This window comes from Oreochromis niloticus, linkage group LG11 (assembly GCF_001858045.2).
Source record: "Oreochromis niloticus isolate F11D_XX linkage group LG11, O_niloticus_UMD_NMBU, whole genome shotgun sequence".
Taxonomy (NCBI): Eukaryota; Metazoa; Chordata; class Actinopteri; order Cichliformes; family Cichlidae; genus Oreochromis; species Oreochromis niloticus.
In genome coordinates this window covers 23136010-23191891 of record NC_031976.2, presented here as the reverse complement: position 1 = coordinate 23191891, position 55882 = coordinate 23136010, and the positions used below count along the sequence as shown (strand labels likewise).

The 55882-nt window shown below is 40.0% G+C and overlaps 5 protein-coding genes across 9 annotated transcripts; 2 read left to right on the top strand and 3 right to left on the bottom strand.

Annotated features, from left to right (window-relative positions):
- Nucleotides 1–3066: 3066 nt before the first annotated feature.
- On the top strand, nt 3067–6192 carry lag3 (lymphocyte activating 3). The gene is made up of 8 exons (XM_003450639.5): nt 3067–3259; nt 3351–3480; nt 3655–3863; nt 4066–4320; nt 4408–4716; nt 4803–5051; nt 5158–5279; nt 5400–6192. Exons 1-8 carry the CDS (start codon nt 3199–3201, stop codon nt 5493–5495), a joined length of 1431 nt encoding a protein of 476 aa, XP_003450687.2. The 5' UTR covers nt 3067–3198; the 3' UTR covers nt 5496–6192.
- plekhg6 (pleckstrin homology domain containing, family G (with RhoGef domain) member 6) lies at nt 5787–20940 on the bottom strand. The gene is made up of 15 exons (XM_005455442.4): nt 20803–20940; nt 19009–19213; nt 18389–18517; nt 17965–18102; nt 17468–17563; nt 17310–17360; nt 16883–17032; nt 14722–14832; nt 12610–12759; nt 12352–12486; nt 11703–11822; nt 11458–11590; nt 11246–11361; nt 8388–9850; nt 5787–6404 (listed from the first exon to the last, which is right to left on the bottom strand). The coding sequence occupies exons 1-15, from the start codon at nt 20820–20822 to the stop codon at nt 6227–6229; spliced, it is 3195 nt and encodes a 1064-aa protein (XP_005455499.1). The 5' UTR covers nt 20823–20940; the 3' UTR covers nt 5787–6226.
- Nucleotides 20941–22747: 1807 nt separating this feature from the next.
- Nucleotides 22748–28691, bottom strand: tnfrsf1a (tumor necrosis factor receptor superfamily, member 1a; the record flags this gene model as incomplete). Its single annotated transcript, NM_001311331.1, is given in 10 exon segments — nt 22748–23646; nt 23753–23870; nt 23958–24145; nt 24355–24398; nt 25124–25202; nt 25296–25451; nt 25562–25687; nt 25796–25910; nt 26005–26206; nt 28541–28691. Coding segments are annotated over 9 exon segments (1182 nt in total). The 3' UTR covers nt 22748–23359.
- Nucleotides 26847–39443, top strand: LOC102078657 (tumor necrosis factor receptor superfamily member 23). Of its 3 annotated transcripts, none has more exons than XM_005455440.4 (8): nt 26847–27915; nt 33346–33397; nt 33835–33967; nt 34059–34184; nt 36239–36385; nt 38521–38571; nt 38654–38758; nt 38884–39443. In XM_005455440.4, exons 3-8 carry the CDS (start codon nt 33835–33837, stop codon nt 38985–38987), a joined length of 666 nt encoding a protein of 221 aa, XP_005455497.1. In that variant the 5' UTR covers nt 26847–27915; nt 33346–33397; the 3' UTR covers nt 38988–39443. The 3 variants fall into 3 exon arrangements, with proteins under 3 accessions (XP_005455497.1, XP_025767539.1, XP_025767538.1); XM_025911754.1 differs by having other exon boundaries at nt 26848–27297; nt 38884–39173; XM_025911753.1 differs by lacking the exon at nt 26847–27915 and having other exon boundaries at nt 32972–33397; nt 38884–39173.
- On the bottom strand, nt 39078–49493 carry si:dkey-260g12.1 (uncharacterized). 3 transcript variants are annotated; one of them, XM_013274605.3, is made up of 11 exons: nt 48560–49493; nt 48312–48447; nt 48128–48179; nt 47714–47824; nt 47407–47550; nt 44919–45018; nt 44732–44766; nt 40686–40802; nt 40415–40437; nt 40220–40325; nt 39078–40009 (listed from the first exon to the last, which is right to left on the bottom strand). In XM_013274605.3, exons 2-11 carry the CDS (start codon nt 48378–48380, stop codon nt 39738–39740), a joined length of 1029 nt encoding a protein of 342 aa, XP_013130059.1. In that variant the 5' UTR covers nt 48381–48447; nt 48560–49493; the 3' UTR covers nt 39078–39737. The 3 variants fall into 3 exon arrangements, with proteins under 3 accessions (XP_013130059.1, XP_019219976.1, XP_003450685.1); XM_019364431.2 differs by having other exon boundaries at nt 48312–48422; XM_003450637.5 differs by having other exon boundaries at nt 48312–48456; nt 48560–49491.
- Nucleotides 49494–55882: the final 6389 nt, after the last annotated feature.

Genomic DNA, 55882 nt, shown 5'->3' with positions numbered 1-55882 from the left:
TAAGTGCTATTGCAAATCAGAGAATCCATGCAGGCTAAGCAGCCTATTGCAAATTTCAATATCATTTAGTTTTTCTCATTTGTGTAAATGAAAACAAAAAAAAAAACCCCCAATATAACACAACAAATGTCATCAGCAACACAATCTACAGTCTGATTAAAAACTAACAAACATACTGCAGGAATTCTGCGTTTGTGGTATTTGGTTGGTGTGCCTAAAAAACTGGCAAAAACCACAAATTGATTGATGAGATTTGGTGCTGAGCCTGCAGCTGCAAACATTCAGACTGTTTTGGGCTATTTTGCCTTTTTCTTTCTCTCATTCACACACGCATACGCACTCAGATGACATCAGTGACAGATGCTGATACTTTCAGTCTTACTGTTGCAAAGAGCTGAATGGAATAATTTGTCTTTTTCAAAGAAATAAGACCAACAGAGTTGATCTTTGTCTGTATTTCATTATTGGTAATGCGGCAGACACTATGTGGAAATTTAGCCCAAACAAAACATCATCAAACATTAGATTCCATTCACATTTAGCATAACCACAGAGCAATACTGTGTACAGAGAAGGCTTACTGCTTTACTGTAAACATGCAACATTAATTTAACTTTGACTTCAGTTTAGATTAAATGTGCAAAAAAAACCAAACCCAAAACAATAAAAAAGTGTTAAAAAGTGCAGCTTTGGTTGTGTATATATGTTGAGGTAATGCTTAAAAAACACGAATCAGATATTTTTCAGAAGCCCAAAGTTTAATTTTGGAAAAATATTTTGCCACGCACTCAGTTTTTGCATCGCAGTACAGCGTTAAGTTCCCTTACACTGTTGCTCTGAATGTCGGCGCAAATAAAATGCTGACATAAGAAAATGTAAAGAATTTCTCAGCAGAGCCGCATGTTTTATCTGCACTCTGCTTCCTGCCAGTAAAACCCAGTGCAAAGATATTTCAGCATAAGCAAATACAGAATATGTGACCCTGCTGTAATTCAGTCAGTTACTGAAATTAAACCGCAGAACTATCGAAAATAACAGAAAGCCTTCATTCTCTACTAAAGGTTGTGAAATGCTGCTGTGAGTTTAGAAAATGGACAACGAGGAGAGATAAGGCAGTAAGCTCTTGACACGGGAACAAACTACTCATCTGCTGTACTCGTACAGCAGTACAGAAGAAGTCTGATTTGACTATTTTCCAAATTCATCTCTTTTAGCATATTCATCTGCATCCCTTCAAGCTCAAAGAGCAGTAGTTTCCATGTGAGGGGTGTTTTCCTTCAGAGTAACTTCATCACATATTCAGATACAGTGGAGATGAATAAACAGCAGCTGAGGGAAAGACCACCTCACAGCAATGAGTAACATGCTGAGAGGTGCCCCCCGCCCCCCTGAGAAAACTGTCTCAGTTTTCTCAGGGTGTTTTTCAAACCAAAGCCTCAAGATCAAATAAACAAAACAGTGATTTCAATTTGAAGGCCGACAAAGGAAGTTCAGTGTGGATGAGATGAAAGGATTACAATATCAGTCACACAAAAGTCACATGGCTCTCACCAAGGAAAATGTCTTACCAAGATGAAGAAAAACAGCCCTGAGGTTTCACCCACATGTTCTCAGGTATATCTGGGTAACTGTCTTAGTTTCTCTTTCTTTCTATGCATGCATGCATCTATCTATCTATCTATCTATCTATCTATCTATCTATCTATCTATCTATCTATCTATCTATCTATCTATCTATCTATCTATCTATCTATCTATCTATCTATCTATCTATCTATCTATCTATCATTGCTGTATTTTAATACAGTGTATTTGATGTTAATAAAAGAAGATTCAGGTAGATTCACACACAGGTGGATTGATGCCTGGTGATATTTTCTTTGTTTAATGTGAGCCTAGCCTGTATTGTCTGTTGTCTTCTACTGACGTGGTGAATAATGAATAAAGGGTTGGAAATAACCAACAGAGATTAAACAGAAATGTAACTATACAGAAATGTAACTATACAGAAATGTAACTATACAGCACTGTGAAAAACAACACATAGAAATAGCTCTAAAGGTAAAACAAACAGACAGTATGTATTTATTGACACCACTGACACCACACCCGCAGCAGCAATTCTTTGTGTGGTACAGCTAAATGTATTTACACACAATATCAGCCACAACAAAAATAAAACAACACTTTGTCAAAGCAAGCCCTGTTTAACAGCATCACTTCTCAGGTGGCTGAAGTATTCAGTGAAGCAGGCAGACATTCCCTTTACTGGCTCACCTCTATGTTATCTTAATGATCTCCTACAAGTGTCTAACTCCTCTGACGAGATTCAGAGAAAGAGGTCTAATCGGTGTATTTCCTCTAACCTGACAGCATTCACTGTGAGCATTTCATCTTGATATTGAATGGAATATGCTAAAACATTACGTGTTTGTCTGGCAGTGTAGGCCCGTTTCTACTGAGCTGAGAGCGACTAAAAAATGAGAATGGAGGGAATGATTCACTTTCGTGAATATCCTTCACAAGAAGATACCATAAATGTCCTCATTCTCAAACTGGAGATGATGATGATGATGATGATCATGAGTAGTGGAGTTAACTAGTGGTTGTAAACACAACTAACTGGCAGTGACGAGATGATGACAAGGTAGTTTGGTGTTGCAGTTTTGCCATCTCGGTTTCAAAACAGCAACTCGTGCTTCCGTGAATGATGCTGAAGATATTCTAAACACTTGGAGTTGAGTGAATGTTTTATGTATAGATTATTGTTTATTTGGCCCCAAAGTTTGTGTAACTTAAGTGACTTTTAGAGGTATAAATACAGAATATCTTACTGTCCGTGGTTCCATACTGTATGTTTCTTGCGTATTTGTTGGTTTAGAAATTCAAAAATCTAACATACTTTTACAGAGTGATTGACGCAAAAGAAACAGGAAATACATTAGAGAGAATCCGTGGGAGGAAGTGGGGCTCCCTGTTTACATCTCTGTCTTACAGTTTCCAGGCTGACAAAGAAAGACCGCAACAACGCTTGGCGTGTAGCTGAAGTCACATGATCAGCAGAGGAACTACCAGACACCCTGCCTTCGGTACCTACCCACGGGCTGATATATAAACCTCTTCAACCCACATCGCAAAAACATACCAGAAAAGGCAGCGCTTGAAGAGAAAGGCAGAGTTTGTGGATACAAAACCAAAATGAACAAAACAAACTTGTTGGATTTTTTTATCTTTGGGATGGTTTCCATTCTTATAGCAGGTAACCGTGTGATCAACTCAAAAGCAAATCTGCGCTAAAATGTAAGTTTTTTAAAAAATTTGAAGTTAATTTCATGTTTTTCTTCACACAGGAGCCAGATGTGAGGCGATACACAGTGAAGTATTTGCTGCAGAAGGCTCGGATGTTGTACTACCCTGTAAATACCCTGCAATCCTGATCAACAATCCACCTGCGATTGTCTGGAGTCATAAGGAGAAAGGGTAAGATGAAACTTCGTCTTTTTTTTTTTTACATTTGTGCTATTCTCTTTCACTTTTCATATGCAGATTAACCAGCTTTAACCCCTTAAACACCAACAAACTTCCTCCTCAAATAAAAGACTTGTATCTATATGCTGATGACTCTGGATTGTTGTGATTCCCCTTCATCTACAGAACTATTTGGAGGAAGGAACGGAACGGCCTGGAATACCGCGGCTCTCGATGGTCCCAGCGTGTGCAGTGCCCCCACTCCCAGCTTGATAGTGGCACATTCAGCATTCAGATAAACAGCGTGACAGAGGACGATGTTGGACTTTATACCTGTAAAGTGGACCTTAGAAGCCAAGTGATTGAAAAGCAAGTCATGCTCAGACTTATTAAAGGTAAGAAGCACTAATTGAGCACGCCTACACTCACTAATTACAAAAGACCACAGAGCTTTTTACCATAAAAGAAAGAAAGAAAGAATATAAAGAAATATTTATTTGTGATATAAAAGTTTGACCAATAAAATAAATATTATAACATCTGTAGTATGTAGTATTTACTGTAAATTGACAGAAATCTCACGTTCTTCATTTACAGTGTCCTTTTCTCCACCGGCTCCCCTCTCTGGGAGCAACACTGAGCTCTCTTGTGCTTTGAAACCCTGGCGTCATGGAGTCTCTGTGGAGTGGATGTTAAACAACAATCCATATTTGCCTCAGCCTAAAACCGGCTTGCACAGTGACAAAGTTTCAAGGGTTTTAAAAGTCACCGAGAAAGAGAGAGGAACCTGGACCTGCGTCGTGACGTACAAAGGAGAAAGGGGCCAAGCTTCAGCAGCTCTGGATGTGAAAGGTGAAATATTAAGCTGGACAACAGATTTATGAAGCTGTTGGATAAAGTATTTTGTGCTCTTAACAATTTTCTTTCTTTCTTTCACAGGAATCATCCAACCACCCAAAGATAACGCCAAGGTTTACGCTACTGTGGGGTCTCCGGTCACTCTCCCCTGTGTGTTCTCCTCTGGTTTAAGAACTTTAAGCGCAGGCTGGGAGAAAATCAGTCCTGTGTCTCCATCCACCCGCGATCTCCAACTGCTTTCTTTGGCTTCGTCCTCACCTGATCAGCTTTCCCGGGATAAGTCTATCCGTATTAGTGAGGTCACATATGAGGACGAAGGAACGTACAGATGTGGTGGGAACGTAGCACAGCAAAGGCTGACTCGGACTATGCAGCTCGTTGTTGCTAAAAGTAAGTTTCTGCTCTTTCAGTTTGAGGGAAAATCCAATGCACTTGTATTTTTGATATAAAATCATTTCTCTTGTTTCTTTTCTCAGTCGTCCGCTTAAAGCAAAAATACTCCACGACGCTGACCTGCCAGCTGAGCGATGCAAGCGAGGTCATCGAATACGTGTGGGCTCATGTGACTTACGATGAAAATGCCACCGCGATTCTTGGGTCCATCCAGAAGGGGAAGGATATAACGATTACCGACGGGTCAGAGGAGAGCTGGGGCGAATGGACATGTAGTTTCTATGGGGAAGAAGGCCTTTTGGGGAATGTGACATACAATACTCATGTGATGAGTAAGTTCTCATTTTTGTTGTTTTTCTACTTCTGTTGTGCTGAAAAACAAATATTAACTATAAAGAATATTAAAACCTTTTTTAAATGTTTTTTTTTTTTTTGCAGGTGGTCTGAGCGGACAGAAATCCTCAAGTGCGTCAAATAACACCGCCACAGTGGTCGGCCTCAGCTTTCTCCTCATTGTTCTGCTCCTCATTGTGGCTCAGATGTACAAGAACCACCAAAGGGTAAAAATAACAAAATTTGTCATTTTGAAAAAAGCGCATAGAATAAATATCAAAGCGTGCATTCACAGATTATATCTGTAGGGATTACCTCAAATAACGCTGTACATCTCTTCCCCACAGAGGAAAAGGATCTTTCAGTATCCCGCCCTGGAGACCATTGTTCATACCATCTCCAACGAGCGGGAGGAGAGACAAAGGAACCGGGAGAAAATCTAAGGACACGTAAAATTCGAGGCTTCGCTGGAAGAATTTCAGAGCACTAAATTGAAGCAAAATCTCTTGCCGCCTGCAATATGTTGAGAGACTCTTGTTTACACAGATTTTGTAAATATTTTCAGAGCAGATACTGTAGCAATGCTGTTTCATTCAAACAAAAAATGAAATGCACTATATCCTGTGTTTCAGCTGTGCATGTTTTAAACTGTTATATGTGTGACGATTTATATTTGCTTTTAAATGACAAACTGAGAACAAACTGCTTGACAAATAAAGAGCATTTAACAGAAATAAATCTACTTTTTTATTACACATATGCACAGTCGAATTCCTGTTGGTCAGTGGCAGAGAACTATTGGTGCTCATATAAATAAAATACACAGCAACTTAGAAAACAAGTTTCAGTATATTTACATCAAACACAAGCTCTATAAACCAAACGCTGACTACATTTATCACTATTTTACATTCACTTCAGAATGGTCCAAAATTCAGACAGTAAGGACCAATGTGCTACAAATAAAATATTTGTGCAAAGAAGTGTCTTTTTTAAATCTCCTTTCCCTCTTTAGGTTGCTTCAACTTTTTATAAAAAGTCTACTATCCTTGTCAATTCATCGCTCTGAAATTAAGATTCACAGACTAAAATTTTAGCCAACCCACTGCGACTGACCTCAGCTAGCTGGCTGGCAGTTTAGTGCTGAAACTACAGCTGCAATGCCGCTTCCGCGCTACACCTGGCTGCACTCGCCATCTTCTTGCTCCGACAGTTCGCCGATACCATACAAGGCCAAAGATCGGTTGAATTCCTCCAGAAAGCCATTTGTGGAAGGACGTAAACGATCATTAACTTCTTCGTCATCAAAGCACCAGCCCGGCCAATCCACATTTACACCGTCTAGAAACACGCTGAAAGGGGGAAACAGAAGGTCAAAGGTCATCATTCTTTCAACATTTACTGGGTCACAATCAGGTGACCTCTTAAAGAGGTTTTAGTCTACCTCAAGTTGGATGATGCATTTTTAATAAGCACATATATATAAAGCAATGTGCTTTCAGTGACAACATTAAAGATAAACATGCAGAATGTCCAGGTTTACCATTATGTTGCTTTTAGTACAGCATATTTATTGATGCATTAAGGTGCACATCACTCCGAGTGTAAACCTGTGTAAACACAGGCTTGAGGTGTTAACTGAGTCTATAAAAAGATTAAAATGACATTTTATATTACTAATTTGACACTGAAGAGTTGCAGCTAATGTTATTAAACTGATGTAGAGGAGGCTATTTTAATTAACGGCGTAGTGAAGAAGAAGTTCAAAATAGTAAAAACACAGTAAAAGTAACACTATACTTCAGTACTTATATCTATGTTTTCTATAGAATGTAGAATGATATATTAATACATATTATATAGATATTATATGTTACATAGTACCTGTTATAATGTATAATGTACAAGCATTATGTATAATATTATGTATAACGATCCACAGTTTTCAATATTGTAAGAACACTTAATTAGAATAAATGTTCCAACAATAATTGAGGAATTATACATATTTTTTACTGACCAAAAGAACAATATTTAAATATAGAAAAAAGTAAATAAAAAATATTTTAGGAGTGCTGCTGACTCCGGCATAAAAAACTAACTTTAAAACAAGAAAAATGTGTTTTTCTCAGTATTTTGTGAGAAAAAATTGCTTCATTATTATTCATTATGTTAATCAAAACCTAAGCGTGCTTATAGCGCATTGAGGTTAGAGACAGTAATTTAAAGTTTCCACTGTAACAGAACGGTCTATTCATTACCAGCCTACACCTCACTGAAAACTCATTTAAAGATTAGAAGCTTGACGGGCTTTAAGATATATTTTCCGATTAAAAGAAGTGATGCGTGCTAACTCTGTCCACTATTTTAAGTCAGTGAGTTTTTTTTAGTTAAATGTCTGATCTGCACTACAGCGTAAACTATTTGCTTCAACTCAAGTCTTTCAGTATGTGGGGCACATGAGAGAAAGCACCCCACCCGACCCCACTGTGGTCTTTACTGTGGTAAGTGCAGTATGCAGCAGAAATCAGCAGCAATGCAAGGCATTATGAAGGTACAAATACTGTAATACCACAAGTGACTTCAAATGTCACTGGAAATTTAAATGTAACAAATCTTCTTTGAACGTTATGGAAAACTGTGGCTTTTAAGGCTCAACTTGCTCTCTTTCATCTTGATAACCCAGCTATTCTGAGGAAAGCTTTTATACACATAACGATCTAAAGACAAAATATGTAATATGTAAATCTTTTGAGTTGATATGATAGGTGCATGTTTTCTCTGATGGTTGTCTGACGTGAGTAAATGTTCAGGGCTGTTGTTTTACATGTATTCCTTATGTCTTTATTCTTAGGGGATAAGGATCACTTGCCTGGCAGTAATCACTTGTTTTTAAATGTTAAGTAGTCCTGGTAGTGCTCATTTACAGCTCTGTGTTTATTCTCGGACTTTACTAGAGTAGCTTTGCATGATTCACAGTTCAAAATAGGCCTTATTTATCTTCTACTGGGCCTTGTTGCAGCTTCAGTCTGAAATAAGCCAGCTTTTTTCTCATTAGCGCCTCTAAAAAATAAAAGTTTTCTAAACAGCAGGTGGGTGGTGTGCATGCTCTTACAGTCAGTGCAGTGTGCCTAAGAAGACCATATTAGGGATATGGCCCCTCTTTGACGTCATTCGTAGGTTGAAACGAACATTTAGAGCGAAACAAAAGCCTGAGCTTTTGTTTCGCGGGGATTACATAAACAACCGAAAATAAGGAGAAGGATAAAAGGTCCCTTTTAAATAAAGTGTGAATAAGAATGAAAACAAAGGGGACATCACTGCCATATACTGACCTGTTCCCCTGCTCATCTTCATCTCCATCTACCAGCTGCTCCTTCCACCCTTGACTCACGCTGAGGGCCTTGGGCCTCGCTACTTCCACTTCCTCCAAGTCTGTGTCTCTGTCTCCATCACTGCGTGGCGGCGAAGATGTGGCAGAAAATGAGGGAGAAGGAGAAGGGTATCTTGACCTCAGATTTGTTGTTTTTAAATTTCTGTCTTTTTTAAATCCTCCTCTCCCCCTCTCTCGGTCTTTTGCTCTTTCTAAAAGGCCCTCCAGTCGTGAGGAATGTTCATCGTCTGCTTGGGGTGGCGTGTATAAGCTACTGGGGCGAAGTCTGGCTTTTCCTTTTGGTTTCATGCTGGAAACGGAGGAACTTCTGTGGGTTTTTATTTTGGGCTTTTTGTTTTCAAACTTCGTGTCAGGCAGCTCAGATTCAGAGAAGGCTTGGGGATCAGAAAAGACTTGATCATTCCAAAACGTGTCTGGGTTTGACTTTAGGGAGCCCAGTTTGAGTGTCCGCTGTGGATTAGATTGGTCGGGCACGTAGGTAGGAAGAGAGTTTCTTTTCAGCTTTGGGTTGTAGTCTGAGCCTAAATTAGAGGGAGAGTAGTTATTTGAAGCAGCCCCAGTTTGTTCCAAACTCTGAAAAAACTCCTTAGATGTGCGAAAAGTGGCTGGATTTGTGCTGACTGGTCTCCTCCGTTGTATCCCAGGTGACTTTAAATTTCTGGAGGCCCACGCCTGTTGAGGTGTCTTCGTGTCTTCAAACAGACTGCCACTGGAATTTCTCCCTGTGTCCTGGTTCACGGAGAGGAAATCTGAGTCTTTTCTTGTTAATATTTCTTGTTGACTCTGCTGTCTTAAAAACTCAGGTCCCTTCATTATTATCGGTTGATAATTAGATTGTAAAGTGTCATCTTCATTTGTTGGGTAGTCAACATCTGGGAGTTCACCTGGTAAAAAACTGTATGTTCTTACTGTGTTGTGTTTAAATGGCGGTGCAGCACTTGTGAAAGAATCCAGAGGAGGGAAAGACTGTCTCAAAGTCATGCTCTGCTCCTCTGTCATCTGAGATTCAACAGTTCTGTCTTCATCCTCCCCCTGGGTTTCACCTTGATCTTGTCTCACTCCCAATTCTATCCATTCATGTCCCCTGAAAGCTGGTGGACGCCTCTTGCTCCCGATTTTGTCCTCCGTGTTATTGGGCTCAGTGCACGAAAAGGGTAACTCAGTTTTATTAGTGGTCATCTCATCTGGAGATTGATACGGTTCTGGCTCTGCCAACCCATTTATCGAGTTAGAGATATCATCAGTAGAGTCGTCCATCGAGGTCTCCATTCCTGGCTGTGCAACAGGTTGTTCTTCTGTCTCCACATCATCTGTCATTGCTTCTTTGTCAGGGTTTTCATTTTGCCGGTTTGTCTCTGTCTCCTGTCTGTTGTGCTCTGCCTCTCTCAACTGCCTCAGTGTTTCCTAACAAACCATCCAAAGAAAAAAAAGTTACTCAACTGGGTCACACATAAAAACACCCATTTACCACCTACTGCTGTCACTCTCTAACGAATGAGCTACGACATGAAATTCATAAATGGCTTGCAAATGCAGGGCACAGATTCTATCTGCCATTCATTTTTCCATGAAGCACCCCAAGTTCTACTAGCAATACTGTGTCAATACTTTGTTTTAGATGTTTTATGAAACTGGATTGATTTGTGGGCGGGAACTGAAAAGGCACCTTTGAAGATAAAAGCCTATTTTAAATTTTACTGGACTTTCTCAAGATAAAACTTAACCAGGATCTGCAGTTTGGGACAAATACGCCAGAAAAATCTCCCCGTTTGGGGCAGTACAAAAAAATCATGCAGTCTCGTAAAGTCTTTTGCAGGACTTAAAATGAAATTCTTTATCAAAAAACAAAGGCTAGATTGAGCAAATATGACAAGTTGTCCAACAAAAATGAAAATATCCGTGGATATATCAGTGAAAATATCACACCAATACAAAATCCAGCCAGAGCCAAATTCAGGAGGTTCAGGATCGGACTCTATAACTGAAAAATAATTTTATTAAATATATGCATATTTTTAATTTTTGGAGCCAACTTTGCAGATAGTCTGATAACTCAGATTAAGACCAAAATATATTAGAAGGCACTAAAAACACAACATGCTGCACAGTCACTTCACATACTGGCCTTTTTCCACTGCTCTACATACCACTGACATAGACTGGCTAACAACAAGAACATCCGCTTAAGCTGAGACAAAACATAACTCAAGTGCACAATGATACATTTCCACTGAGAAGATGGAAAATTATGCAAAGCAGGACAGTAAAAAGTAGGCATGCATTCTTGCAGCTTTCTGTTCTAACAGGTGACCACAAAGTAACTTTTATCCAACCTTCCATTTATCCTCAGTGCACAGCAGCTGAGCTGTTCTGCTCCCCTCCCCAGTAGTACATGTTTAGTTGCATGTTTTCCTTAAACAGCTGGCTGCCTGAGTAGTGTCCAAAAATGATACGGGCTTCTCTGCTAACAAGGTCAGGGATGGAGTTGCTCTCACTTCTAGAAATCTGACACAATTAAATATTTTTTTGGAGGAAGTTAAAAAAAGATTCCAAAACATGACTATCCAGAGTCATGACTGAAAATAGGTCACTGAGCTTGTGTCTTATTTATAGCAACACTGTAACACTGAATGGCTGCAATAAGAAGATACTTTTAATGTTCTGTCAACTATTTGGGGTCTAAACCAAAACCTGACACTGTCATTCTCATAGCAAAGGGTATGGTGCTCTTACAGATAAAGTTTAAGCCAGACTACAAAGATTCCAAAATTTCTAATATTTTATTTTATTTTTTGTTACCTTCGCTTGGTGGATGGTGGACACCCATATGGAGCAAATCTCTGAGGTGCTGGCGATAAGTATGACGGCATTCATAGCGCTCTGAAGCTCACCTACCTCCACAAGGAGAAATGAACCTGAGAGAGGCAGACAGACAGTTAGATTATCCTTTTTCAAATAATTAAGCTACATCCAAGCGTCTCGACTCCAGTTTAAAAGAAAGTGCTACACACATCCATCTTTCAGTGGTATGCAGTACATCCTGTCGAGGGCCAGAGGAGGTCGAACCACCTTCAGCCGCTCTGTTTTCTTCTGGACTTTGGTGAGTAGAAGCACATCTGAGAAAAGCAGAGCCACCAACTCCAGCTACATCATACCAAGAAAAAGGAAAAAAAATTAATAAATACAAAGTAATTTGTAGTAGTTTTGAGGAACGCAAATTAAAATCATAACAATTAAGTGCACAGTTTTTGCTCACTTTACTGTCTTTCCTGCCTCGAACCTTCAAGTTCTCCTCCAGCAGCAGCTTGCGTACAACTCGACGACTTACACCTTTGATGGGGCACGTTAGGTCAAACTTGCAGATTTCTCGGACATGCTGTCAATGAAATCAACCTCATGTAAATATCAGTAGCATTTCAAAAGAATAGAGGTAATATCTTTTTGAGTTTCCTGTTCACTACATTACACGCTCTAGTGATTATAAACTCAACACTGACCCGCTGCATCTCACCAATGTGTAACCCACTATTGTGTGAATCCCACCATTTAGAAAACCACAACAGTAAACTCAGTGCCCACAGAACTTAGTCATTACAGCACTTCGTGCTTTACATCCACAAAACAAAGTAAACACAGATGTGACATCTAAGCTCTCACATCTTTGAATGAAACTTTTTCTCTTCCACAGATTTCAAGGCACACAACACATCAATGCACTTTTTATGTATAATGCACTGTGTAGACTTACAAAAAATGTATTGCAGTAAAAAAAAAGTATACTTTCAACACAGAATGTCCTCTGGGCTTAAGAAGGAAGTAAGCCTGTTTATTTTTTGTTGAAAGGCTACAAAATAACTCCAAAGAATAGAAAAAAGTGACAAAATGATGACAAAGATGAGTTTTACCCTGTCGATTTCCTCATTTAGTCCATCCACCTCATACCCATCCAACCTCTGAGCAGAGATGTTGAGTGCGAGCTGCTCATCTTTTAGTCGCAGGTAGTCATTGATACGTTCCAAAAACTTATTTACACTGAACAACTGTACAGGGAAACAGACAAAGAAGGCCAGTGTGATGCAATGAGTCACATATTGCATCTATAAAGGGAAAAACATTCTGTGGTGAATTTAAAAGGATTTTATTTAAAGGTATCTGATCCTCACCATGCATCTGAGTGTGTGCTCCACATGAGTGTCCTGAGTGTGTTTGAGCACAGCTTTGAGCAGCAGGGGATACTTTGTGATCCTCTGATGGGGTTTGGCCTGCATGTCTCCAAGACGCATCCGATCGCCCTGAGGATGATTCTCTACCCACTGGAGAGGACAAACAAACACAAGAATATAAACTTAACTTGATGCTTTCAAAATAAAACCGATAGCCTGACAACCAAGTCTCTTAAAACTATCCAGTTAAGTCCAAGACTCATTGGAATAATACACAATTTTTGTAGTTTTGCCTCTGTACACCACCACAGTGGATGTTACGTGACTAAACAGCAGGCATTCAACTTTAATTCAATGGGTTCAAGAAAAAAATTTAATTATTCAGCAATTTAGAAAGTTTTCTTTACACATCTAGATAAAGTGACAAACAGTTTCATGGTCTGTTGTTATTTCTTGACAATGAAGCAGTCATAATATCTGCAAGTGATTCAAAGTTCCCAGTAATTTTAAATACGAGGCCCGAAGAGATGTCAGGGAAAGTGAAACAGATGTCACACAAGACAATTAAAGTGCATGATGACAGAATTATTTCCACGTTTAAGACATAGAAGACCAACAACAACACAGCAAATAATCAGGTCATAAACATTGTCATGGAGGTGGGTGCATCATTATCAGCATCTACAATCAACAGACGCCTCCATGAGTGCAAATATAGCGGCTTTACAACAATGCGCAAACCACTGGGTACGCTCAAGAACAGGAAGGACAGATTAGATTTTTCCAGAAAACTACATATACTCTCATCAGACTTATCCGAATGTTACAAAACCGATCGGGCAGGGCTTCACAGTGCAAATGGGTAGTGACCCAAAGCAAACTGCAAAAGCAGCTCACGAGTTTCTCAAGGCAAAGACACGACACGTTCTGCAATGGTCAAGTCAGTCACATCCAACAGAGCAGCTTTTCAGTTACTGAAGATAAAACGGAAGGCGGAAAAAAGAAAACCACAAACAGCAGCAAGTGAATTTTGCTTCACTGAAGGCCTGGCAGAGCATCTCAGGGTGGAAACAGCATTTAATGATGCCCATGACTTCTACACTTTTCTTTTGTGAAACCGTTTGAATTACAGCAAGTCCTGCTGTACCACCACGAGTAACCGATGGAAGGAGCAGATTCAAAGAAAGTCACTTCAATCACATATTGATTGTTTGATTAAAAAACCCACTGTGGTGGTGTGCAGAGACAGAACTGAAAAAAAAACTGTCTTTATCTAACAAATGCACTAATTATATATTTGAACGCAGCTAAAATCATCAACAACTGTGACTTCACAGTGATTAAACAAGAAGGTGAAGACAAGTCACAGAAGTCTCTGATTTCTCTATAATTTTATCAATGAACTGCCAGAAGACTCGGTGACTGATATCAGAAACGCCTCTAAAACCTTCTGAATGAAACTATAACTGGAAAAAGAAAAAAACCTTAAATGAGTTATTTTTGCTTTAACAGCCACACCCTCATCGCCCAGTAAGCGCCAGTTCTTGGTAAAGGAAGGTTTTAACTGTTAAACACAAGGTAGCGTTAGCTGACTCTGCTGGAAATATGTACAAATATGATTATGTTCATCTAAAGGTACTTTCTGACTCGTCACAGCAATGTTTTTGATGACTTTGATTTTTTTGACACCAGACGTGACCATCGCCACAAGGATTTTGCTTCTTCTCTCAGGGTCAAAGTGAGGATCTTTTGCCTGTTAGCCAAATATGTAAGACGTGTTGTAGGTCACGCTCTTCTTGTAGCCACTTTTCCCATAAATCGTCTGCGCAAATCTTTGTGAACTAGATATCTTTCACACCGCTGTTAAGGCTGAATCATTTGGAGAAGACGTTGGTGCCCGTCAGGAAGCAGCTCTAAGAAGTCGCCCACAAGATTATGAAAACATTACAAACCACAAAACACAACCAATAGCAACTGAACTTTTAGTCAGTCATTAAAATGAATTACATTTAAATAATAACTGGGTTAGTGTGGGAGAGCAACTCTTTGATCTTCAGATGTATAGAATTCATGCACAGGCTGTACATGGATGTTACTGCTGCTTCACTGTACCTGGACGTAAGTGGAGAAATGTGGGTTGTTCTCCATCTGCCTGCGTGAGAATTCAAGATTGTCTTCCTCCTCCAAGCAGTATTCATGATAGGAAGAGAAGCGTTTATGAAACTGGGAACAAAAAGGAAAGGATAAGTCCCCATAAAGTCACATCAGTATGTTTATCATTATTATTAACGATGCAGAGGTTAGCGCTAACTTTAACGCCACCATCTAGTTAAATATGCCTTTTTAACCCTTCGCTCCATTATGACGCACATGAAGAGCTTCAAATTTCCCTGTTGCAGGAACAGTTAGGCCCATAGTTTGTTGGACAAAGACACAATTTCTTTGCAGTTTTGCCTCTGTGCACCACCGCAGTGAATTATTAATCAAATAATAAACATGTGATTGAAGTGCAGACTTGGATACTTGGTTGAAAATCCTTTAGCGCAGCCATGCTCACTTTTATCTACAGTAACTGTAAAAGCTGCTGTTTCGGGTTGAGAACTGGTGACTGACTTGACCATTTCAGAATATCCCATTTCTTTGCTTTGAGAAAACCTTGGGTTGCTTTTTTTAGTCCTCATCCTTTTGCAGTCTGATCAGTTTTGCAACATATGGATGAATGCTCAGTACTGTTTAATCTGACCATCTTGTTTTTGAGTATACCCAGCGGTTTGCACCTTGCTGTAACCCTCTGAAATTCATCAAGGCGTCATTAATTGTAGATCGTGAAAATAGTAAACCTACCTCCTCACAAGTGTTATTGACTCGGTTAGATGTTGTGAAGTTGTTTTTTCTTAACCATGGAAGTAATTCACTAATAATAATATACAGTAATATTATAAAAATGAGCATTATAAGATAATAATCTTGTCATCATGCACTTTAGTTCCATCTTCCTTGGTCTTTCTTGTGGTTGAGCTGAGCTGGTTCACACAGTCTTTATTTTTAAGACTGTACCAGGTTATTGAGTTGGCCACGCTTAAAAAACTTTGCATCGTCTCTGATATTTTTATGTATTTATTAAATTATTAAATTGTATTTTTATTTATTTCTTTACTTATTGGTTTATTTATTTATTGTCTTGGGTTTTTTTTCTTTTCTTTTTCAGGCCAGTGATGACCTCCCTCACTTGCATCGACACCTCTTTGACTTTCGATGCTTTGTGGAGCAGTCTAATTTGTCCTTCCTGTTCTTGAGCGTAACCAGCGTTTTGCATCTGGTTATAAACTTTCTATATTTACATTCAAGAAGGCGTAGATCTTTATAATGATATCCCCCCTCACCCACTGCACTAACCCCCCCACCCACTCCACAAACTCCCCACCCTCATACTATGTTCTTGACCCGGTTAGTTGTTGTCTTAACTGTGGAAATAATTCTGTCATCATGCACTTTGCCATTTTCTTCTGTGGTCTTTCCGGTCTACTGTTTGTGCCGTCTCTCTGATAAGTTTGTTTGGGGTTTTCAGCCGAATGACAGCCTCCCTCACTTGCACTGATACCTTTGGGGCTTATATTTAAAAATTACTTTGAAAAGCTTTAAAGTAAAAATCCAACACTTCAAAAATTGTGTCTGGTTCATTTGCCATGAAAGAACAAGCCAACAGATATCAGCTGGCCATAAAACTGTCCATCAGTCAGGTGTGCATTTTTACAACTTTGTAAAAATGGAGGACTTTGTATACAAATGTCTGTAATGCCCCAAAGAGTTTATGCAAAGTTTTTGCAAAACCCATAAATTAAAGCTCAGAGTCTGCTCTTCAATTGCAACTTAACTGCTTCATTTAAAATCCACTGTGATGGTGTACAGAGGGAAAACCACAAAAATCGTGTCTTTGTCCTAAAAAAAAATATGCACATAAATTTATATAAGTAGGCCTAAAACATGGCAGAATATATAAACATATCCCAAGTGTTTCCACATGCAGTACTACTTTTTTGTATTACTTCATTGTACGTGAGTAAATGTACTCATATGTCATACATCTGGTGGATGTTTTGTTCCAAAACAACGTGCAGAAAAGCAAACTCATATGGAAACAAAACCTGTACCCACATAGAAGTAAAGCATGATGTAAGAGGTGCAAATGAAGGGGGGAGACTCTATAACTGACCGATAATATAAACTCTCTGCACATAGAGTATCATTCAGACAGTGGGGGGGGGGAACTTACCTGGAGGCATCCAGGCTCTAACCTCATGGGGTCAAAGGGCTTGCCTGTCTTTCGCGCTTCCTGTAACATCGGATAAAGCACCTCCTGCCAGAACTGCTGATGTGCTTTGACGATATAGGGGAGGTTGGAGAAAAGCTGCTCGGGGGTCACCTTTTAAAACAGGAAGTGCGACAAAAATAAAAACATGTGTTTAACTCCCCTGCTTTGCGATATTTTCCGACTTCTCAGTGGAAATGTGTTGTTGTGCTACATGTTCCACTTGCACTCGAGTTGTATTTTGCCTCATCTTAAGCGGATGTTCTCGTTGTTAATCAATCTATGTCAGTGGTAAGCAGAACAGCGGAAAAAAAGTCCTGCAGGTGAAGTGACTGTGCAGCAAACTTGTGTTTTTAGTGTTTAAATGAGGATGCATGCTTTGCACACTGACCTCCTGGAGAAATCCTTTTTGGTGCAATTGGACAAGAGCCGCAATAACCAACTGTGGGAGGCAGACACAGCTTTGTTATACATCCTGTTGAAACTCCCTTTCTCCGCTCTGAAACTGTAATGTAACTGACTGTAAGCAGCTAGAGAGTGACATCTTACGTCTTTTATAATAAGCAGCTTGTTGATGAAGGTGAGTTCAGTATAGACAAACTCCCACAGCGCCTCCTGCTGGTGTCTCTGCATTTTAGACATTGTCTGAAAAGAGGAAGCAGAAGAAATGTCAGGGTCATTAGAAAGAATGTCAAATGTGCATATTGTGTAATGATTATTGTGAGAATAAGACCAACAAAGTGTCAGTTCCTCTTTTACTGTCTGCCACCCCCACAGCTTACAATTCACACAGGACACAAGCCCAATTGTTCCTGCCAGAAAAATGTCCTTTTATTTCCCAGAAGGGCAGTGCATAAAACAGAGGCATGTACAACGGCATGGTTTATTGAAATAAACAATTTGTGGACTTCACCGCATTTAGACCACATGAGAATAAACTACAGGATGTCAGGCCTTGGCCAGTGAATTGATCTGTTTTGTTCTTTTAATTTGATTTGTTGGCGGTAAGAAAAAAAAATAATGATAGATAACGATAGGGCCCGTACTGAATGAGACTGCACTATATCTGTCCAGCTCGTCTCCAGCGTGGTTCCCTGGCTTTCCTCGTTCCATCTCCACCTGAGATCCGCTGACAGAGAGAAGGCCTCCAGGGCTTGCTTCAACCCATCCAGTTGACTCCGCTCCTGGGAAGTTGTTATAAACCATAAGAATAAATGAATAACAAAGAAGAAGAAAATAATCAGGCAGGGAAATGAGGGGAAAATATGACACTCTACTGAATCAGTCCTTCCTTAATAGAAATAGATGTTAGTTTTGGCCACAGGTTACATCTAAAAGTATGACAGTGGAACAGAATGAACTGCACTGCTGCTGTAAATTTGGGCGTTTGTGTGGGCGGTTGCCTTTACAGCAAGTCTGTATCTGTTCCTTAGAAAACCAGCATGTAGTTTGATGAGCACAGCACAATACCTCAGACGCTTTGTCAGACACTCCCTGGCTGAACAGGACTTGTTTGAGTGCAGTTCTGGGTTTGGCTCCTGCAGAAGTTCCTTTACTCAGAGTTGCAAAGTCAGTCACGACCTTTTGCTTGGTTCGCCTCTGGAAACACAGAAATGCAGAAATACAGAAATACAGTGTAACACACCCAGAACTGAATCTACACTTAATGCACGGTACTTCGGTACAGAAGAAGTATTTTACAAGTCAAGGTTTTTGACATCTTAGTGAAAGTACAGGGATTTTTATCAATAAAATATTAAAATAGTCAAAGTAAGAGTACTTCACAAAGAGCCAATTTATCATTTTCATAATGTCATATAAGGATTTTTAATATTTCAGTTGCATAAAGTGTTGATCTGTATAAAAATCAGTATAATGCATAAAAAATACTTCAACTAGTTTTAAATACTAAGTTGTCCAGAATAAGTCAATAAGCTGCAAAACAGAACAGAATAATAGTTTTCAGCCTATAAACATATAAAAGAAAATTACCTTAATTAAAGTACTCAAGTAAATCTACTTAATTTCCCCCACTGGTGCCAGAACAGTAGGCTTCCCCTATCCTTACAATTCTGTCCCACTCCACTTGCCTGATAGCCGATTGTGCTGTACTTGTATTTGTCTGCTGCCCTCTTGTGGTGGATGTTTAGGTCTGCAGCTTTCCCGTCAACGACATCAGGCTCTCTGGTTTCCGTCTCCCTCTGTCTCTCTCCATCCACAGTCTGCGGCACCGTTTCTTCCATTGGTGAGTCACTCCCCCCTCCGTTGTTTACATGCTGCGCGTTTGGGGTAAAGCTAAAGAGGAGCACACAGAGTTACTCAGTGCCATTATAAAGTGTGCGATGACTTCTTCAAAAAGAAAACAAAGCACACAGTGTCCCTCCATTTTTGCCTCAATTCTTTCTGCTTTAGTGTAAAAAAATCTTTACAGACTTTCTGAACGACTTAAAAATGCAAGGAAAACAAAAAAAGATGACTCTTTGATTGTGCATGTATTGATCTGCTTATTTCAATTTAAGTTCACTGAGTTTATAGAGACAAACGTGAAGCATAAAGCAGTGGCACAAACTGCAGTATTTCTAGTCAAAGTTTCCACTTCCTTTCACAGGACTTGCTTTTTTTTTTAATCCAATGAATAAATGCACATCAGACTGCACAAACTATGTATAATGATAAACTGAATTATCATTAAACTCAGTGACAAGCCCCAGATCATTCATGGCAAATCCCACTTTAAAAATGCTTTTCAGGATTCCCACCAGTGACACAGTTTGAGTGTAAGCAATCAGTCCAAACGAACGCCTAACAGTCCAACATATAAATGCACAGCAAAGGGTACAACATTTAGAGCCTTGTTTCATTTTAAATAGTCTTAAAAAATACGTAAAATGAAGGAAACTCAATACATGTCATAACTTACACTTGTGGTCATTTATTTAAAGATTTGATTTAACTTAAATAATTTAAGTTTAAGTGTTTTAAGATACATGGCAGATTTAATAACAAAGGTATTCACTTCCAATAAAAAAGATTAATTGAGCAGGACAGTCACAAAAAGACTGGATGACAAAACCAGTCAAATACACGTGAGCTCCTATTTGAAGTGAGTGATGCTCTAATGCTGACCCACATTCTGACTTTTAAGTATCAGAGTGACACGGTGAATACCAGCAGTCAACCGGCTGAACAGACTGTTGATCGCACTGATAAAAACAGGACACCAGCAGTTTTTAATGACTTCAGGTCTAGTTACACAGCTGTGCGGGTCAGGGTGTCACACCTGGACTTATCTGTCATTATTTCTACCTTGTAACATTTCCTGCAGTAGCTTAAGCCCCCCCACCCCACTGCACCATTTACAGCTGTAGCCTGCAGTGTCATTGTTACACTGGCAGGATTAAAGCTTTAGGTGTGTTTCACATTAACACTTTTACCAGGATTCATACTCTCATTTGGACAGTCTTAGAAAGTATCGTAAAAGCAAAGATTCTCACATGAGCAAACAGATACAGTACACCGCACTAATCTGCTGTCACGCTCCTGTCAAACATCAGAGCACTGACGCAGGTGCTTTCATCACCATGTCATACTTGTTTACAATCACTGCCTATATCCTACGGTAACTCAGTAATTAGTGAATTATATCAGAATTACAGCACCGGGGCTTCTTTAAAACATAATGATTAGTCAATAAAAACAAGCCTGCTGGTAACTTTGTAACTTCAGCAAGCCAGCTAATCAAATCAGAGTCCGTGAATCTACTCATGAGCTCTGACGTGTGGGGGACCTGCTGTGGTCAGCACATAAAACAAACTGGTTCTTTAAAGCAGTGTCTACCCTTTAACCAACAGCTGTGTTTTAATAGATAAAATCGTAAGGTTTACCTGGACTTGGCTGAATCCATTTTGTTTCACAGAGTCATCTTTGGTTTCTGTTAGCTTTCTCCACCTCCTTTCTTTCTACCTTGCTTGTCCCTCCCTCCCTACTCTTTTCATCTGCACCCTTTCCTTCTGCAACTGGCCTGACGGGAACGACTGGATTCTGCAGTCAACAAATCAGCGCTGAGCGCTGGTTAATATGTCGCAGTTAAGGTGCTTAGTGAAGCAGAGGTGGTGCCTCCCTTGCTTCTTTGAAGGTGATCTGTTTGTTGTTTCTTGTCAATCAGGATTATTGATCACCCCGAACAACCAGGAAGGTTTGAAAACAGCAGTAGGGTGTGTGTGTGTTCATTCATCTATTTATTTTATGAGAAACCAATAAGGGATACAGAGATGAAATTCAGTGTTGTGGGTACTTTGTGTTTTATATTGCATGCACAGGGAGTTATGGGGAAGAGGTCTAGGCAAAGGAATGTAGCTAAGGAAATACAATATTTATAAAATTATCAGGTTAAGTTAAAAGCAAAAATTCCTTCCATTTAAAGCCACAGAAAGAAAGATATCATTTCGTGTTAATGCTTAAAGCCTCACGTTGGAATGCAGACTGGCAGCGTGCCTGCAGTGAAATATCCACAATCAAATTTTTCACACACGTAACTCAGACACACACAGAAAGAGACATGACACATTTATTAAAACTTGAGTTTTACATTTGATTGATGCGCAACATTGATTGACAATCATCATCCAGTCGGTAAATATCTTTGTTTTAAGTATAAAACCATTTGAAACCATTTGAAACTACACTTTTTCAATTCAAGTGTTACTGATTGCTATGTGAATCTGCACAGTGAAACAACTGGTATTATAAAAGTCACTCAGCTGAGAGACACTGGGAACAGGTGTGTCCTCTTTTCTATAGCAGTATGAATAATGCTTGCATGATAGGGTTTCAATGAAAGCTTATGGGGCTGTGAAAAGTCATTGAATGTGGCAGCGGTCAGCCCTACTATAAGTAGGAACCACAAAATTTCCAATACAATTTCAGTGGTTCTGCCTGTGTGGGTACGGCACCATTTCAAGGGAAGTGTGAATGAGAGGACAAAAATGCACAATGAAGGGGTAAAAAGCTTGTCAGTATTACTGTGCTGACCTTTATATGACTGAAATTCAACTAGGATCTGTCTCTCTCTTTTTTTTTAAGTTCCTTCCTCATCGATGTTAATGACTGATAGAAACCGTGCACTCTTGCAAGGGAAAGGAGGTGGGGGTGGGGGGTGGATGAATTGATTTTTAAGTTGAAGCATGCCACAAAATGTTTGTGAACCACTGTCCCATTAAAACATTACTTGTTAACTCAACGGTACCGGGACTAAAAACACCACTTCCCTCTAGAAAGATATACATGTTTTGCAATAATAAGTTTAACTTGTAACTATTTTTGTAATTGCAACTATTCACAATTTTTAAAAAAAATTAGGTAGCTTAAGTTATACGCTCTGGTAAAGTAGATACATTTGACTCCCCTAAAAGTGAATAAAACTACACAGAAATGCATACGGTACAAAATGCATCAACCATTTTAAGAGACTTGTCATAGTGATAATAAAGAAATAACACATTGGTTAAGGTGCATTCAGACTGCAAGATTTCAGCAGGAAAAAACTTTAGCAGGATATTAAGTTTGAGGTATGCCGATCGCACAGTGATAACACCTGAATCCTACGCTACAGCGAATGAGTAGCTCTTCCACGCTTCTCGGAGGACCTATCGAACATGCCAGCATTTACCTGGCATGACTCAACTAGACCTTCTTCTTTTGGAATCTCAAACATTTCTTTTTGCGTGTTTTACCTCAAAATCTATTCGTCTGTTTTGGCGTTTCAACAACTGCACCACCACATTGTTTTATGCTACACTTACATTGGTCATTTTTGGGTTTTTTTTTTTTGGGGGGGGTTTTTTAAGTTGATCCTAAATTTCTGAAAAATACTGTCAGCTTTGTGTCTGAGGCTACTTTTGGTCACAAAACTGTCTCAACGCCCAACTTGGGACTTCTCTAACGGTGCGACCGTCATTCTAGAGCCAGAGGAACTACTATCCTTTAACACTGGTCATGTTACGTCTTTGGGAAATATAGTTTGCTTTGGGGAGTATAGCTTGGCTTGGTTTAAAGGTACAAAATAGTTGTAGGATTATATATAATGTGAAGAAAGTAGCATTAGTCTTCTCAGATATTGCTCAGCAATAAAGAAATAATCCTGGTTTTCAAAATATAAAAAATACTCATTGTAAAAAAGCTCTTTGAAAATGATCTGAATGCAAACGTTTTCTGTGACTCTTTGAGCCGTTTGTCCATTTGCTGTTAGTTGTTTCTTCCCGTCATCTCGCTGTGTGATTGTCAAAGAAGGACACAAAGTCTTCAGTCTCATATGTGTGCTGTGAAATAAAGCTGCTGCTTCTCTTGTAGCACCGCGCCAGTTTGGCATCCACGATTGAGTCCTTAAAGCCAGCAATACTTGGGCTCATAAGCATTTTGTTCCTCTTGGCACGTTTTACAGAGTTACTGAATGCCATATTTTGTCTCCAGTTCCTCGGCTGCTTTCCCCAGGTGCATGTTTCTTAGCTTTTCTAATAATTCATTGAACAGTGGCCTGTGCAGCATTCCTCGTCCTCCTCCACCTGAATGTAAGGCCCACACCCGCAGCATCTGGTAGTGAGCCTCCCGGCAGGATCGGTGATCCATCTCCGCTTGTTCAATCTCTGTATCAGTCACACCAAGACAACGCACCAGCTGCTTCACCTGCACCACAGGTACCAGATCCAGGACGGCATAGATCAGCTCAGAGACTGTCGGGGGGAGACATGAATATGGGTATTGAGCAAAAGTGATACAACTGAGTACTTTTTATTAAAGCTTGCACACTGGACCTCTGAAGAGGAGCTAAACACTCACGCTTGATTTCCAGCGGGACACAGTCAGGCAGTTTGGACGTCTCCACTTGGGCCACAGAAGTCTGAGGAACCTCCGTCACAGTGGTCTCCAAACGTTCCTCACTGTTCACCAAGACCTGCTATAAAACAAGAGCAGATTCTATTAATTGTCTGCAGAGTGTAGACCGAGCTGAGAAAAGTAACCACAGGCACTTAAATCAAGGTACCTCACAAGATTCCTGGGAAGCATCAGATCGCTGGGAGGACCGTAGTAGCCTCCTTTTGGTTTGTCGTTTCGTGATCATGTACGTCATGAAAACCATCAACACCATCAACGCTAATATTCCAGCTCCAGCTCCAGCAATTATATTGTCAAAAGAGTCCGGTCGATTAGACGCATTTTCTTTTGAAGGAGCTAGAAAGTTATAGAAAAAAATCGATCAATATTAAAGCATAAGAAAAGAAAATGTAAAGTTTTACTGGAGTTGAGAATAGAAAAAAAACATACATTATGTCTTAGTCAACAACATTATTTATAACATTTTAATATGCTTAAGTACATCTGTGACTATTCTGACTATTAGCTCACTCTTTTTTGTGAAAGACGGCCTGGTTGGCGCTCACCTGTTGTGGTTGTTAGACACAAGTGTTGACACTGAGCAGAGCAACTGTGGAGAAGAGAGAACACATTTCATAACACGGAGGAGGAAGTAGCACATCTTAAAGAGGAAACAATTCACATGACAGCCAAGATGCCTTTTTTATATAATCATATGAATTCAAGAAATTTCATTTTCACACTTTCAGTACTGTTACAAAGTTACCACTAAGCAACTAATTAGTGTTGAATTAACACTTATTCAGCCGTCACAATCACTACTAATTGCTACATTTATTAGTTAAAAAGGATGTAGCTCGGGATTGTTGAATGTACGGGCAGTAAGTTCCCCTGGGCTCTCAGGTTTTTTCCCATGATAAATACCACTGTACTTATCCACATGCTAAATTATTAACTAACACAAAATGTAGGTTGCCATGATTTTTACATTCATAATTCTCTTTGTTTTTTAAAGTATTAGACATCCACATAAGACATCTGTCTACATCGGCGTGACTCGAGTGTTTCTAAGACTTAAAAACATTTACTTCCTCCCTGAGGGGGACAGACAGACCGTGAGTTTAACTTGTTTAGCAACTGTTCACATCTCAGGTTTTCATGTGTCATAACTTCTCTGTTGCCAACAAATGGAAAGACTGAACACGCTGAGAAATGTGCTGAGAGTTTCAATTCTTCAAACACACTTCCCCGTTAACATTTAAACAAACAATCCCAAACAGTGAAATAGGAACAATGCACACACTCAAAGCTCACATACAACAGTCGTATGCTCACCTCTCGCACAGTTTGCACTTCTTGTTGTCTTTGTAGTAATTGTCCTTACATCCGCACACAGTGTTATTTTCTGGTGTACCTGTGAACAGCAAGATTGTTTCTATTTAGACTCACATGAAGAAAAGCATTATGGGCCATGGCTGGGTGGGTACTGGAATAAGTTAAGGCTTACATATCTGCAATTCCACTTCATCGTCTTTGCAGTTTTTACACTTGAGACACACAGAGGTTTCGCTGTCGACTGTATACTTGTAATATCCATCTTTACATCGACACTTAGTGTTCTGGTTTCTTGAACATGGCGATACCTCGATTTCATTATTTCGTGCTGCAGAAAGGAACACACACACACACACAAAAGAAAATGGAGTAAGGCTGATGATATACTTGTAAATCTAACATGTTAAACTGAGTCAGGAAAGGATAAAGCTGCTCTACCTTTGCAGGGTATGCACCTTCGGCAGTTGGGGTAGTAGTTCATAAATTCTAAGTACTCTCCTTCCGGACACGGTGTGCAGGTTGATCTCTCTTTGGGACCATGACATTTTTCTTGAAGCTTAAAACCTGAAAACAGGAAGATCACACGTAAAAACAAAAAGTTAGCTTGATGATGTCTCAGATGATCTGCTTGTCACTCTGGATATGTACGACATGCAGTGGCTCATACAGTACCTGGACTGCATTTGTTGCAACATATTCCTTCCGTAGTGAGAAACTCGTCAAGTTTACAGGTCTTATTAACTTTCTGTGACTCTGGTAACGATGCCAAAGTGGTGATGGACATGCACTAAAACAAAGAATTTACAATGAATATCCAAAGAGAAGTTCCCAACAAGGGAATTTCTCATTTCTTCATGCAGTGACCTTTAAGGTGTTCTCACCATCAGGCAAAGTAAGGTGCCAAAAGAGGCCTTTTTATTCCTCTGTCCTCTGTGCCGAAGGGCCTCCATAATCAAAATGAGCCAAAGTCCACTAATTTGAGGAAGTGTAGTTGCATAGGATAGCTGCTGCACTCCATCAGCCCCCAATCCTCACACTGGCCCCTCTGCTGCTGTGTAGGATTGCGGTCTGTTCTCTGGTCAACTGAATGGTAATTAACAAAAAGGATTTTAGGAATAGGCACAGTACAAAAATCATAAAGCAGGATTTTGGCAGAGAGCAGAATGCATTTTAAGGCTCTAATCAAGTCAACTGCTACCATGTTTGCTCATGCACATTAGAACCACTCATATGCTACAGTATTGTGTGGCCAGTGATTGGTGGTTGGCAGGCAATGAAGTGGAGTTCCTGTCATGATATTAAGACATACTGTGCTTTTATCAGGTGTTATGGATGCATAAATGCTAAAAATGTGCTATTTAATCCAGTTGGTAGGTGAATGCTAGGCAACAAAATGACATCATAACGTCTGATGATAGATAAGAACCCCCCAGACCTGCCAAGTTTGGTTGCTCAACTCCTGATTGCATAGAAGGAGTTTGCATAGAGTTGTAGAGCATTATTAAATACTATTTTTTACATTTAAATTACCACATAGACTTGTATTGGACAGATTTTAAACAGAATAGATGAAAGCAGATGATATATTATGGAATTACAATGAAAAACAAATGTGTGGTAGAGGCTGAATTGTCAGAAGTGGTTTTCCCAGCATGGTGAGGAGATGAAACGAAACTCTCTGCAAACCACTGCACAGGTAATAGTTTACCTTATTTATTTATCTCCCAAATGTAACGCCACAGGTATACGGTTATGTAACACGTACAGGGGATGATGCTGATGCAAATGTTTTCGCCTGGATTTTTTATTAAAGCTGACTATTAGCAGAGTGGTGCTGAAATACAATCCTACACATAATACTGCACATTATGCATCTTCTCCCGTTAACAAGCCCTTAATTCAATGAATTTAAACACCTTAAAGAGGAAAAGTTTAGGATGTGACTACTTTGAAGACAATGTGATCCCTAAAGAAATAATTCACAGAGAGATTGATTTTGTGCTCAGTAAACAAATTCGCATATTGGCGCCAATTGTTTGGGCAGCTTCCCTCTCTGCTTCCCTGTCCACTAATTTGAGGAAGTGTAGTTGCATAGGATAGGTGCTGCACTCCATCAGCCCCCAGTCCTCGCACTGGCCCCTCTAGTGCTGTGTAGGATTGCTGTCTGTACTCAGGTAAGCTGAGTGGTAATTAACAAAAAGGATTTTAGGAATAGGCACAATACAAAAATCATAAAGCAGGATTTTGGCAAAGAGCAGAATGCATTTTAAGGCTCTAATCACATCAACTGCTACCATGTTTGCTCATGCACATTAGAACTACTCATATGCTACAGTATTGTATGGCCAGTGATTGGTGGTTGGCAGGCAATGAAATGGAGTTCCTGTCATGATATTAAGACATACTGTGCTTTTATCAGGTGTTATGGATGCATAAATGCTAAAAATGTGCTATTTAATCCAGTTGGTAGGTGAATGCTAGGCAACAAAATGACATCATAACGTCTGATGATAGATAAGAACCCCCCAGACCTGCCAAGTTTGGTTGCTCAACTCCTGATAGCATAGAAGGAGTTTGCATAGAGTTGTAGAGCATTATTAAATACTATTTTTTGCATTTAAATTACCACATAGACTTGTATTGGACAGATTTTAAACAGATTAGATGAAAGCAGATGATATATTATGGAATTACGATGAGAGACAAATGTGTGGTAGAGGCTGAATTATCAGAAGTGGTTTTCCCAGCATGGTGAGGAGATGAAACGAAACTCTCTGCAAACCGCTGCACAGGTAATAGTTTACCTTATTAATTTATCTCATAAATGTAACGCCACAGGTATACGGTTATGCAACACGTACAGGGGCTGAGGCTGGTGCAAATGTTTTCGCCTGGATTTTTTATTAAAGCTGACTATTAGCAGAGAGGTGCTGAAATACAATCCTACACATAATACTGCACATTATGCATCTTCTCCCGTTAACAAGCCCTTAATTCAATGAATTTAAACACCTTAAAGAGGAAAAGTTTAGGGTGTGACTACTTTGAAGACAATGTGATCCCTAAAGAAATAATTCACAGAGAGATTGATTTTGTGCTCCGTAAACGAAGGTTGCATATCTGCGCCACTTGTTTGGGCAGCTTCCCTCTTCGCTTCCCTGTCGCGGTCAAAGGCTGAGATTACAGCAAACTTTGCCTTTTCGAGTGATTTTAAGCGCACAAAAACTCGACGTGTCTTATTTTTACGTATTTACAGATAACACTGACGTGTTAGAGAACTTAATCTGCACTTGTCATTTAACTTTTTTCTTGTCACTGGTTTCGATTTAACTACACACCACACAAACGCCCACCACAGTCTGATATGAATCGCTCCTTCCCACAGACATACTGCTTAGATATTTAACCGTCACTTACCTGGACAACCACCGTCACTCGGAGGAATATTTCTTAACTTCAGCTCCTTACGTGGAAATCGGCATTTAAGTTACTAAAGTACAGATATATCTTTTAGCGAAAGCAGCGCGACAGAACTGCCGCTGCCCAGTATCTGAAGAGGAGAGGCGGTCTCAAACGGGAAATGCTGTGACGCGCACGTTTCACAGGAATTAGTTTCACAGGCAAACTGGCAAAACGGCACCTGAGGTTCAAAAATAGAACAAAACTATGGAAAAGCCGTTAAACCAGCAGACGAGTCAACTTCAGTTCAATAAGGACAATAACAAGAATCATAAAACACTTGGGGTGTGGAGCTATCTGTAAATAAAAGCAGACTACGATCATTTGCAACTTTTTTTAAAAAATTAATTGGAAATTTCTACATTTTTTAAAAATAATATTGAATTATATTTTAGACTATATATACACAGATATCTAAGGGAACAATCCACAACCTAAAACATAGAGTTAAACGGCGGTAGGCCAGTAGCTTGACTGGATAAAAAGAGTATCTCACAGAGAGGGTGAGTTAGTCTTTCCCAAATACAGGGAGGGGTTCACCTCGGTGCGAAAGACTGCGTGGGCTAGTAGTTCATACTAGCATTGCATTGTGAGTTTTCATATTCAGAAAACCTCTGTACACAAGGGGCAAGGACTACAAGCCGCTGGACGTCCACGCACCAGTGTGAGTGCTGGCATCTATCCATCAGTCCTCCATCGTAGTGGCAGCAGGCCAAACAGGATAATCCAGACAGTCTTCTCTCCAGCAACGATTTCCACTTCGTCATTGGGGGGGGAGGGTAAAGTATATGAACCAAAATATTGAGCAACACCCTTAATCTTTTAATTCCAGCGCCATTAAGGAATCACAGAAAATCAACCATGAAGTCGAGACCAAGTGACGTTACAGAGTGCTGAGCCACATTGTGCGTAAAAGTTGCCAACGCTCCGCTGACTCAATAACTGCAGAGTTAATGGTGTGGCCAAACAGCTGTAATAATAACGTGTAGGTGTAGGTGGCTCCGTATTTTTGTATGTCTCAAACGGGTTCTGGGTCTTTCGGTGCGTCTGCTCCCAGCTGGGCAAGCCCGTAAACCTCCCAAAGGACGGACCCAGATAAAAAACATAACCAAACAAGATCCAGAAGCGTTTCAGCTTTTTTGGGGCCTGAGCTCACTTTAGATGAGGCTAAGTGGACAGCTGTGATCTAATGAATGAAAAGGTAAAAGACTGCCTCCCAGGGGCTAAAGAGAAATTTAAAAGCCAGCACAGTGATGAAAGCTACACACATATCATGTGTGTAGCTTTCACATTTGTGTCACAAGTACCATCTTTGCAGCACGTGCTGTCATCTGCTATGGATGCTTCACTGACCTCTCTGCAGGCCATGCTGTTTACATTATACAAGGTGTGCCAACTGCGTTTTGCTTATTAACGACTCTTTAATTAAAGACAACGTTAAAAGTAGTCGTGCCGAAAAAGAGAGACAAAAAACACAAGGACTAGGTTACTGGATTAGATAAGCATTTACTATTAAATACTTTTAGCAGTCAAACTGGGACATTCTTACATTGACAATAAAACATTTTTAAGATGTAAAGAATTATGCCAACCATTAGCTTTTGTATAACATTTGTAACATTAAAAAATATGCAGTTAAGATCATTTTAACCCTTAACATGCAGCAGCTTGCTGGAAAACCACGCTGAGGTAGACTTAGGGCATGTCTTCCACTTTCTAAACAAACACACTTGGAGTCTGTGACATTCGTCTTGCTCTCTTCTGCTTGAATGTGCCAAAGATGTGAAAATGTCATTCAAAGGGATGAACCTTTAATACCTTTGTATAATTTTACTCCTAAACGATTCACCAAATGAGTGGACGCTGAGTGGTTAAGCCATTACTTTTAAATTATAAGTTATTCTGGGAAGGACCTGATAAAAACTTCTTTGCATACTGTGAAATTGACTACAGAGAGTAAGTAAGGCAGGTATCACTTAACTATATTTATAGGCACCATAATTTTTAAAAGAGCATCCTGAATTAGACCAGTCCTTTATTAAGGAGGCCAGCAGAGCGTTACCTCACGCGACTTTGCTATTACAGTATACTAAAGAGCTCATTCAGCAGAGCAAGACAAGTGCTTCCTCAGAAAAACCACATCCTTCCTTTATAGTTAGCAAAAAAAAAGGCATCTTCATCTCTCCGCTCTTCCTCCTCCCTCTCACCCGGTCTTCCTCTGTGTCACACATAAAGTGTCACTTACACTAACCCGTTCGGCATACATTGGTCTTTGCAGAAATGCACTTGCAAATAGACTGCTGATTTCCCCACACAGTCTTTTAGTCCAGCTGTGAGGACTGACTGGCCCATCTCTGACTCAGCATGCAGATTTTGTCAACTAAAAAGTGGCGTTGTTTATCTGTTTACTTCAAAACAAAAGAGTCAACATGTTCCTGGCAAAAGAACTTTTGAAGTTCTGTTCAGACGTACCAACTCTTACGGTCAAGCATCAATACTGATACTGAAACCTCAAGATAAGCATGACCAGTTTTGCTGTAACCAGCTCATGATCAGCCATGGTCTTGTTGCACAGTCATCTCTCATCCAGTCATCTCTGTATTCTGTTTGAGTGTTGCTACTCAGCTATAGTCACACTTGTCACTTGAGGCTGCCCCTATTTCCTTAAACCTAGTCCCCGTTTCGCTGTTGAAAGGAGGTCACGTGCTGTGGCTTGGTTTCTGTGAAAACTGAGGTCAAGTATAGTAACTATCGCTGGCTGGCAGCTAACTAAAACCAAACCATTGTATCTTCACACTAATTACATTTTGTCGGTTTTTGCTGATTAATGTTCTCACGCCTACACTACCAGTTACACCCATAATAAAGAAATTAACTAGAAGCATATCATTCTTATGATTTACAGCAAGATTTTACCCCCGTCTGGAAATATACCTTTTGTTTTAATTCAGAAAAAAAATACACTCAACCTTCAGAAACAAACTGAAGTGTGCATGAAACTAACAAAAAACAGTCTAAGACTTCATACAAGGATAACAATGAGGTCCACACCATGAACAAATGAGCTGGTGGATCCAGATGGATGTCTGGATCTGGATCGGCTTTTAATATTGTGATTATATTGTGAGTGTATCTTAAATATGATGCCTCACTCTCTTTTTTCTTATCCCACTTTAGAAGTGTGTGTGAAGCTGTGATGTGAAATGCCCAGTTTTGTTCTATCTCAAAATGGTAATGAGTCTTTAAATAAAACTCAGCCAGTTTGCCCAGTGTCTATTTTTTTTTGGACTTACTATTATAGGTTTGTTTCATGTTTTATATCATTTCTTGTTTTTTTCCTCATCCTAATTTTAGCCCCATTCTTGGTTCCTAGTTGCCTTAGTTTTAATCCCTCCTGTGTTCCCTTTCTACTATGTCAAGTCCCGTGCATTAAATTCATTCACGAGTATGTGTCTTCCCCATTTAGTTATCACATTTCCCATTTTACTTTGAGAGTTAGAATTGCTTGTGCGTTGCCTTTATTTTTGCTTCTTGTAACTTTTTTTCTGTCTGATTTAGTTCACCTGTGTCTCATCTTCACTTTCCCTATTTACCCTTCTGTGTATGTTGTCTGTGTATGTTTCTGTTCTCCTTCCCAGTGGTCCGACCTCTGGTGTTTCTGATGTTTGAAGGCTTTAGTGTGCTTTCAAGTTTAAGGTTTCAGTAGTTATCGTTTTCAGTTTCCTTTGTCCCTCATGATTCACATTTGTACAATGTTGACATCAGTCTGCAATAAACAGCTCGCTTTTTGTTCACCTCAGTCTGCCTGTCATTTGGGTCCTCACACTCAAGCCCCTGTGACAGTCCTGCCTCTAAATCTGACTCCAAAACTTAAACAATTGTAAGTTCACCCATGCCCCACTTTTGGTAACATTCTTTTATTAATCAGTCCTTACCTTCTGAGTAATCCAACTGACAACACACACAAACACTCACACACACACACACACACACACACACACACACACACACACACACACACAGCCAATAATCCCCTTGGTAGAGGTAATTATGCCAGTAGATATAAAATATAAAACAATAAATTTGTGCCTTAGCATGTTACACGTCACACATTTTAAAGAAACGTGCATATTATCCTTTAAGTGCTCCAATGTATAGTATGAATTGATAAAGAATAACATAACTGTTTCTTAACTTGCACGTTATTCTGCAGAAACATTTTGGTTTTTTTGTCAGCCAAATGTTTATATTTGGAATGACAAATTTTTTTTGTAATGAGCGATTTGGGACCTATGCATGCAATTGGCATTGCAATGTTTTCGATCCTCATAACATTACACGCCTTCTCATTATCATAAAGTAATTTCTTGGAAGGCATTTCTCTCATTAACACCTTTCTGTAAGAGTAAAAAGATACCTATGAGGTAAATGATGCCTTACACTAAACAACTTCATCATCCTGTGCTAAGAAGAGGCGAGAGAGAGCGAGAGTGGCAGAGGTGAGAGAGAAAACGAGAGAATAAAAAGCATCAGAGTGCTTGCAGCAAAAACTGATTTTGGAGGAAACGAGAGAGAGAGGATGATGGAAAAATGTGGAGGCTGAAGGGGGGCATGTTGATCTGCACAGCCAAGGTGGTCTCCAAAAAGACAGGAGAGAGAGAGTGGGAAAAGGATGTTGACTGTTAATATGTAAGGTTTTCAGGATGAGTCATCTCTGACATTTTATGAATAGTCCCTTGACACACTTCTCGTCCCCTGCTCAGTCTCAGGCTCAGAGGGTCCCAAGTGACATCTTGCTAAAACCTCTCCTCCACAGTAAGTAAAGACTTTCACAGCATGTATTTTCAGCTGTAACTTTATCATGTTGAATGTTTTAGTAGATCCTTGTAACCTGTTTGCAGTAGGATGTAAAGCTGGTCTCTCTTAGTTTTGTATTTTGTGTGTGTTTTATCAGCAGTGTGTTTTATCAGCAGTGTGTTTTATCAGCAGCGTGTTACATGCTTTTTTCAAGTTTAAAATGTGTGTCCTGACATATTTAGGCAGCGTGACTACCGAATTCTTTTTCTCAGGATGGAAAATGTTATCATGTTTATCATCTTTAACCTTTATCGTGTTTCACTGAGTGTCTGCTGGCATCGTTATGTGACTACATCTGACAGGATCATAATAGTAATACTTTTCCTCCTGTCTCTGCTTACTCCCCTCCTTTTCCTCCTCCTCCTCCTCTTCTTTTCTTGCGTATTTCTTCCCAGATGCGGCTACCCTTTTTTATTTTACTGTGCCTCCCACCTATGCTCTCTTCTGCAAATCCAACGGATTGCAAGAAAACACAGTACAAGTGGCCACATCATTCACCCGAGCTTTGTTGTGAAAAGTGCCCGGCAGGTACAGTAACTTCCTCACATCTCAATAGAGCTCATGGCTTTGATGTCAACAGCAGTGCTTTAACTGCAAACTGATGTTTCATATATTCCAGGTGAGTTTGTGGCCAAACGCTCACCGACCACCTGTTATCGTACATGTGAACCCTGTGGACCTGGGAAATACACAACCAGCTACAACGCGGCGATGACCTGTGATTTTTGTGACAGCTGCAACAAACGTGAGTAACTTCCCATCTTTAACTTTGGGCGTGGAGGTGCTACAGTACATGTGAGGATTTGAAATGTGTGAAAACTTTTAGGCAATTTTTAGACTGCCAGCACGAAGAGCTTTAGTGGCAGGAAGGATGACATAGTGGGTTTTACGACTTACACGTTTTTCTACAGACACATTGATTCGAGCTCTTGTACACAAATATTCCCCCTAGAGCGTACCTGTTATCTTTTAAACAGATAGAAGAATGACAAAGCATTACAGTAAAAATACTACTCAGGACCCCCCCCTCCCCTTGTTATAGTGAAACATGTGGTTGCTTATACATTTTGTGTTAGTGTGTGAGCTCTATCATGCTCTCTCTTGATGTGAGATGTGTGCGTGAGTCATTAACTCTCTGTCGACCTGACCACTGCATTTGACCAATGACTCCACAGAATCTTGTCAGAGTCAGACTGCTAGCTGTTTCTCAACTCATGATTTCAGAGAAGTTTGCATATACAAAACTTTAGCAAGGGGATTTCCCATTTCATGTATCAATGGGGGGGGGATACAGTCAGAAGGAGATGAAAGACAGAAGGGGAAGAGAAGGGGGTCTGTGAAACCAACTGTGAGCCAGCGTTGGGGTTTAATATGATGAGATTCTGCAGCAGAAGTTTGTGTTTACACAGTAATCTTGACATGGTCTGCGGCACAGCCCACCGAGACAGGAGGCTGAAAAAGCAGACCATCTTCATGTCAGTGGAAAAAAAGAACAAAATACCCAAAAAGTAGCAAACAGCGGAAAGAGCAGAAATGTCATGTCCTATGTTATTATTACTCAGGGCTTTGTGCTGGTACAGGTGAACAAAAGAGCATGTCGTGCCTTTTTTAAATGTCACTGTGGAAAACACAGACGAGAGAAAACACAGAACTGAGACAAATTTGAGTTTCTCGGTCTCAACTTTGGCTACATGTACATTTTAGCTGAATTTGACTTTTTAGTGTGTCAACTAAGAAGCCTGGTTTTTTTACACATATCATAACCAAAGGGCTCACATACTTTTTTTTCCAAATTACAAACCAGATAGATATAGACATTTAACATCTGACCAAACATCTACTTATTGTTTATACACCTGCACATAAAAAATACTGTTTACATTTCTTCAGCAGAGGAAGGTGGGCGTTCAAAGTATCAAAGCACAAGAAGGGGCTTTATACCAATTAACGGCTGTGGAAATAATTCAGCCCACTCAAAAACTTTACATAGCAGAGCAGTGATATAAAAAGTGCTTCTGTGTCGTTGGTGTCAATGATCTTTTGATGATGTTAAGAGTTCAGATGTGTGGACTTCAGAGGGCTTCGTGGGACAAAATGCTTGGCTACCTGTTCTCTTCTGTTTACTACTCTGTATGTTGGTGCTGCTTACTGCTCTCACTGCATTTTAATTCATTATTATAAGACAGCAGAGTAAAACAGTGCTGAGCACACATGTAAGAGTCGCTTCTAGCTTTAACACATTCACATTCCTCGTGTTGTGACCTCAGACATGGCAGTTACAGTCACTTATAGTGATAAGATTACAGCGACTGCAGCTGCTTATTTTATAGTAATCTGTCTGGAAAAAGTGTATTTGAATTCTGCTTGTGGGCTGCTGTTGGCTGGTGAGCTTTTAAGACTCTGCATGTTGTGCTACGTCCCTCTGTGACCCTAAATGCCACAAAATGATCTCTGTTTACGATTTTCACTTTGTGTGTTTGGTTTTGGGATGACTGTGACTCTTTGGAAGTCATATAAGTAGTTCGCTGCTTGCTAATTTGTGACATCAGATTGAGGTGTGCACACTAAAGCATCATTTAAGAAAGACCTTGTTTCATCAAACTGAAATTCTCTAAAGAAGAAGCACCAGACGTGATAATATAACCATCTTATGACTTAAAACCAGAATCTTTACCTGCTGTGCCCAGTTTTGTGAGTCATTTCACATTCTCAGTTTTATCACAAAGACATCCTTTGCACACACTTTCAACTTTATCCGTCTTTAAATCACTTTTAACAAGGACCGTTTTTTTTCCACAGCAAACATGGAGGTGAAAACAGAATGCAACGCGACTCATAACACCGTGTGCACATGTAAGGCTGGCTACAAATGCGGCGACCAAGACTGTAAAGAGTGTGTAGCGATACCAGGCACAATCATACCCACCGTCCCTCCATCTACTACTGGTAAGTGAGCCCTTCTCGGCACAGTCAACTAAATGTGAAACAATTGTTGACACGGTGGTTATTATTTATTCATTGCAGTGTTTTGTTTTGAATAGTTTCAAACATCACACACTTGAGGGCCACGTGCAGCATCACATTCTCATTAAGGAGCTTTTTCGTTTTGCATTCTTTAATTAACAAATTGGTACAGACTGTCAGTGTAAAAGCACAAAAAATAACATTGTAGATGCGTTCCCCAAAGACATAACATCGGAGACTAATTTAACACTAACATGAAAAGCAATAACATAACAGATATACTCATCTTTTGCACCAAAATGAAGTTGTCTGAGTGTACAGGCTGAACCACAAAAGGTCAGCAAATGCTCATTTTTCATGAGAAGTTACTCATTTAACTACATCTGGAAATATAACTTTTTTTTTATTTAAAAATACTCCTGAGAACCTATGAGTTCAAATGCCTTATTTTATGAAAACAAGACTGAAAGTAGCTCAGTGTAATAAGTCTGTTAAAATAAACTGTTTATTTACATGTATGCACAAGAGCATTTACTAGCGTGTTTGTCTGGATCCAGTGGGGTACCTACAAACAAGGAAACATTCACACTCGAAAAAATATTCATCCCCAAAATGTTGACTTTAAGTAATCTGATTACATGAAAACATCCTGTTATATAAGTACAACGTAAAATGTTCAAATTAATCGAATCTGGCCGAATGAAACTCACATTGAGCTTCCTAAAAAATCATTACGATTAATGAATTAAATAAATAAACCTTTGATTTGATAGAATTCAATTCCATTTTGTTTTTATGAAGGCAAAGATTCTTTTTTTTTCAGTGCATATTTTAACCCAAAGAAAAGAAGATATCAACACAAAAGTACCAACAGGATATTGTAAAGCAGCACTAACCAGCATTAACGTCAGGACTTACTTAAAGAAACCCAATCGTAGATAGTCATCACCCACAACCCTACAGAGGTCAGTCAGCTCTATGTGGCCTTTTAGCATCATTCAGCTCGTTGTTTCTAGTTTTTAAAGTCTGCCAGTAATGAGTTTAGATGCCTTTAACGCTGATGTCATCCCCCTTAAACCCACTGTGTCTGCGAGGGAGAAGTATGCACTCTAAGGTCATAACATCAGTGTTTAAAACAACAAAAAATTAAAAAATAAAATAAAATATTTGTTATCGGATCGCATTTTTCATGAAACAGTGAAGAAACGTTGTTTACAACTTACAGCTTAAACTGTTTTTTTAAATTATTATTATGGTTACATTTTGGCACCATCAGCACTTCACAAAGGTTAGGGAATTTACTAACTTCATGTGAAGTGCTTGAGTTGCCTAAACCTAACCACAGAGGAGAGCACAGACACAGGTGAGAATGTGAGAATTGTGCACTTTTCTTGTCTACCTCAACAGCCTCCTGGCAAAGCTCTGCGCAGTGCTTAAAGGAAATTTCCTTTCATTCCTCCATCCCCCCTACAGCCTAACTCAGTAACAGTTGTAGCAACAACTGTTACAGTAATCTATGAACACAAGTTCCAGGAGACAGGCAGGATTAGGGGTGCAGTACATGAATCTGTTAACTGATTCACAGTCTTAATGTCATGTCCTGTGTTATTATCACTCAGGGCTCTGTACTAGAGCAGATGAGCAAAACAGTCTGTTGTGTCTCTTTTTTTAATGTCACTGTAGAGGCCCTAGATGTGGCATGTGTTTTCCTGTACTGTAATCCTGCCTACATACAGTAATGTGGACAGGTCATAGCCAGAATCCCTAAAATGTCTCTGATTCAGTTTAAACCGTTACATGACTAAAAATAATCCAAACAAATGAGGTGGTAATAATACTTGGAAGCTATTTGCATGTTCTCGTATCAACTGTTTGCTTCTTCTGTAGTAACCGTCGAGAAAGGACACACTCATTCAAACACACAAACACATGATGAATAAGTTAATTATAAATCAGCTGACATGATTCTAAATTCACACTTCTTGATCAGCTAAACATTAGGGACACGAGAGTGAGCTCACTGACAAATCCAAATCACAATAGTGTCATCTTGTCATCGAACTAATAATGCCTGCAGTGAGTTTATAAGGTTCTCTTTTTTAAATGTTTCCCTCTAGTGGCAAGACCTGAAGTTACCACCACCCAGCGAGCCCCTAAAGCAATTGCAGGTAAAGTAGCCAAATTGTGTTGCTGTGAAATTATTGAACTGATGTAAATTATGGAAACTAACTCTCTCGTGTGTTATTATAGATACGGCGTGGTTCCTGGTGATAATTGCCCTCCTGTGTACAGGAATTGCACTGGTTGTTGTGACAAAAATCAAGCCGTTTTTAGTCTGGATTAGGTTCACTCATGGTTAGTAGATTTCTTTTAAATCATTTAATATTTTTCTTAGAACTTTTGTGTTTTCCATTAAGCTATAAATACCCCCAAATGATTGAATTCTTATTAAAAACATCCCGTCATTTCTTGCTGCTCAGGGTACTTCTTGGCTGAAAAACCTGCAACACAACCTCAATGCGATGAAGAAGTGTCCAAGCCCGTCCAGGAAGTGTGCGGGAAATGTGACCAACCTATGTGTTAAAGACCAGATCTGGAATTTGGGGGAGCGAGAACCTGACAAGACACTCAGTGGCACATCCCGGATGGAAACATTTGTCACTGCTTTTGGACATTTAAATGGAGCTAAAAGGCACTCCGCGCCGTGCTGATCAGTGAAATGCCAGAAGGTGCAAAGTTTGAGACTGTTGCTGTTTCCTGAGAGGACAGATGATCATTTTGGCATCTGTGACTTTGAAGTGTATAAAATTGTGGTGGGTAAAAATCTTGGAACTGATAAGGCAAAGGGAACATTGTGGCAGTGAAGGTGAAGTATGTACTATAGTACATAAGGTTAAACATATTTCATGTATATCTACATATATGTGCAGACATAGTTTGCTGCTTTTGTAGCCAGCTTTTCAATATCACATGTGCATGTTCTGTGTATATTTTTTCTTCTATTTCTTTTTCATTTAAAATAAACTTAATTTGACTAAAACTACCTAATAACTACCTAACTAAGCTTTCAACACCTTGGATGGCATTCTCCGCACGGAGCTAAAGGAGCTTATTAAAAGTATATACAAGAGTTCGTAAATCATAACTTACAAAGAAGACCACTTTGCAGCTGTTCTTCTGAGATTTAATACATTTCTGAGGTGAGTGTTTTCCAGAAGCTGCAGAAACAAAGTCAGTGCATCCGCAGCTTGCTGAGGAAAGACGAATATGATCCATACTCATCTGTGGTTTCAAAGTTTGTTGTATCCAAGTCTTCTGAAAAGTTTGAGATGCATCATAGGATCTCCTCTTTCGACATGTGGGAGTCTTTTCCCTGCTCCTGGGAAGGGAAGAAAATGGTGTCATCCTCTCCGCTCCTCTCCTCCTCAGAGAGATGAATGCTGGGAGAAGATGCAGGATGAAACACGGGACAGTTTCTCTCATCCTCTTCCTCTCTCCTCGCTCTCTCAGCTGTCTTCCCGCATTCGGTCATTGGCCCGACTTGACCCGTAAATTGACTGAGCAAGCTAAAGATGACTGTGCCTGGATTGTGCACATGGACCGGACCTACAGGGAGAAAACAAGGGCAGAGAATGCATCAAAGGATGTTTTTCGCAACCTACAGAGATACATTAACCTACAATCTACAGAACAGGACAGCTAAGTGCAACTCGGACTCATAACGGTATCACAGCTGCATCTTTTTGTTTCTAGCATATTTTTTCTGGAGTGAGTCAAGCATTTCACATAAGAAGTCTTCATTTTACTCAGCTGTACCAAGATTGGCTGCTGAAGGAGTTGAGGGCTGCTGCTTTGTACTGAATGAGTCTCTGGGGAACTGATGAGTTGGCTCCTTTGACTTGTGAGAAGCACCTCGCCCTTCCTACAGGAGAACACAACCATGAATTTGGCGCAAACAAAGGAAAAAGGATGTAATCTATGTCAACACATGAGAGTTCATTAGACTTGTACCTCATTCCAGAGCTTTGCAATAGCTGAAAAAACAGTAGATTGAATAATAAGTAATAGGAAACTGGTGTGTTTTCACATTTCATGAGTGGTGACTCAACATGACTTAGCAAAAGCAGCGAAGAACATATCAGCAAAGGGCATGATAACCCTGAATTCACAGTAATTTCCACACTGATCTTGTTAAACGTTTATTGTTTCTCAGAACTGATTCAATCACAGAGTTTGACAGAGGCAACAGAAAAGGAGCACTTCCTGGACGTAAACATCTTACTTTGCCTTATATATGTCTCATCTCTCGGACGACAGACACAGAACAAGGTGAGAAGGGCCAAAGTTGCAAGGACACATACTGGAATGAAAATAGCTGCCAGGTGACGGTTGGCATGACCTACAGGAGAAATAAAAGCATGATTAGTGCTGTGCCTGAAATCTCTCTTTTGTAGTGTAACACATAAAAGTTTTAGCAGCTTTCTACATAAAAATCCAGAGAGAGTTTTTCATTCTATATTTAACAGAAGCAAAATGTTGCTTTTGATTCCTTATCTTTCTCCCAGCTAAGAGTTCAGTCGAGTTCTTTCCATAGATGATTAATTAGATTAACACAGTTGGCTGCATGAACATGGCACTTATGTGCAGTGTCAAAAAGCTCTATTTAATTTCCTAAAACATACTCTTTCATTATTTAAAACTCATTTTATAAAGGGATAGCTCAGTAGGTAAAAAGTGGTTGCCCCATGATCGGAAGGGCGGGGGTTCGAATCCACTGAACGGCTACCCTGAGGTACCCCTGAGCAAGGTACCGTCCCTACACACTGCTCCCCGGGCGCTGCACTAGTGGCTGCCCACTGCTTCACTGGGTGAATGGGTTAAATGCAGAGGAGTAATTTCCCTACAGGGACTAACACATACACATTACATTAAAACCCAGTCAGAATTATCAGGATCTTTTTCCCTGTTTTCTTTTTGAAACCTGGGCTCCTCGACCCTGGAGTTCAGGATCAAAGTGCTTTGTCTGTACCCATAATAGATTCAGTGTGCAGCAGGTAAGTCATCCATCCTCACATGCACATTTTCAAAACGGATGATAGATAAGAAAAATAATAATAAATTACCCTATTAGCACTTTTGCCTCGCGACAAAAGGTTCTGGGTTTGAATCGACCGTCTGGCCGGGGCCTTTCTGTGTGGAGTTTGCTCTGTGTCTGTGTGGGTTGACTCCGGCTTCCTCCCACACTCCAAAAACATGTACACACTGAGGGTGGAGGTGTTTGTAAATTGGCTATAGGTGTGAATCTGAGTGTCAATGCTTTTTTTGTCTCTCTCTGCATTAGCCTTGCAGCAAATTGGCAACCTGTGCTTGGTGTACATCGCCTCACATGCTATGGTAGTTGGCATAGTCTACAGCGATGGTTGGATGGATAAATGTAGAATAACAAAGCTACTTGTTCATCTGTGAGTGATAGCTGCTTTTAAGCACTGTTGTTCTGTACTTTGGGACCAGAGGCCTTTATCTACATGGAAACTGAAAGTCAAAATACAAAAAGTGCATGTCGTCAAAACAAAAAATAAAACCTGTCAATCGCTATACAGTAACTGTCTTGTAGCCAACAGGGATCCTGGGTTCATCTGTGGATAACCAGTCAGTGTGCTAGACTACTTAACAGTTTGACAGGGTGAGTTTTTGTTCTTCACAAATAAATATCCAAACCATGACACTAACCAAGAGGACAAAACAGACTCACTAAATCCCATCCATCTATTTATTTCTGGTTATCTGAATCAGGGTGGGGGTGAACCCAGCTGTCACAGGGTAAGAGACCGGGTACACCCTGGACAGGTCGACAGTGTCTTGGAAGGCTAACACAGAGAGAGGACAACCACTCACACTCACATTCACACCTACAATGAATTCAGAAAAGACATTAACCTGAGCTCGTGCATCTCTTTGCAATGTGGGTGGAGGCCAGAATAGCTGGAGAGAACCCACAGAGACAGGGGGTGGACATGCAAACTCCACACACAAAGTTCAGTTTGGAGACAACAGATGTCCCAAGATATTTATAAAACTGAACGCATTCAACGTGACCGCTTGTGCATTAGAGCATTTTATAAAATGACTGATCATCTTTTGTCTTAATTTAAAGGAGGACTGGGTAGTCCCGTTATGCTGGAGCTTACTCACAATAACAAAGTTAATTTGCATACTTTGAGACGGTCCTGTTTTCATATCTGCTCTGACACATTTGTGTAATATTGAAGAGAGCACGAATCCCCGAAGGATGCCAATCAAGGAGCAGACCTGAGCACATCTGATCTCCACAGTGGGGACAAGGTTAATTTACCCAGATTCAAAAAGTCAAGAATTCACCCTACAATATATTTTTTAATCAAATTGTTCTAAACGCCTCCTGATTAAAATATGAGACTGACTTATGTTGAAGAGTAAAGAAAAACTAGCAAACTTTAATAGAGCATGAGAAACATTTGGCTCTGTGTGTTGAGAATTAGGTTCAGCAAGTTTACTCTGACATTTCCAGGCCCTATCTGTGGGCCTCAAAATGAACCCAAACTTAAAGTGCCAAAAACTGCAGTTCGAATTGTTCAGAACTGCCAATAGAAAACACCATCTCTGCCCCCAACCTCCTCTGGACCACTTCCCATTTTAAAACAGCCCATTGTTTTGTTTTCAGAGCTGATTTCCGGAGCTCTCTCCAATAAGTGAATGTTGGTCGCTCCTGTGTTTCCCTCTAACCTTCACTTTCTATCAGACTCCCTTGGACCTTTTGACCTTTATCAGACAATAGGACACAGTTGTCTTTTCCCTGTTAGAGTTTCAACATTAACACCTATTGTTTCAAAGATATGCCGCTAGTAGCTACCAGAGAAAACAAGAGTGCTATCATCCTTCTGTTTGGTTGTACGAGTAAGCTTTCCCAGGAGAGTTTGTATCCAGTGATGCACAGAACTACATAAAAAAGCCTTATAGACAACTGACAGTACACCAGTAGTGTTATTATTCTATTGCTGCCACATTCTGCTATAAAATTTTATTTTATAAATGCACAACTAATGAAACAGACTTGTCTGTTGCCTCTTTGTTTCAGACCCTGTGTTGGTAATGTGCTGAGTTTCTCCAAAGGGTCCTAGGACTTGGGGAAAGTTCCTGCAGTGCAAATGTGGCTTTTACAGTTTCAGTCTCTAGCGGTTTGATGAGGCTGCACTTTGGTAGAGTCAGGCTTTAGCTAAATGCTAAAATACTCATGACACTGCAGCTCTTATTATGGTATCGGTTCAGTAGATATTTGATGATAAAGGTATTTTGACTAAGTAGCAGTTTCACCTGATGATCATGCTAGAGCGGTGGTTCTCAAACTGTGGGGTAGTCCCTGCTGACAAGCCACAGTGACACTGCAGCTGGAACATGGACAACCAGGTGAAAATATTTTTAAATAAATGTCAATGTGGGGGTCTCAGTCCTCCATGTTTTAAGCACTCAAGTTGAAGGAAACTGGGCTTGACCTCTTTGACCTCTATACTTGTGAATAAACCTCTCAGATGAGAGCTGAAACATCTTCAAGAACCTTAAAAGAAGTTCAGCTGCCTTCAGCTCAACAATCAAAGACCATAAAACAAGTTTATTGCATATTTACTACACATTTTACTAAACTTCACCTTTTTATTCTTAACGCTTAATTACAGTTCACTCTGTATGGCATGAACTTTTTCCAGCATGTGAACTAAGCACATTAGAAAAAGCTGGAGAACCATTGTGATTATGAAAAATACAGTTTATCTCAAGGGCACCATGAGCATCCTCAATGAATTTCATAGGCCCTAATAGTTCCCGCGAAGAGCGCTAGTGGCCTGTATTTGTATAGCGCTTTACTAGTCCCTAAGGACCCCAAAGCGCTTTACACACCCAGTCATCCACCCATTCACACACACATTCACACACTGGTGATGGCAAGCTACATTGTAGCCACAGCCACCCTGGGGCGCACTGACAGAGGCGAGGCTGCCGAACACTGGCGCCACCGGGCCCTCTGACCACCACCAGTAGGCAACGGGTGAAGTGTCTTGCCCAAGGACACAACGACCGAGACTGTCCAAGCCGGGGCTCGAACCGGTAACCTTCCGATTACAAGGCGAACTCCCAACTCTTGATACTCAACAAAGTCCTCGGAGGACCATGAATTAAAATAATGTGGTGAACTGACATAACCTCCTATAACTTTTCAGTTTCCACTCAAATGAAAACAGTAAATACTCTCCAAACACTCCTTTCCTTTCTTCCACATACACAGTCATAAAGTCTCACCTGGCGTGGGAATCGGCTCTTTCGTTGGGTGACACCTGTGTAAAAGAATAAAATGTTAAACATTTTGTGATAAGGGTAGTCTACAATGTCTGAAATACATGTATCAAAATCTGTAACACTTTCATGTAACACAGAGATTCAGTGAAGTATTCAGTATTTACTGTATCAAAGGAAATCTGAGGCTTACCCTGGAGAATGGCAGGGTCTGGGAGAAGTGCTGCTATGTCCGGAGGAAACTGAGGAAGGCATGTGTTTATCTCTGTCTGAGATCTCTGTTGCTGCTACTTCTAGAGAATAAAACATCACCGGTTTGGTTTCAGATTTCAGAGGAAGAAAAAAACCTCAAACACAGTCTCACAGACCCGCCTGAGTTACTTTACAATGTGGATAAGTACATTTTTCCACTACATATTAAACAAGGGTAAAAGACGACCCCTGGGCTGTCCTGCTGGCCCAGGGGTGAAGGTGCTGGTCATGAACTTTATTGTCCTAGGCTGGATTTCCAACTAGTGACTTTGCTTCATACAGTTCCAATTTCTCTATCTCCCTATTTCCTGTCATTGTTTTACCTTTATCATTGAGAGCATGAAATCCCCCCACCAACACCACCACATCACACACAGACAGACACAAACACACACACACACACACACTGACAAACAAAAACTGTTCCTCAGAACTTGATAACCTGGGTGCACTGGAATAAAAGAGAAATCAGACCCACACTAAAGTATATCCTGCTTCCCTTTTCACACCTCAAGCTTTAAAAAAAAAGTGAGCAAAAGAGTGACTTTCCCAAAAAATTCATTTTAGTTGAACCCCATTTGTTTATTGCTTGTAGGGGAGTCGCCCCCTGCTGGCTGTTACAAAGAATCCACATTTGAGCCACTTCTACACTGGCTTCATTTTTCAGATCCATCATCTTTTATACAGATAGGCTAATATTTTGTTGGACAGTGAAACAGTTTTTGCAGTTTTGCATCTGTACACCACAGTGGATTAAATCAAACATGATGTGACTGCAGGGCAGCCCTTCAGGTTTTTTTCCACTGGTTTTTAAAAAAAAAAAAAAAAAAAAATACTGTAATAGCTGCTTAAGAATACAGACATTTTCAGTCCTCCTGTTCAGAGTTTCAAAATTAACCGGACAAACTAAAGAACTAACATTAAATATAAGAACGGCTTTTAATACTTGGATGAAAAATGACTAAGTGTAGAACCCATGGACATCACCAAATCCTGTGTTTCCTCCTTTAAGATGCTCAGGTAAGCCTTTACTGCAGCCTCCTTCAGCTCCTGCTTGTTTGTGGGTTTGCTGCATTCAGTTTTGTGTTTAATAAGTGAAAATCATGTTCTTCTAGGCTGACATCAGGTGACTGACCTGACAATTAAGTGAAACTGCACTGTGCAGTGAAGTCCAATCAGTTTTGCAGCATTTGATTGAATCTGAGCAGACAGTATAGCGCTGTATACTTCCCATTTCATCACATGATCAATAAATACTAGACCTAGCTTGACCAGCAGCCATAGACGCTCATGCCATAACATTGAACCCATCGTGTTTAACAGATCTGCTTCAGATCACAAGCTGCTTTTCTCTGTGCAAAGTCTAATTTGACTTTCTTGTTCTTGAGGGAAGGCGTGTCTCGATTGTAGCCGCTGACAATGACATGCCCACCTTCTTGAGTGTTCTTCACTTGGTTAGATGTTTTGAAGGGGTTTTTTTAATCATGGAAATAATACATCAAGTACTTCAGTTGTGTTCTGTGGTCTTTCAGGCATTTTGGTGTTGGTGGTGAACTGGACTGGATATCATGTTTGTTTTCATTTGTCATGAAATAACGAGGAAGCAGACTTGGTCTGTCAATTGTTCTGTTACTTGGATAACTGGCTGTAAACTCTATACTGTTTCTGCACAATTTTTGAAGCCCGCTTTGAAGTAAAGCTGAAATCTACAATTTTGATTTAAAATTCAATGTGCTGCATCTTTGACCATCAAATTTACTCTATACAGTGTGCAGTGTGACACGGTGCTCTGCAGTGGTGGGTGTGCCTGAAATGCTGTTTAAAAATGTGTCACACAATATGTCACTATTTATTTTTTAAAACTCGCTTGCATTACAACACAGCCCTGCTGTTTAGCACTCTGCATGTATTATTAAGTATTATACAGCTAGTTGTATTTGGGGGTTTTTTTTAGAAGACAAGGTTATGAAAGCAATTTGAATAGATCAAGAAGCAGGCAAACCCATCATCTACCAATCTGTACAGAGTGTTGGAGTGCTGCAGATTAGGATGATTATTTTCTGCTGGTTCCTCATAAAATATACTTGGAAAAAAGAAAAGCATTTCCTTTGTGACACTTTCATGTCAGCTTGATTGCATTGCATTTTTTAGAGAGATTTCCAGGAATATTTTCAAACCTGTTCATATTAGACAAGTTTTGCATATTCATGGCAACTTGAGAGGAACCTGTTCTCAGAATGATGTGATAATAACAGGAGCCGGAGCTAAGTTTACAGATCCTGTCACCTCTTTTTTTTTTTTTTTTAATGGCTGCGGTAAATTTGTTGGCTTTGACACTGGTCATTTTCTCAGCTTTGGAAGTTGATTTTGTTTTCCATGAGCCCCCCTGTTGTTTTGGGCTAATCTGAAGTGATCTTCTTGGTACTTACTGGTTGAGGTTGGGTCTGGCATCTTCTTGCAAGCCATGCAGTTCTTTCTCTCTCGGGTCCACCTGGTGCATGTAAAACCATCCTCGCAGTCACATTTCATATCAGACGTACTGGTGCAGTTCTGAACCACTTTAAGATGAAACTCTGAGAAAGAGTGAAATAGAGATTATTATAAAGAGTACTCATCTCAGTAAATGTGGAGTTACTATTAATGGTTTATCAGCTCTTTGTAGAAACTCAGAGATCACGGGTATATCACGATCCTGATGAAATCATTAAAGGTAGAAATGACTCATAGTTTCTTTACTAGGGTTGCAGTCTCCAAAGCAGTGATGGCATTCATCTTCATAGTTCCAGTCAGTTGTGTATGTTCCAGCAGGACAGTATTCACATGTTGTACAAGCAATCGAATACATACCTGTAAGAACAGAAAGAAACCAATGCAAACAACTTGACGACAAGCAGTGTGAGCAGACAGCCTGCACACTCAGAATGCATATTAATGAAGGATGTGGTCATACTGCACAAGCTCAGCCTGCGTCATTTTTCATCAATGCAGAAAAAAACAATGCATAGACAGAAAAATACATACTTCACACCACTGTATCGAATAGAGATTCATTTTTTATAATAATTCTGAGTAAATGTAAACTGATGAACAAACGGCAGAATTTTAAAAATATTAACAGAAGTTCACATCAAGTTATCACACGCTTCCTACCTGCAGGGCAATAGTCACACTCTCTCCCACCAACTGTGTAGGTTTTCTTTGTCTGTCAACACAGATAGACATAAATCACTAAAATGAAACAAGTCCTCAGTAACTCATCATGTCAACTATTTTTCTTATTTGATAAAAGTGTATGCAGTAATTAAGGTAGATAGATTAGAGAAGAAAGTCTTACCGTGGGTAAGCTGAGCACCAACTGTGTGGATAACATCAGGAGGGCCAGAGAGTATTGCACCAATCCCATTCTGTGGACAGACGTAAAGCTGCCAATGGTCTACAAACACCACTGCGAAAAGGCCAAGGACCAAAATCTATAAAAGCTAACACAACTGCCAAGTTAATATCACAAATAAAGGTTATTACAATAAACAATAAATGTAAACAAAAGAAAATTAAAAAAAGAAAGAAAACAATCATTTTTACCTTCAGTATGATGTGCCTTTTGTTCTACTTCTGTTGTTTTGTTAACTTCCTCAAGATGTGCCTCACTCTTTTCTCTCTCTCTCTCTGTGTGTGTGTGTCGTTTTACTCACGCTACTGATTCTGTGTCATTGTTTCCTTACCTGGTTATATCTTCCTGTCTTCCTGTTTCCCCCACACTCTGTTCTCTAGCAGCCTGCTAAAACTGACTAACATTTACGTGTCAAAGCCTTAAAGTCTCATCATTTTCCATATAAACTGTGACACCTCATGAAGGATAAATAGCCAGAGTGAACCATTCTAACTTGTTTAGAGTTAGAACGGACGAGCAGGTCGTTTGTTTGAAAGTGACACTATACCTTTAATTTTAGATTTGAAGGCCTCCTTGTTTTTTGTCATATTTAAGCATACTTTATTTCTCTTATTCCATCTAATTCAGCTTTAGGCCAGGTAATGGATGTGTTTGCTAGCTATTGATATGCTGACACTGACCTTTTTCAAGTGGGTTCTTGTAGTCTTTAAGTAGTTTAGTCGAAGGTAACGGGACTTCTTTCAAAGCTTGGTTACCTTGCTGGGCTTTGAAAGAAGTCCTGAATTCTAAGAACCACTTAGGTTGTATGAGAAAGGGCATCTAACATAAAATCTTAGTGAATTCAAACATGCAAAATATCAAGAGTGAGGATGTGCAAAGTGTTGATGTGACAGAGAAGGAAGAAGCTAAGAACAGAGCGAGTTTGTGGCAGATGTTAGGCTGTGGTGACCCTAAAGGGACAAGTAAAAAGAAGAGGAAAAAGAAAAAGAAGCACATTTAAGTTTAATACTAAGGTTGACAGAAAATTCTTTAAATGTCAGTGTTTCTCTTTTCTTTCTCGCTTTCATTCCCCTCAGATTAAGTTTTGTTTTCCTCTATGTTGTCTTTAAGCGCTTGAACATAAGGAATCAGTTGGATCGTTCACTTTCTATCTACTGCTTTCTATTAACTGTTGTTAGTATCTATAGGATGTTTTTTGTCCTGTCTTCCTTCTCTCACCCCAACTGGGCGCGGCAGAGGGCTGCCCCTCCCTGAGCCTGGTTCTGCCGGAGGTATCTTCCTGTTAAAAGGGAGTTTTTCCTTCCCACTGTTGCCAAAGTGCTTGCTCATAGGGGGTCATATGATTGTTGGGTTTTTCTCTGTATGCATTATTGTAGGGTCTACCTTACCATATAAAGGACCTTGAAGCGACTGTTGTTGTAATTTGGCACTGTGGGGAATGCTATAAAGCCCATTTTGCTGTTCATTCGGCCCAAGGAATTTATTATCACCCTGACTGGTCGTCCTTACCCATTGCACCTGTAGAAAGGATTGTAGATTTGGAGTGCACTGCAAAGGCGGTTTGGAATGCCATGTCAGCAGGATACCAGTCTATGTTAGCAGATCCAAAGTTTTGCACAGGAATGTACTACCCTACCTATGTCAAAATGTGGGAAGACCCAGATGGGCAACGCGTGACTACTACACACTTGGCTGGTGACCAAGTGACATATTGACATATTAAACACAGTATCTCTGCTATGATGCTTTTTTAGCCCAAATTGATTTGTCTTGACGTACTAAAACACTTTTGTCCTTGTTGTTCATCAATTTTTTAAAAAGGGGTAAAAGGGGTTAAAAGGATTCTAAAGCTTTTCCAACTTAATTCTAGGAGGAATTCAGCAAGCAAAACAAGTCGACACGTATCAACTCAAAATCTTCATCGGGGGTTTTTTGCTTGTTTTTTTGTCCTTATATGCCATCATTTCCACTGGATATCCAAATAGAGCAAATGTCTCACTTTGTCTTAATCAGTGTCTTTTTTTAGTTTCTTTCCAATATGTAACTGGAGAGTCTTGATTTATCTCTAGATTTGAAAGAAAAGTATATATTCAAGGCTATATTTCATTTACATACGTTATATCAAAGCCATCATACAGTCATTTCACCAAAGCATTTGCATTTCAGTTGTTGATCTTCCTGAAGTGAAAATTTTAAATAGACTTTTCTATGCACACACTCATAAAGAAAGAGTACTACTGGAAAAAATATCTGACTCAATTTTACTGGTGGTCTCCATCAAAAAACAGCTCATTCCATTTGTCATTTTATGCAACTGCTTTAGATAGTTAGCGAGTTTCATTCTTGTCCTGTGCATCTGAACAAAAGTCTTCTTAAATTGCTTAGTTATGCTAGAGCCCCCCCAAAAAACAAAAAATGAGGACAGATGCACTAAAAAGGTTTAAGATAAAAAATGTAAAAAATGTGTTTTCTAAAAACTGATAAATAAAAAGTTGCAGACTTAAAGGTATTTCCCTCATGGTTACGTTCAGACTCTCCCGCAGGTTAAATCTGCAAGAACGTTATTCAGTCATGAGTATTTTCTTCAGAGAAACAAGAATATGTTTTAAGAATGGTCGCTGTATTCGGGAATTCCGAATATCACATTATAGTTTGCGTCAAAATATCATTTCACGTTTGACCTCTGACCTCACATATACATTCCACATCTGCCTTTATTTCAAGTTGACCCCAAAATGCATTATATCTTGAAGGAGAGCATGAGCTGCCTAATTACACAGCAATATATTTTAGTATAATATTAAATGACAAGCTAAATTATGCACGTCCAATTGCCTATAATAATTGCCTTTTTCTGCTAATGTTTCTATACTTATTGCACTGAGTCAGTAAAAATTGTAAGAATTTCCCTAATAAGGTTTTTACCTTGTATAATAATAGAGGTGTGATGGAGGTGGTGTACACGTGACAGCTGTGTGCTACATGTCTTCCTGTGTAGAAACATGCATGAGGTTAAAGGTGCTCAGAAATGAGGTATGTGATGTGTTCACCGGCAACACTTTTTTTCATAAGAAGGGGAAATATAAATAGAACAAATGTAATAGTCCGTTTGGAGTAGGTCAGCATATTTTGTTTTATAGGTTATACTACCGATTGTTTCTTATGGTACAGTTTTGCTTTGCGCTTATTTTCCATGTGCAAAACGTAGGTTCACTTCTATACATCAAGCACCTTGGTGAAATGGCTTCAGCAGCTATATTTAGTCTTTTTAAGCGATTTCCTGTTGATTCACAATCTACTTTAAATTTAAAACTGAAAAAAGAAAAAACCTACTTCCTTCGTTTTCATCACCTTCTCAGAGGTCCTCAATTCTACAAACCTCAAACACACCCCAGTGTTCGTGGTATTTCAGATGTGTATCATGTGAAATGTTCTAGATGACGCTGTTGGTGCCCCAACCTTTTCTACAGTACGGAGAAATCCATTTTCTACATTTCTCACTGATAAGCTGACATATACATATATATGTATATATTCTCTGAACAGCAGTGCTTTGGTCTGCAACTTACAGTAATGTAGTAATACTGCTAAAAGTTGCTGCACAGAAAATGTAAGTGGATTTGGGCATTTATTTATAGATTTAAGGTAAATGAGTATGTCCACATGAGCTGTTTCACAGATGTAGTTCACAGGTTATGGAGGCCAAAATCTTGAGTTTATTGTTGGAATTGTTGAAAAGCAAACTATGCCAGCATATTTTATTCTCAGTTAATTTTTTAAAGTTATTTAACAATTTTTTTTACAAGAAATAGGCACTAACTAAATGTTATTAAACTAAATGTTATATATTTCTGTCTCTGAATTGGTGGGAAGTTTCAAAGCACAAACGCATCTCTTTCTCAGACCTGCATGTTTAGTTAGTGGGCACATAACTAAGCATTTTTATCCTTCTTCCAAAAAAATTTTAAACCTCAACTCGACAGCATAACAGATTACACATAACTACACTGGGAGGAGGAAGGAGGTATGATGATATGATAAATGGTAACTGGCCTGTATTTGTATAGCGCTTTACTAGTCCCTAAGGACCCCAAAGCGCTTTACACATCCAGTCATCCACCCATTCACACACTGGTGATGGCAAGCTACATTGTAACCACAGCCACCCTGGGGCGCACTGACAGAGGCGAGGCTGCCGGACACTGGCGCCACCGGCCCTCTGACCACCACCAGTAGGCGGCGAGTGAAGTGTCTTGCCCAAGGACACAACGACCGAGACTGTCCAAGCCGGGGCTCGAACCGGCAATCTTCCGATTACAAGGCGAGCTCCCAACTCTTGAGCCACGATTGCCCCGTTGTGACATTCAGCACTGTTGCTCCAGTACACATAATATTTGGGGTGTTCTGCTTTTCTTTTATCTTTTGCTTATTAAATTGATTAGTTATGAGCAATGATGGAATAACAGCGTTACAAGTAACGGCGTTACTAACGGCGTTACTTTTTTCAGTAACAAGTAATCTAACTAATTACTATTTCTATAGTTACGACGCCATTACCGTTACTAACAAGAAAGTGCGGTGCGGTCGCGTTACTATTTTTCAACAAACAGACGGTTGAGCTTATACCGCACGTAAGTAATCTGGGCGCTATAGCTTTAAGCAGCTGCGCGCGCTCCCACGGTAATCACTTTCTGGCCGACGATCACTTTTTGGCACAACACCTGGAGCTAAGGGGCAAAATCGCATGAGTGCTGCTGTTTGACTGAGGAAGTAGTCGTGGTAAGACAATCACATGACCACTTTAATATGACAAAGCAACAAGGTGATATATACCAGTTTTTAAATTGTGTTGATAGGCCACGTAAAACAGAGTCATGATAAACAATATATACCAGTGTTTTTTCCTGAATAGTTTCATCAGGTTTAATGTCTAAGGACAGCGCTAGCAAGCACTCTCTGCTTATGACCCCCCCCCCCCAAAAAAAAAATATATATATATATATATATATATATGAACAAAGCAAAAAGAGCCCTTTCCTGTTGGTGGAAAAATGTACCATGTCGACCAATCAAAAAATGATAATGCAACATGACATTTGTTTGTTTAGGTAGAGGGGGAAGTTTTAGGAGTGACAGCGAGGGAGAGAGAAAGAGAGAGAGAGAGAGAGAGAGAGAGACAGCAGAAAAAGAGAGAGAGCGAGTTTTGGGATGTGAGAGATTTGTGACGTTTAGTGTGTTTGGAGTGTGTAGTTAATGTGTTGTCTTGTGTAGTTAGTGTGTAGTGTTGTGGATAGTTTTGTGTTATGTGTCAGAACAATGAGGCAACTGCTGTCTCCAGGTAGAAAACAGGAGCAGTGATACACCTCCTGCTATCAGACCTGCAGGTATCAGGCTGTGATGTTCTCCTTTATAATGGACAGAAATTATTTTTTTGAAGTGGCACAAATAATTTGTGTGGCATTGTTACGGCCCTAGCAGGGCCTCCTCCTGAAGGTGATTGTGTGGGCGTGTCCTTCATTCTCTCCTGCCTTAGGTGCCACCTTTTTCTCCTTTACACAGCTGACTCTCGTCAGTAATTAAAGGGATTTAAGCCCAGGCAAAGGTGAGCTCTGGGCCAGAGTGCCATTAGTGTGGTTACAGCTAGTGAGCTGCTCTTTCTTTTTGGCTTACGTTTTACTTTATTGATCAACGCCTGAGTTTTGTTTGTTTTCTTAAATGGTGATAGCGGCTTGTCCGTCTCTTTTAGTTGAGCTACTTTAATAAAACTCTTTAATTTAACCCTTTGCCTCCTTGACTCCTTTTTCTGACCCGTACACTTTTTGTTACTTCCCCTCACTGCCTAGACACCTCAGGGGAACGTAACAAGTGGGGGCTCGTCCGGGATCTGAACGGGAGTTTGAAATTAGTGGTGTTTGGGGGTTTTTTTGGCTTTTGTGTGACGGTTGTGTTGCTTTTTGAGAAGAGTAGACATACATCTTCCCAGTTAAGTTAGGTGAGTGTCCAGCTGAGCTTTTTAAGTTCTTCCTTCAGGTGCTCTTTTATTATTTTGCCTCTTTTTATTTTCGGAGTAATCCTGGGTGGGGATAAGTTCCCTGTTGGGGGTAGGCAATTCAGGGCTCCGGTCGCTGAAGCTTTGCCTTTGAAGTTGCCTCTAGCCCAGCACGCTCCAGAAGATAGGTAGGTATAGTTTGGTGTGCTTAAGAACTGGGTAAGTTGTATTTGTTAATGTGTGTGTGTGCAGCAAAAGGTAAGTTGGTCAAGAAGAGTAAGTTGTTCGGTTGCCGTTAATTGTTGGCTAGCCTGTGAGTGAATTGGCACAGGTGTGTGGTGGTTTTCTTCAGGCTGAAATGGCGTTCAAGTTGAATCAGGTGGAGCTGACGAGCGCTGGGCCTACATCTGTTGGTGAACAGATGTCCAGAGGCTCGTTTGTGAGCAATAACATCCACCTGGTTCCAGTCTTCTGTGAGTTCAGTGTTTATAGCTTCTTTATTGCATTTGAACGCATAGCGACTGCACTGCAATGGCCTCAAGACATGTGGTGCATGATGTTACTATGTAAATTGACGGGTAAGGCTCAGGAGGTTTGTTCTGGTTTGTCTATGGAGGACTGCTTAGTTTATGAAAAGCTTAAAAGTGCTGTCCTCCAAGCCCATGAACTCATACCAGAAGCCTATAGGCAGCATTTTCGAGGTCTAGAAGTGACACAGGGTCAATCTTACCTTGACTTTGCAAGAGAGAAGAAAAAGCTTTTCGATAGGTGGTGCTCTGCAAGCCAGGTTAGCAATTTGGGGTCATTACGTGAGCTTGTGCTGGTGGAGGATTTCAAGAACGCGGTGCCTAAGTGTGTTGCTCTTTAAGTGAACAGAGGGTTTCCACTTTACAGCAAGCTGCCATACTGGCAGATGAGTTTAAGCTAACTCATAAAACAAAAGCTGTAGGACATGATATCCCTCTGTGCCATAGCACCACTTGGAGAGGTAAGAGTGGGCCAGCTAACAAGGCTGAAAAAGTTGTGGTTTTGAGACCCAAAACAAAGCTGTTTCTTCTGCCACAAACCTGGACACCTTGTTGCTAACTGTTTGAAGCTGAAACTCAAACAGAAAGCACACTCAAAGCAAAAAGTTCCTGCCTTGAGAAAAGTCAGCCAGGGTTCTCAAACCGACAAGGTTGCCAGGCCTAGTAAAAGACTACACTTGGAGCATAACTGCTCAGTAGTGTCATGTAGTCGGGGTAAGAGGTCAACTAACCCTGAGCGGCCGCTGGTTGACAATTTCCCAGGTCCTCAAAATGACCTGCAGGGGGACAGACTGTGTACAAAACCACCAGTAAGACCCGCAACCCTGGCTAACAAACATGCCTGTACCGGTGACTTGAGGAATCGTCTGCAAAGTGTTTCAGTAAGGCCCACTAGCTGCCTGCTGGGTTCTCCACATGTGATGGTCCAAAGCCCTGGCTATCACATGGGACACTGTTTCGAGGGTCTGGGGCCACTCTCTGTCAATGTTGTGAACCCA

Bases quoted from the DNA above. Each gene is read 5' to 3' on its own strand.
- lag3 (XM_003450639.5), top strand. From the start codon at position 3,199: ATGAACAAAACAAACTTGTTGGATTTTTTTATCTTTGGGATGGTTTCC. The intron at 3,481-3,654 runs GTAAGATGAAAC...CTTCATCTACAG, and splicing joins TGGAGTCATAAGGAGAAAGG to AACTATTTGGAGGAAGGAAC. The intron at 4,717-4,802 runs GTAAGTTTCTGC...TTCTTTTCTCAG, and splicing joins GCAGCTCGTTGTTGCTAAAA to TCGTCCGCTTAAAGCAAAAA.
- plekhg6 (XM_005455442.4), bottom strand. From the start codon at position 20,822: ATGGATTCAGCCAAGTCCAG. The intron at 11,823-12,351 runs GTAAAACTCATC...TTTCATTGACAG, and splicing joins TAAATGAGGAAATCGACAGG to CATGTCCGAGAAATCTGCAA. The intron at 11,591-11,702 runs GTGAGCAAAAAC...GGTATGATGTAG, and splicing joins GAGGCAGGAAAGACAGTAAA to CTGGAGTTGGTGGCTCTGCT.
- LOC102078657 (XM_005455440.4), top strand. From the start codon at position 33,835: ATGCGGCTACCCTTTTTTATTTTACTGTGCCTCCCACCTATGCTCTCT. The intron at 36,386-38,520 runs GTAAGTGAGCCC...GTTTCCCTCTAG, and splicing joins CGTCCCTCCATCTACTACTG to TGGCAAGACCTGAAGTTACC. The intron at 38,759-38,883 runs GTTAGTAGATTT...CTTGCTGCTCAG, and splicing joins CTGGATTAGGTTCACTCATG to GGTACTTCTTGGCTGAAAAA.
- si:dkey-260g12.1 (XM_013274605.3), bottom strand. From the start codon at position 48,380: ATGGGATTGGTGCAATACTCTCTGGCCCTCCTGATGTTATCCACACAG. The intron at 44,767-44,918 runs GTAAGCCTCAGA...TCTTTTACACAG, and splicing joins AGACCCTGCCATTCTCCAGG to GTGTCACCCAACGAAAGAGC. The intron at 40,803-44,731 runs GTGAGACTTTAT...TTTCTCCTGTAG, and splicing joins AGAGCCGATTCCCACGCCAG to GTCATGCCAACCGTCACCTG.